General features: G+C 35.8%; 2 protein-coding genes across 2 annotated transcripts in view; both read right to left on the bottom strand.

Annotated features, from left to right (window-relative positions):
• Positions 1 to 16500, bottom strand: part of LOC145667473 (uncharacterized) — a 20110-nt gene extending 3610 nt beyond the window's left edge. Inside the window, exons 1-3 of the mRNA XM_081734951.1 lie at positions 16372 to 16500; positions 12093 to 12126; positions 8168 to 8251 (exon numbers count right to left, since the gene is read on the bottom strand). Of these exons, the coding sequence (XP_081591077.1) occupies positions 8168 to 8251; positions 12093 to 12126; positions 16372 to 16422 (169 nt within the window). The 5' untranslated portion in view covers positions 16423 to 16500. The remainder of the gene's footprint in view (positions 1 to 8167; positions 8252 to 12092; positions 12127 to 16371) is intronic.
• Positions 16501 to 41380: 24880 nt separating this feature from the next.
• On the bottom strand, positions 41381 to 69315 carry LOC145667472 (uncharacterized). Its single transcript, XM_081734950.1, has 5 exons — positions 69194 to 69315; positions 59841 to 59934; positions 56024 to 56149; positions 45096 to 45198; positions 41381 to 41584 (listed from the first exon to the last, which is right to left on the bottom strand). The coding sequence occupies exons 1-4, from the start codon at positions 69242 to 69244 to the stop codon at positions 45137 to 45139; spliced, it is 333 nt and encodes a 110-aa protein (XP_081591076.1). The 5' UTR covers positions 69245 to 69315; the 3' UTR covers positions 41381 to 41584; positions 45096 to 45136.
• Positions 69316 to 72089: the final 2774 nt, after the last annotated feature.

Here is a 72089-nt window from a genome sequence, read left to right as displayed (position 1 = left end):
GGTGATCTCTCTAACACTGAAAAACCGTGGCCCCTCTTTCTCTAAAGACTGTGTTAACCAACTCGCTACAAAGAGCATAGCATTTCGATTCTAAACCTCGGTTTTCTTGAGTTTCTTTGTCTTCATCTCACGCGAAAGTATAATTTTCTAGTGACAGTACTTTTGAAGTTACACTATTCCTTTTTTCATGTCTAGTGGCTATCAACTGTCTCTTTAAGCTCATGACTATGGGTTGAATTTCCAGACAGAGAGCTTTGAAGTGATATAATTTCAGATCTCAGTACAATTCTATGTACTTCATTGTTGACAAAGAATGTAAATACAAAATAAATTAATCAATAAATATATATGTATCCATTTCTTTGTAAAACCATTGGATTTACACCTATTTCCGTTTAAGTTATATATCACAGATCCCGTACTATTTTCCTGTCCATCGCGACCATCTAGTGGCCTTTACTAAATATTTTCCCAGGTTCGATTCCGGTGAGGGCGGACCTGGCGGGAAGTCATATGGTTCGGAATTTACATTAAACTGTAGATCTTCGTCTCATATGGCCTCGCTGCTGAAAGTAATACTTAATTTTAATCAACCGACGCCTAAAGTTACAGAGAAAATGTGAAAGTATTTAGTTCGACGTGTTGAGATGCGTAGCTTGTCAAACCTTATGCGAACATTCAAGGTGTCATTTTCTCTAACTCTCGTCATTTTGCAGCTGCACTAGGTGATCATGTGAACCTATGTGATCATGTGATAAACTGTATGGTGGTCTTTCACTTGGGAAAATATGACAGAGAATGTCAAGAATTATGTTCAGTCTATCCGTGTCAATTGCCCAAAAAAGAAAATCAGAAGTTGGGTCAGCTTGTGTATGTATATAAGAAACATATGGGAGCATACTGAATTTTCGATATTATTCGAGTTTTGCCCAATTCATTCAATTAAAGCAAGGAATGTCAGTATAACTCAGATTAAACAATTTTTCATGTGTTTATAACAATGATTGATGTTGACTGTGAATATACTGTCGACTAACGCTTGGCTGCATATTCACCATTGTATTGTTGATTTTTTTTTTCAAATAAAATAGTTTATTTGAAATTTTTAATGTTGGATATTTACTTGTTGGTAAGATATTGGATCATACAGGGATAGTGAAACATGTTGAAACTGCTTAAGACTCTTCCCCCCCCTGTAATCCCGTCTACCGGACGTTTTCTCCGAGTGAGTCCGTTGTAATCAGACATTTACCTGTCTTTTAATTTCAAGTGAGATTGCGTCGGGTTCGTTTGGAGAGACAGGTGGATAGATAAGTTACAGTAAGCACGTTACGATGGATTCTATCCGATGATATACCGCTGTTCATCCAGGTGGTAGAACTATGCTTCGAGAAGTGTAAGTGAGCGTCTGATTCTGTGAAAAACTAGGTAAGACATGAACGGACATTACTCTGGTATCCCAAGCAGATGGGAGAAAAAAGTATGGAGGACAAAAATCTACGAGTATCACAAGAGTCACAAATGGTTGCGTGCTCCATTTATAATCAATACTTAGAAAAAACATCACAAAGCACAATATGCCTGTCCTCCCGAGGTTCCGATATTCTACGATCTGTCTAATTAATTACTGCCTCTTTTCGCTGACAATATATAATAGTTGCTGAAAGAAATGAGATTTACTTAAACGGATGAAGTCAAAGCGCTTGTAATTCACACTGAGAAGGAGGTAATCGAACATTGCCTCCAATGCTGTTTTGAAAGAGGTATAATATACCCGAGTCATTTCTTTGAAAGTAGCAATGTATTGTACACTCCGTATCAAAAAAATTGTGACAGCTAACGCCGTGCAGTTAGGCCACCCAATTTAACCTTCTTATCCCATAATCGTGTCAGGTAAAGAGATCCCTCTCTCTCCTCCTTTCTTCTCTCCAATACTAAAATTAGCCAACAAAATGAGCGTAATTCTTATTTCAAACAAGTATTAGTCTCGATAAAATGAAGTAACAAACGAAATGAAACAAGATTCACAAGTTGATGTAGGGAGAAACTGAAACACACGCACAAAAATTAAAACCAATGGATGTCTATTACACAGAGATACAGAAATGAGGCAGAGAGAGAAAGAGACAGAAGAAATAGAAAAGATAGAACAGATAAAAATGTGGAATTTAAACGTAGTAAGAAAAGAACCTTACATTATAAAGTTCCGTTTCCAGAAATCCGATAGTAATATAGAAATTACTTTTGTTTTTATATATATATTTCAGAACTATTCGAATATGTAGAGGATCCTTTAAACATTCATTAAGTCACTTTCATAAAGGATAGCATACTCAATTTCCAGTAGAACCGTAGATCTCCGAGACATATTTAGGATAATATCAAAAGTTTAACTCCGCGTGTTTCGATTGCAAATTCGGTAGTGTTCATTAGACGTACTCATCCAAAATACATTCTAATAAACCCAGTAGATAGCCTTCGTTGGTCATATACTACTGTTGCAAACTGAACAAAATAAACAAAAAAAAAAAAAACAGAAAAAAACTAAAAGAGAAGAAAGAAAGAAAGACAATTGAAAGACTCCAATTTTACTGATAAATTTCCATCAGAAATACCCTATATTAAAAGTCCAAACTGGCCGTAATGAAAAGTTACAAATATTCGAAAGGAAACGTTTGTTGCTGATAGATGTAGCATGTTTCAACGTGAACGAAAGATATTGAATTATAGGATGGAAACAAATTTTGGATCTAACTAGTATAAACAAAAGTTCGTTTTCTAATAACCAAAGAGGTTACCACTTTATAATATTTTCCGAAGATTTGTCTCTTCCGAAGATCCAGCATCGATCTCATCTCTTGCGGATATAACGTGATTTGCACAGACAGAATGAACAGGCTAGAGCTCAAACTGGTAATCGTGTCATTCCGATGATACTGGTTAGGTTATAGACCACCACTGGGTCAAGGATTCAATCCCGTAATGACCCAGTAATTCGACTGGGACTCAGTAACCAAGAGGATAGAAAAGAGATTTTACTTATACCCATGCGTTTAAACAGTGTATCTGTGAGAGACGATCAGGGTTGGAGATATGATCCCCAGAGCACGAAAAACAAGGATGCCGAAGTTCCCATTTAATTAGATTTTTTGCTGCGTTTTAACTTTGGAACACGCACACGCACTTGAAGAGAGAGAGAGGGAGAAGTGAAAGATACAAAGACATGATAGAGAAGCGTCAAGAAAGAGAGAGAGAAGGGGGACGAATATAAATATGAAACATACTTATCATTACTGTGCATGATGTAGAACGCACACACTGTTTACTTAAATTATCTCCAGTGATGCCTTGTAAGTTCTTCAACAGAAGATGAATCTCTGTTTGCAGCCATTATTTCATGCGAAAAAATCATACTACCTGATAGAGAATCGAACCGAGATTTTTCATTTGGAAGTCTGGCACTTTATCACTACACTACCGATTGCTTTAACCAAACTATGTTAACAAATGGTGCAATGTTTCCTTCTGAGAACGATAACACGAAAAAGTGTATACTGCAGATCAATGATGTGTTTGGAATTTCCTGGTAATTCGCTTGCCCTTTCCCAACTAACATTCGTAATCGTCTCTATCATGATACAGGTGTTTGCTTCCACATTCTTACGCATTACTTGTCCAGTATAAGTCGATTCTTCACAATCACTTTCTAAAAAATTAATTTTGGCGTGAACAGGATTTGAACTTATGTTAGCTGTATTCTTCATAAGGCCATTACCTTACCCTTACACTATCACGCCACCTGGAAGCCAAATATTACTTACTTTTGCCCAGATGTTTGGATCGAACCACCGTCCACAACGAAATTCATTTATTCGACGGCGTAGAGAGAAATTAGTGCCCACTAATAAAGAAAAAAACATACAATCCAGAAACACTTACAGAAATAAAACATATTTCGCAGTAATTTCGCCGTACAAGTTCAAAAGTACGCAAATAATAATAATAATAATAATAATAATAATAATAATAATAATAATAATAATAATAATAATAATAATAATCATAATCATCATCTATATTATAAAATTGAAAGCAACTATGTTTTTGGCTCATAGTCACTTGAACCACCCGACCGATCTCGATCAAATTTTCAACATTGATAAGAATCGGGCCTGGGAAGCTATTTTATCATTTCATTTTAACGGTAGAACTTAGGGGGCGGAGGAGGGGAGATATATGAAAGTGAATAAAACGTAATGACTTTTGAACAACCAGACCGATCTCAAATTTTCAACACAGATAAGGTTCGTATCTGGAACCACTTTTATCATTTCAGTTTGACGGTGCAACTGCGGAGAGAGGGAGATATATATGTAACAAAATGAAAACGAGAGAGACTGTCTTTGTGACTTCATCACTCTTGAACCACTCGACCAGTCTAGATCAAATTTTCATAGATGAGGTGTGGCCGTAAGATGGTATTTATACATTTACTTTGGCGATACAACTTTAGAGTTGAGGGAAGGGGGGGAGTTAAAAAGAATAAAAGAACTTGATAACTCGTGAACTAAACGATCAATCTCTATCAAACTTTTTAGCATAGATGAGGTTCGGGCCAGAGATGACTTTTATCATTTCACTTTTACGGGATAACTTGAGGAGGGAAATGGGAGAGGGATATATATATATATATATATATATATATATATATATATATATATATATATATATATATATATACAAAAATGAATAAAACCTTATCATTCTTGAACCACCTAACCAATCTCGATTAAATTATTTTCAACCTAAATGAAGTTCGAACCTGAGATGATTTGTCAAAAAAAAAGACCGGTATTAGTGTCGAATCTATAATTTTTGGAGTCAATGAGATTAACAGTGACACATCTGATGCTGTGTAAATCCAAATTCAAACCCGAAACTTGGAGGAAGGGAAGACATAAAAATGATCGAAATAACCAATATCAGTGTCGAATTCATAGTTTCCTGGCTCGCTGAAATGAACAATGACACTGTAGATGCAATGCCGCACAATATAGGGTGGCAAGGGGATATACAAAACTCATCGAAAATGAACGATATAAAAGAGTAATAGTAAAAACTGACTGAGTAACGGAACATATTACTAGTTTTTCTCAATTTAAACCAACGAAGCGGGTAATTGATGCTAATAATAATAAAATAATAATAATAATAATAATAATAATAATAATTATAATAATCATAATAATTGACAGCTATACTGTGAATGTCAACATATTATTATTATTATTTTTATTATTATTATTATTATTATTATTATTATTATTATTAAAATTATTATGCACGTACTTTTGAACTTACTTGGGAAAATTACCGCAAAATATGATTTATTTCTGTAAGCTCTCCAGGCTTGAATGTTTTTTCTTTATTAGTGGGCACTAATTTCTCTCTACGCCGTCGAATAAATGAATTTCGTTGTGCACTTTGGTTCGTTCCAAACATCAGGGCTAAAGTAAGTTAGTACAAAATGGCGTGATAGTGTAGGGGTAACGTAAGGGCCTTGTGAATAATACAGCTATTTAATATAGGCTCAAATCCTGTTCACGCCAAAGTTAACTTTTTACAAAGTGACTTTGAAGAATTGACTTATCATACTGGACAAGCAATACGTAAGAATGTGGAAGCAAAGACCTGTATGATAATAGAGACGATTTACAAATGTTAGTTGGGAAAGGGCAAGCGAATTACCAGGACATTCCAAACATATCATTGATCTGCAGTATACACTTTTCATGTTATCGTTTCAGAAAGAAATACTGCACCATTTGTTAAACGAAGTTTTGCTAAAGATATCGGTAGTGTAGTGGTAAAGTGCCAGACTTCCAAATGAAAAATCTCGGTTCGATTCGCCATCAGGTAGTATGATACAGCAAACAGAGATTCATCTTCCGTTGTACAACTTACAAGACTTCACTGGAGATAATTCAAGTAAACAGTGTGTGCGTTCTACATCATACACTGTAATGGTAAGTATGTTTCATATTCATATTCGTCCCCCCTCTCTCACACGCTCTTTCTCCCCTATCCCGTCTTTGAATATTTCACTTTTCCCCCTCTCTCTCTCCCTGACACACACACACTTCAAGTGCGTATGCTTGTTCCAAAGTTAAAACTGAGCAAGAGCCCGATATATATGGACTGGAAAATCTAATTAAATGGGAACTTCGGCTTCGTGTTTTTTGTGCTCTGGGGATATCTCCAGTCGTGGTCATCTCTCAGAGAAATGCTGTTTAAATGTATGGGAATAAATAAAATCTCTTTTTTTATTCTGTAGGTTAAAGAGTCTCAGCCGAATTACCGGGTCACTACGGGTTTGAATCTTCGTCCCAGTGGTGGTCTATAACCTAACCAACACCATCCGACTGACGCGATTACCCGTTTGAGCTCTAGCCTGTTCATTCTATCTATACGAATTATGTTATATCCGCAAGAGACGAAATCGATGTTGGATCTTCGGAAAAGACTAGAAAATGGTAACCTCTTTGGTATTTGAAAGCAAAATTTTATTTATACTAGTTCGACACAAAATTTGTTTCCAACCTTTAATTCAATATATTTTATTCACATTGAAACACGCTACATGTATGAGGAACCAACGTTTCCTTTCGAACATTTGTAACTTTTCATCACGATACATTTTGGACTTTTAATACAGGGTATTTCTGATAGAAATTTAGCAGTGAAAAAAGCTCTCATTCCATTTTCTTTCTTTCTTTCTTTTTCTTTTCTTTTCGTTTTTTCTGTTAGTTGTTTTTTTTTTAGTTTGCATCAGTAGTCTGAAATGGAGTATATGACTAACGAACGCTATCTACTGGGTTTATTAGAATGTATTTTGGATGAGTACGTCCAATGAACACTACCGAATTTACAATCGAAACACGCGGAAATAAAGCATGTGTGTTAAACTTTAGACATTATCCTAAATATGTCTCGGAGATCTACGCTGCCGTGTCGTGACAAAACGCTGTAACTTTGGTGGAGCAGTTTTGCGAAAAAGAGCCGTAAAGTTTTCATCCGAAAATGTGATCTGTATCGTGTAGAACCAGTGTATCTTGACTTTGGAAACACGTGGTTACATGTAATGTTACGTAAATGCATGTTGTGTGATTAAATTTGGTGAAAATTGATTGGTTGACCATTATTGCCTAGTAACACTGGTTCTACACGATACAGATCACATTTTCGGATGAAAACTTTACGGCTCTTTTTCGCATAACTGCTCCGCCAAAGTTACAGCGTTTTGTCACGACACGGCAGTACGGTTCTACTGGAAATTGAGTATGCTATCCTTTATGAAAGTGACTTAATGAACGTTTAAAGCATCCTCTGTATATTCGAATAGTTCTAAAAAATATATAGAAACAAACGTAATTTCTATATTACTATCGGATTTCTGGAAACGGAACTTTATAATGTAAGGTTCTTTTGTTACTACGTTTAAATTCCACATTTTCATTGATTCCCCCTTTTCTTTTCCTTCTTCTCTCCTCTTCTCTCTGTTCCTCCCTCCCTCCTCCCTCTCTCTCTGCCTTATTTCTGAATCTCTGTGTAATAGATATCCATTGGTTTTAATTTTTCATTGTGTGTATTTCAGTTTTTCCCTACATTAACTTATGAATCTTCTTTCGTCTCGGTTTTATTATTTCATTTTGTCGACATTAATACATGTGTAGTTTGAAATTAGAATTGCGCTCATGTTGTTAGCTAATTCTGTATGTGAGAGAAGAGAGGAGGAGAGAGAGGGGGTCGCTTTACCTAGCACGATTATGGATTTAGAAAGTGTATATTGGGTAGCCTAGCTGCACGGCGTTAGCAGTCGCAATTTTTTTTATGCTTAGTGTACATGCAATAAATGTTAGTATAAAAGTTCGGTTTGTGTCTGACTGTACTAATATATAACATTTACGTCCTTTGGTTCTAATCCAAAAACAGTAAGCTGAATGTTACATGTTAATCATATATAAAATAGGGAAGAAGGAAGACAAAGTTTCTTCGTTAGAAACATGGCATTATAGAAAATAAAAAAAGAAAAGATTGCTTGTTTGTAAGTGATGTGCGACACAGAAAAAGAAAATAATATTTCCTAGTGAGTGAAAGATCATCTTACCATCTTCATTAACGGGTGGATCTTCGTCTTCTTCATTCTCAGGTGTGACACCACCATCCTGTATCTGCCTCCGCCTTCGCTGTGCTAAAAGATTTTTATTTTTTTTTAAATAATTGCTGTTATTGTGAACAACAGCTGAATTGACCTTCGACTTCGTGAATTTCTTTCTCGTCAACCAACTTCGTGATACAGTGTTGTCAACGTTGAAATGTTAGTGTCCGCTTAATTAAGTTTTTAGTGTGACGAAAAACCTTATCATAATTTCACAGCGTTCATCTTGTGCAAACCTAAAGGTATTGCACACTCGATAGTGATTGGGCTAGACGAATAAAACGAAGGATATGAAGCGATATTGCGAAGTGGTAAATTGATGTTACTAAGCTGACGCATTGAATGGCGAGTAGCTCCTTTATGTTCAAACTGACATCAATATGTGCAAATATTTGGAAAGACCGCAGCTTTTATTTATTAACAGCGTTTAAAGATAACTGACAGCATCAATTTCAACACCAATCAAGATTGTCTCACGCATTAGGAGCGTTAGATATCGCTATAATGAATAAATAGATACAAGTTACAGATACACATAACAATCCTCACATTTAAAAACAGCGTTTAAGGGAATTTGAAGCGACGCTTTCAAACACAATCAAATTTACCTTAAGTATAAGGAGCGTTAAGTTGCTATAATAAATGCGTGAAGGAGAGAGCTACATCCTGTTCTCTGGCAACACGCCATCCGTCTCATTTGCTAACAATGTTGGAAGAGAACTCAGGGGGCAGCCTTAGAACGCTATAAACACTGACCGTTAGCACAGTTCCACCAGAGGGTTACGAATAACGCGTAGTCATTTTCTCGTTTATTCCATGAAATGTCAATTCAGCTGCTGAGTGGTATAGCTAAGTTTCATACAAACTTATCCTAATTGAAAGTAATATTTTATCTATCTGGTTCCCAATGATTTACCACGAGACGCGCATTTCATTCTCACTGAAATTTAATTAGTGTTTCAGATTCCACTCCGAGCTGCAAATTCATCATATGTAATATAGGGTATTTCAATGGATACCAGACCTTTGAAAACACATATAATTTATTAACACTGCTCACAGTCCAAGACATCTTGGTTTCATTTTGTTGCGAAATGAACCAAGTATTGACAAACGTACTGGATAGTACAGAATGACGCAACTGTGTGGTATCGATGTTTGTAAAAAAAAAAAAAAAGCGCTAGACAAGCGCTTCCTTCACTGATGGCGCTAGCCAAGGAGACAACTCGACATAGGACCTGAGAGATCCTGAGCGGTTTGAATACAAGCGTTGAATCACTCACTCAGCCTGACTGTATTATGTAACTGCACTTCACTGATAATTGCTTCCGGAATTGTGTTTGTCTCTGAGTGGCTACGTTGTCATTTAGTAGGGCGCTAGGTACTGAGCGAAAAGCAGGATTGAGATAAGTGATTGTTTTATTCGTGTAGTTCTCCGTTATGAAAAGAACTCCAACAAATCGCTGAAATGATTTTATATTAATGAGAAACTAGGAAGACATTATGTTGTACTACAACTAAATCACATCGAGTGATGAGAGGGGAACACTCATGTGATTTAACACGATTGTGATGTGCTTTCCTTGTTTCTAATAAAAGTTTCGCATTCTCCAAACCAAAAGAATTGACTTTCAACATAACGGGGAACATAGCCGGAGTTTTCATTGGTGTGCTTACACATTCATTTCAAAATGTCTTCTGTTTACCTGCATTGAATTAAAAATGGTTTATACATGTGGCAAGATACCCGTAGGCTGCTCTGCCACCTATCTTAATAAATAAATACATTAAAACACAAAAATATCTTACATAGGAATGTACAAAAATGTCAAATTTAAACAATAAAAATATAGTGTTTAGATATCTACAAAGAGTAATTATATATACATGTATACAAAAACCAAAAATAAAGTTATAACATTTTTATGAATAAGTTAATAATTCTACTCAATACTATAAAGTTCTTATGTAAACAGTTTACTTGCCGCAGTCCAAGGTATAGGTACCCAAGCCAAGATTTTGTTGACATAAAAGACAATTCTTTATCCTACTTGAAAGTCAAGAATCCTTTGCACTCATCAGTATCAGGATGTAATGAATTTCAAGCTCTCAAAGATACTTTCAATGCTTTTGTTAGTTTGTGTGTCGTTGGATGAAAGTGTTCGAGAACTTTTTGTTTGAATTTAGTGGATTTCATTTCGAAACGTCATCTTGATTTTAAGATAAAAGTAACCACTTTTGTTTATCACTTTGTGTACCTGACAGTGTAAATGCAACAACTGTCTTCTGGCCATTAATGGAACATAGTTTTTATTCAATAAGGGTAGAATATGTTCAGATTCTGTGTGTTACAGATAAATCTCATTCACGTATTTTGGACGTTTTGAATTGATAATAGTTTATTATTTCCTTTTCCTTGGTAAAGGAATGCCAAACAAGCATCTGACTCAGTTACTTCTTTCAATCTTAAAATTGCAAACTATAATAGAAAAGTAGTAATTATTACATATCTCGATCAAGGTAATGTGTTTTCGGAAAACCAGTATATTAAAAAGAAAAAAATCAAAGAATACTCTGAGTGATTATAATATTGGATATTTTTAAAACTTGTAAGTGAGAAGGTAACACTGCAGATGCAAATCTTAAATACGAAGTGGCTAAGATTATTTTCTCCTCAAACTGGTAAATTTAGTACATATACGATGTATTAAGTGCATAAAATGTCAAAAACCACATTAAAATATTCGGATACTTAACCTAGATACTTAATATTTATTTATATTTCCAGAGAAAGCATATAAAAGAACACGAACAATTGCGCCCATTACTCGCGATGTTAAGATTATGAGTGATTGTAACTCTTAATTTTCGATAACTACGTACGATGATGCTCTTTTACTAGTGAATCACTTAAATTTACTGATAAATATTTCACAAGTGGCAAGGAGAATAATTTAGGGACCGCTGGCGTAGGAGGAGTGGTCATTATCCGTGACTGCATGAATCCCATTCATTGCCAAGATGATTCTAGTAACCTTCAACCGGCTAGAAGGTAAGTGGCTCCACTACCACATTTATCTGAACAGCTTGACAGCGATCTCACGTTGGAAACGATTCAACATATTTCGCGACGGAAAATTTATTAAGTACCGTTATAGCGCGTTTTTATTATTTGTATATAATATAAACGTTGAACATCACTTCACTTTATTAAGTATGCCTACGTGAAGACTGACCTAACGATGTTGTTTTTTCCGCAAAATACGAGAAATTCAAAGTTTCTCAGCATTGGATTTTCGCGTCATCAGTAATAATAAAATATCCTGGCTTTGGTAATATCTTTCTTAAGATGTTACTAGTAGACTTATGAAAATCCATACATGAATGTGCGGTAATCGCCTGTAGGCTGATATGCTTAAATTGTGAAACACTGAAAGTTAATAAGAGCTTTCACCTCCTTAGTAAAAAATCCAACAATGAGTCCTCTAGGTTTGTAGTCTATTACGCATAACTGCAACTAACTTCAATAAGGAATATAAGCAGTTGATAAATGTTTTGTGTTAACGTTAGCACACAAAAAATTTCAAATAATAATAATAAATTGGTAAATATGAATACGATATTGTTCAATTGCACTTCTGTCCAGTTATCCTTTGAGATTCAGAAGATGTTGTTGTTCCCATGCACTTTTCATATCTTATCAACAATTTGCTGGCGACAAAACGTCTAGAGAAGCACCTAGATAGTTTCGCATATTAAAAAGTACATTGTTCGTTGCGACAATGGAAAAAGTAAATTAATGAAAAAGGCCACAATTCTCATTCATGAATTAAACATACCTGATGATAGCATAATTATTGGTGTTGAAACTTACCTTCGGTATTTGGCTTATCAGGAAGGGATGCAGCCTAAAAATAAATATATGAGACGTTAGAATGCAAGCATTCACAATTGGTAAACTCTTCAGATATTAATAAATTTTTAGTAGTTACTTTGCATACCGACTGTGTAAATTTAAGAGAAAACGATATATTCATATGTTAACGCCTGATATTCTGCGGCCGTAAAATATAACCCAAATACATATCACAAAAGACCTGGGTTTCTCAATAAAATTATATAAATTTAGGTAGGTAAGCAAAGCTTAACACTAATTAGCAGGTGTTAAGAGAAATGTACAATAGGTAGTTGATGTGTATTTTGGTGCTTTTGGATGTGAATATGTAATTGGCTAAGTAGCGGCCGACAAGCTGATGTAATGATTGGTTCAAAATATGACCAATTGAAGGCACGGATATACATACATATATATACGAATATACATATTTAACTACCATGAAACTCCGTTTGTCATTATCTAACGCAAATGTGCTACCTGGCGTGTCACCGAGTGTTAGAACTTTTCTGTCTGAACGAGGAATTAATTCGATAGGTGATAGGGGAAACATAATAATATAAAACTTCTTAATTTTTAACTTCGCTTTATAGAACCTATAAATATTTACCTTTTAATGCAGTAATAAAAAATCCTTTAAAATTATGATATGATGATTTTGATACAACCAGTTGCTTACTCCCGTTTAATATTTCTAGCCTATACCTGTCCAGCATGAGTCAGATTCCGATTGGACGACTGGTTAGATATTTTAAAACTTTTGTTTGTCCATTTCCGTTTAACGTTTTCTCACCTATACCTATTTGCCGAAATGATATTGACATACTATGGTTATTACGATTATTATTTTTTCCCTGATTATTACCGCCGTCGCTTTAAACTCCATCATATTGTTCTGTTCATTATCAATCATTTGCGCATTTTTGTGTCTATCATCTCTAGAAATTTACTATGCTGTTTATCATTTGTATCCATGCACTTTTACGATTATGACTTTTAAAATTTCTCTGTGCACTTCTTTTACTACTATTCCTATTCTCGTCATTGTTAGGCTGTTTGATATTTGATTTCACTCTAGGCCTATCTTTAGGTGACTGTCTAACTGACCTAGTTTGTTGTCCGTGCAATCGTGTACTTTGGAAGTATACTTTGGAATTAAGATGCTATATGTACTGTCTCACTACTATATAATTTGCAGACAGGTTCTAGGTTGTTGTTTTTGCCTGCCTTTATAGTTGAGTTTTATTGTTACTAGCTAAAGAATGTTGAAATGTTGTATGTATTGCGGATTGCTGCTCTATTTTTACTGAATCTACTTTTCACTCTTTGCGACACATTTTTACAGTTCCATATATGATACTCATTTCACACATCATCTGTGAAGCCATATTGTTACTCTGAAGAGTATCTTTACTCGAAATCTCTAGTTTGTGATCAAACTTACTTTTTAATTCAGTGCAATTCTGTTCGATTGTAGGTTTTGAATCATAACGACTCTGTTTACATCGGTTTACATTCACCTTCATGCTTTCACATCGTTTTATTACTGATTGCTATGAATTCTGTTTTAACTATTTATTATCTTACTGAGTGTCAAATGTTTCTCTAAAACAATCTGGATTTGCTCAATACTCAATGTCTCTGTGGTAGATTGTGCCATTTCAATACTGAAATGCAAATAATCAAATCTCTAAATGCAAACAAATAACTTGTAGAAAGAATTTGCTTTAACAAACTTCAAGAAAATAAAGTTTCACTTCTAATAAATTCTAAGATAATGTAAGTAAAAGCTAGTGACCACTAAATTCCTCTAATTGTTGAAACAAAGTTAAAATTGTAAAGTATTTGAAAAATTTATTTTATGTTATCATCTTCAATAACATAAAACATTTAATATCAAACATCAAACGTTGGACGTAACAAGTGGAGATGCATTCGTGTGTATGGTGACTGTGAACACCTTATTCTTGGTGGGAACAAAAATTGGGGAAAATGAACTTTTCCTCCCTTTTATAAAAATAACTAACCCAAAGGTAACTGACTACGTGATTTTGTTTTACTTTTGCTTCTGCTTTAATATTTTCTAAACTCTCTTTACGGCTTTCACGTCATTCACCGGTACTTACGAGGATCAGCTGATGTATGTTTTCATACTATGTGCGTCAAGTCGAGAAAGTACGCGTGATCAAAAATTACGAAAATTACTATTACTGACTTAGTTGAAAACACTTAAAATTGACAAATTAAAGAATACATTTAGTAGTTGTCACTATATTTCCTTTATTTACGATTGTTAAATTAATGGTTGTCCTGTTAGGTATCGCTAAATAAATGAGGTCCTGTCTTGATGTTATTTCCTGTTACGGTCGCCAAATGAGTGTTTATCACCAACGATTCAGATTATTTTGTGTAAGCGAGGCATTAATTGACTTTCTTATATAAAATGAGTACTCTCTCTCTCTCTCTTTCTTTCTCTAAAAATTGTTTTCGTTAATTGTTCCGGACTTCCCAAGTAGTGGTAACTTCCAATAATAAACACTACTCTTTCGGTTAGCAGCTGGGAAAATCAACAGGAAGAGAAATGTTTACAGTAGAAAAGTTATGAATAAAATGGAGTGAGAATACGTGTAGTCAATCCTTAATGGTATTTTACCATGAAAAATATTTATTGAAATTAAATATGAAAGATTTTCTAGTGACTACATATTATAACATCTTGTTAATGGGATAAAGGCAACTAAATTATTAACAATTTACATTGTATCAAATAGTAATAAACTGAACGCTGTACATTATATTAAATAGAAAAAAACCTTTAATATATAAGAGTTACATACATGTTATTATGATGTCACTTTGTTAAAAAAGGATATGTATGTATGCTCCGAGCTTTTTAGTATTTACGTGCTCAGGTTGCAGAAAGCACTGATTTTCAATATTCCATGCTTTTGTTTTTAAAATTGACTGTACTTTGCATACTGGAAGACCCTCACGAGCATAGTAAACACGCAAAGTATTATAGTGTACACGTATTTGGTTCCTCGAGCATCTAAATTAGAGCTTAGCCGAACTTTTCAACATTTATAAGAAAAATACATACAGCCAAACTACTATTAAATGTTAATTTGGAACGTAAGAAAAGAAATAATGGAACGGTTGCTAAACTTCCTTAGTGAATGCAGTGTGAAATTGTAATAAAGGTTTATTTTTTAAAAATGTATGAAAAATAAATTTTTTCAGCAATAGAAAGAATACTAGTTCCTATCTAATTGAGATTTTCATAGTTTCAGAAGACAAATCACTAAAAATAGGCGAGTTTCTTTTTTGCAGTTTTGATAGCTTTCCGTTTCGAACTCCTATAAATTATAATTTTTATGCATTATTTAGCTTTGGCTATCGAAAAAATGGTTATTTAAAAATTGCGTACTGAATCTCTTACATAAAAATTAATGGATACAGCAAGCTGTGTTTTACACAGTAACATATACTATTGAGTTTTGGACTGGATATTTATTAGGGAATTTTTGTGACAGTTTCCAATTCCACGTCTGTTTTAAAGAACGTCCACAGCTCTTAGTATCATAATAGTATCCGTTGCAAGATTGTGATATTAGTCGTACGAAGCATGTACGTCCATTACTCCACCGAAAATGGATTTTGGACTTCTGTTTTGTGCAATAGATAATTAGAGCACTTATTTCGTTATTAACGGAGTCAATCCGTGAACATGTACACGGATAACGGTGACTTATGATTTTGTCGTTTCTCTACATGGTAACTTCTGAACAAAAGCACACTTTTGAATTCTGCTTTTGATAATACATAGCATATCACGGCCGAGTTCTTTAATGGAATCAGTCTGTTAACATCTTCATCGGGTAACGGTGACTTTAATAGTGACTATCCATATATGTCATTCAATTATAAATATCGGCTTCTCCTGATCCTTTTTACTGCCTGTACCCTAGGCTAGTGTTTCCTCTAACTCTATCTTATTGTTTATAAGACTAATGCCAAAGTAATACGTGTTTTTTCTATTATTTTCATCTTTCATATCCTTTCCATTGTGAGTTTATAAGTTATGTTATCTACGTGCTTTTCTTATTAAAAAATAAATTGAGCCTTGTGCTTACTCAAAGGAAAGTTGCAGTATACATAAAATCATTGGTTTTCAAAAGGTCTAAATTAGACGCATTAATTCAGTAAAGATAAACAAATTATTCAATATTTCATTAAGAATTAGTAAAGACTTGCTTACCCAGGCAACTGTGCCTACAACGGCCAGGCAAAAAATTAGAGTCAACTTCATGCTGATAGTGATAGGATTTAGTAACTATGGGACTCTGTAACTTGGAGACTTCTGATATTGTTGGTACGGTTATAATCCTTAACGGCTGATTTTGGTTGTATATATACCCCTAAAATTTCGAGTTCTTTAGTCATAGTCACTTAAAATGTTCACGAGTCATTACCTATCAACAAATAACTTCCGAATCAAATTAGTGTACCTCTGTTGATAAGTACGTATTTGCAGGTTATTAGTGATGTTTTTGCACATGAGGAAAGGAATACAATAACCATTATAGTTAGTTTGACCTTATAGTTAACCTTGGATATGTCTTCATAATTTCCATTCAAAAATGAGATAATCTATTCAACAGATTTCATGAAATGTTCCTTAAAAAAATTATACATCCTTATTGCTCTCTCTCTCTTCGGTTAATTTATTCCAGGAAGATGTTACATAAATCTGAAATTAGTGCATTTTTCAATTTATTAAATTGTTATAGTCATTATACGGTACAGATTTCAAATACGAGAAAAATAATTCAATTAATAGAAAGGAAACATTTACTGAAATAAAATTTTACCGAGTACAACTTAGCAGTTACGTATTATGCTGTACCAATCTATATCTATATCTATCTATCTATATATATATCTATATCTATCTATCTATATATATATATATTGCAGAAGGTTGATTTTAGCAATATATTTATATACTTAAAATTTATATCGTTTCGTGTCCTTTTTGACATAGCGCCCTTGGCTTGTGTAGTTCGCAAGAATACGTGAACCACCAAATATCGTGGGCTGTACGTTGCTCTTTAAGATATTTAGTAATATTTAAAATAAAATGATTTCGTTGACAGCTATTGTTGACTAATTCTCAATTATGTGGCGCATTAAGCAGAATGAATTTAAAAGAGAAGAATGTAGTAGTATATAACTCATTCTTTTAATCTGTTATCTACATTTCTTATCTCAATTTCTTGTAATTAAAACAAACTACTGTAACAAATAAAATTACGTCTTTCCAAGGCCGTTCCGAGGGAAATCGAATGTTTAGAACCCTTCATCAGAAAATCTTAAGTTAACGCACAACAAACTTATTTTAATTTATCTTCAAGACTTTTTTAAAAATACGTATAATCTCTGTTTTATCTTTAGGCTACGGTTTTCCTGCCTAAATAAACTAAATGTGTGAAATAAAAGCGAATAGCTTATTAAAACAAACTGTACTTTATAATATGACCACGATGGTAAAATCTTACGTTCAGTATTGTTGGAAGTTGAACAAAATTTTAGAACTGAACTTTCTCTTTCAAAATTCATCTTTAACACATTCAAAATAGGATCAAAATAGGAAAATATGTGTATTGGTATTTGCTGTAACGTGCGTTTAGCTGTAACACTTCTGAAAAAACGCGAAAATGTGTTTTTTTTTTTTTGGTGGGGGGACACAATTTACTTCTGAGATTGTACTTTTTGTGCAGAAACATTTCTCTCAGTATATTTTAAGGTACCAAAAGTGAAAACGTGTTGTGTGGTGGTATACTGATTGATTTATAAATATGTTTGCTAGTATTTATTATTTCTTTTCTATAATTCCATAGCTATGTACTGGTAGAATTTTTAGTAGGTATACGTTTAATTTTTTTTTTTAAATTATAGCTTATATCCATCGTTATAACTCCATTATATCTCCCAATTAAAGCAAATATATGATAAACTATAAAAACAATTAGGTGGATATATTCCGTATACTCTCATATACCCTCCGCGATAGGTGTTTGGTTTTAATAAAATACTTTCCCAATGCCAACAAAATACTAGTTATTCTAAGGCCTATTCGATACAGAAGTATTTTCTGGAAGATTTCTTGTAATTACCTTATTTTGTAGAAGATTCTTTTGAGCGATTGCAAACTACTGTATATCTTTTAATGCACTGATGGATTCTGAAAGTTTGAAAAGAAGTTATTAACTATCATCTGGAGGTGAAAAGTAGTCTGTGTCGTAGAGCACTAAATGGCTGACAGATTATGAAATAATGATATCATTGTTTTGCTTTTCTCACGTCTTATATGAAGTGAATTAATTATGACCTGAATTTTGTAATATATTTGGGATATCTGATTGAAGAAGTAAAGACGTATGTTAACTGTAATAAATACATTAAAACTATGTTGAATTTCACTAATGTGAGTACAAAGGGCGCACTCACACGAAGAATCTACCGGGTTCGGATCTCCCAAGGGAAGACCAAAGGCCGGGCAACTCGGGATACTACCCGGAGCGCCATAATCAGGGAGCGCCAAAGTGAGCCTCAAAAAGTAAATTTTATAACCAGTTTTCTACTGACGTTTTTAGTTTATATTCTTACAAAGTAGCGTCATTACAACATCTTTTTCCATTAAATCATGGAAGAAGAGAGTTTCATAGTACTAGAGTGGATGAACCAACAAATGAAGACATGACATGTAGAAGAAAGGGTGAAGTGGGAGTTGGTATTGTTATAAGGTTTAAACAGTGACGGATCTAGAAGGTAAAGACTGGGGGACAAGCAGAACCCAGACTATGATGAATATATCATAAGTTTAAACTTTCAAATATATATAAATAATAGCTTCAATTAATTTTGTCACTCAAGAAACAGGAGTGCCTAGGCTAGATCCACAACTGGGTTTAAAATACTAAAATCACTGTAATAAAATATTTTAAAATATTAAAATCACTCTAATAAAATTTAAAAACGGGCTAGGACTAGAGGGCTCAAAAAGTAAATTTGCCTGGTGAAAATTTTGCCTTGGTCCGCCCCTGGGATCCTCCTTAAAAACATCTTAACTCGACATGCGTTTGTACATTTTCATAATAAAACTGTATTTTTTTGTAGAGAAATGACTGACGTAACTTAAAGATTTGATGTTACACTTTATCTGTGCTCTTTATTTTCTTTAAAAAAATCCAATTTTATATTTTCGTCTTAGAATACAGATGGCAGAACTTAAGAATTACGTATCGTTTCTCGGGTATAGAATTACATAGGATCAATCGTACATAGATGTAGTGACTTATAGTATTGGACATCTTCCCAAATTTGGATTCGTCCAACAAAATTTTCTCGGTGCATGAGTGGTAAATACGCCAAATATTCTATCACGGTTCATTCGCATGATCATTTCTATTAAGACTCACAATAATCTTATAGAAAAGAAGTCACACTCGCTCACTTTTGATGGATTGCATCAGATTTTGGGGTGTATGAATATGCTTTATGTCTCTATTATAAATCCGATGACTTTAGTACCTCTAGTGTTTTCCTTGATTTGGTTTACTTCATGAAGTGTCCTATCGTCTTCATTTGTGTTGTGACTAGTTTATATGTTTGGTGGACAAGTCCCAGGTTCAATTCCACATGGGAGAGCATCACACACATTATAGTAATCTACTTTTTAGCTTTAAATCTAACCTAACCTCTAACAGAGAACATAAATACAAAATAATCAGTCATGAAGTGTCTTGAGACAACAATGCAAAAGTATATGGACAAAGCGTTTATAATTAAAGGTGTCTCTGCAACTATCATAATAATTTGATAAACACATTGTATGTTTCGTGTATACTATTAACAGTTCAGAAGACAGTATATCTAGCAATCCAAATAGGCGAGATAGCAGATGTTTGGAGTCTAATACAGGTATCATTTAATATATTGCCGTGAAATTGATGGTGAATCTGTAGAAAGATAATGGCATACAACAAAATTTGTGAAAATCATAGTAAATAATTCGAGACTGACTTTAGAAATTGAAAGTTGTTTTACCATATTAAAGAATATACCATAAAAGCATTTCAAGGAGTGCTGTAGCTCAAAATAGTCTCAGTGCATTAGCTGTAATATCAACAGAGAAAAAAATAAACTTCAGAAGAGTTATTGAGAAGTTGATGGTCCAGAAGAACATCAGAAGTGATTTCATATACGAATGAAATGGAACATTTGTTTATGAATAGATAATCATTACATGTAAATATATATTTGGTTACTTCAATGGTAACATTCAGCTAAATCGTGGAGCTTAAAACAAATCCGTTTCTCTGTTTATTTACAGAACTTAAGTTCACTTAGGTTCACTTAATTTTAAAACGAATTTAAAAAAAAATCTAACTATAAACCATATCGTTTGGATCGTTGTTTTTTTCAAGGCTTAATATCCATTCGTTTCAGTTGACGACTGTTTATTTCAAATTCTAAAACATTATTTCTATCAGGTGGGACAACATAAATTCATCTCAATTTTACGAATAACACTTACAACTTACGATGACTGAAAGACAGTGACATTAATGCTTACTTACACCAACCGAGGAGGTAAATATGTTACTCCAACTATGATCTTAAGTTTCTTTCGATAAATCATCAGATTAAGATAAATCATCAAAAACGGGAGATTAATTCTTGTTCATCTTATTTGTAGAATTGGTTGTAGTCGATTATATAAATTATTTGGGTGTTTAGTTGGTTATGTGGATATAAATTATATAAATGTTCTTGCTATGGTTATTTCAATTGTTCCTGAAGCAAGAAAGAGTGATATTTCAACCAATAATCTGTCATTACTACAATGGAAATATTAAAGTACCATATTTGCACCATTTCATTATGTTATTTATTTTATTAATTGAATAATTTACTACAGTTTGCAAATTGAAGAAAGTTTGTCCTTAGTGGTCACTTAATAACATGATGTGCATAGATTATTTTAAATGTAGTCAAAGAATCATTAGCATCGCCAAATGATAACATTATGGAAACCCGACAGTGAATTACTACCACGTGTACAAGCATGAAATGCGGATTTGAGACAACAGAGCCGCGCCAACTCAGTTTGTACTATAAATATTTCACACTGCGCCATTTTGTTATGTCATCAACAAATGTCAGATGTGTAAGAGTGATAAATTGGAAAAGTTTATGCATAATGTTGTGCTGTTGTATTCAATATACCGAAATTTATTTCGAACGAAGAGCGTTCGTGGACAGCATTAATTTTATGTTTTCCTTTGAAGACAACTGCTGCCGAATCACACCGAGTACTTCAAGAAGCTTATGATGAGCATGCTCCAACGCAAGATACATGTCAACGTTGGTTTCGGCGTTTCAAAAGTGGCAGACAAGCAACATGGAAAACAGCCCCCCCCCCAAAAAAAAATACGAAGATGTGGAATTGTCTATTATGAGCTATTAAAACCGGGGAAACTGTTAATACTCAACGTTACCAACAACAATTGACCAATTTGAACCTTCCATTCCTTGAAAAGAGGCCAGACTACCGAAAGAGGCAACACAAGATCACTTTTCTTCATGATAATGCTCCATCACATATGGCAAAACGTGACACGTTGGAACACTCAGCTGGGAAGTTCTTCCCCATACTGCTTACTCATCAGACTAGGCTTATTATTACCACTTGTTCGTATCTATGAGTTACGCAGTTGCTGAACAGTACCTTGGTTCGTAAGGTGTATAAAATTGGCTCGAACAATGGTTCGCAGCAAAAGGGGAGAATGTTTACTGGCGTGGTATTCATAAATTGCCCGAAAGATAGGAAAAATATGTAACAAGCGATGCAGCACACTTTGAATAAAACATTTATCACTCTTCCGAAGTTAATATGTTTGGTTTAGAAAAAAATCCCCAGTTCATACTTGTTCACCTGGTAGAACACACTTTGCTTACTTAATTAAAACGGTCATATTTATGTACACCAAAGCTACTTTCTGTAATAGAAATGTCAACTTGCAACTCATTGCTATTTCTTGCAGCGTAACTGTAAACTTCAACTGTTGGTGAAAGGATGTAAGGTACTTATACAAAGATAAAAATAGGGATTATCTTATAGTATCTTAATCTTTGGTTAGTGCACAAATGTAACAGCAGTTGGAGATAAATAACACTATCCTACAAATTTTCACTTGTTTCTCTTTCCTAAATGAAAGTAGGTGTTCTTTATAGTTTTTTGACCTTCTGATTATGAATCTGAAGTCAGATATGCTGTATCAGGTCTTGTGTTGAGAAGTTCGTAAGTAAAGATTAAAGGGCTTTTTTAAATGTATGAATTTTAATAAATATTGTAACTTTGATTTAAAGAGGAGATGTTAAAAAATTATATACGTGACAATCTGGTTCTCAGAAAGATAAAGGAAAATGTATATCTTTGTATTTCGTTGCATTTCCATTCATATTAGACTGACAAACAATGAATAGGGGCGAGGGTTTTTTCGCAAGTTGATGAAGTACGTACGTATATTAAGCCTGTATTAGAGTTTGTTTAATATTGTATGTTTAATCTTGTACACTGATTTACTTGGCGACAAAATGCGCAATTGTATAACACAAAATGCGACAAAATACGAGATTTGTTAAAAATAAATGCGACATTTTTGTATGCCAAACTGAGAAACACTCCTATTCCCCTAACAATGAAAACTATAAAGTTTTCACGTGTAAGTGAGGCAAAGCTGCGGCTGAAATCACTGCATTTATGAATTGGCGCTCGAACGAAAAGAAACATTTATAAAGCTTGCCTCTTGTGTGATGTGGGGAGCGTGTCACCTGCCAAGTTCTAGCAGAAATTTGCGAGCATTGGCACACGATATTTTCCTTTGTATCGCTGTTTCAGTGTCTGAATGGATTGGTGAAACCTATCACTGTGCTAATCAGACACAGCTCTTACGTTTTCGAGAAAGAAAGACAGGTGACTGCAGAAAATGCAATTTCAGTGACATGTTGCATCCCATATTGTGCAGCTTTGACAACTCCTCCACTAGTTGCACATAGTTCGTACTTTTGTTATTTCCCAGAAAGTTTTCTAAGGTACTCTTAAAGGAGTTCCAGGTTTTCCGTTCCACCTCAATCAGTTTTGATTCGAATGTGTCACCTTCCATTAATTGACTTACCTGGGGTCCAATGAATACACCTTATTTTAATTTAGTATCTGATATTTTTGGGAACTTTTCCTGGAGATACTTAAATCCTTGTCCTTCCTTTTTCCAACACTTTCACAAACACCTACATAGGTCCTAATTTTGTGTGGAAGGGAGGCAGAAAAAATTCTTCGGATCAACAAGGGGTTTCTCTTTCACATTTTTAATTCCGAGAGTGAGGAATGTACGAGTAGGCCATTCCCTTTCTGTGTAGTGCAGATCCCTGGCTCTACTGTCCCACTCACACAGAAGACAACAATACTTTGTATAGCATAAATGTAACTCTAACACCAAACCAATCATCTTCAAGTCGCCACATATGTTCCACTGATGCTCAGCATACCTCACTTTGTCGAAAAGGAGTTTTACAGTTTTATACGTCGCCTTCAAATTAAGGGAATATCTAATTGGAATGGAAGGGTACGTATTACCGTTGTGGAGAACAAACTTCATACTTGCTTTTGACGAGCCCAAGAATAAACGCCACTCAGCAACTTTATACTTTATTTGTAATGCCTGCATCAGTCCTTCCACGTTAGCACAATATATGCAATCACCACTACTGCTGTAAAATGTAAGGACGACAATGTCTGTCACGGTAAAACATCACTTTCATTTCCTTTCGAAGAAAGTTCCAACTTTGAAATCTTGAAGCTAACAGTTGAGCATGTCGTTTGCGTAGATTCAAGTCTCTAATAAGGTCGTTCAGTTCCTCTTGCGTTATCAAATGTGGTTCTCTGGTACGTGCACTGTATGTAGGGTCTTAACTTTCAGTATCCATAACATCTTCACTTTCATCAACATCATTGCTATCTACCGTACATACGTCTTGCGGCACTGGCACAGTAAAACTTTCACCGTGTGGGATGGGTCTTCTAGCTGATTGTAGATCTGGGTATTGTACTGATCGTTTGCCCTTGGAGGTTATTCCCTTTGCGTTTGACAGGCAAAAGTAACAGTAGTATAAATGATCACGTGATTCAAACCCTAACATTGGTGTAGCAAATGGCATATACTTGTGAGAACCACGTAACCAGCTCCTAGATTTATTGCACAGGATTTACAACAGAATTTCGGTACTCAGGGTGTTTCTACGTCGACTTTCGATGAAAAATACAATTCATACCTTTTTTCACAACAGGTATTATCTTAGTGAGCTTCGGTTTCGATGTTATGACTCCACGCACATAACAGAAGTTGTCAGGATCATTTTTAGACTTCCTAGACATTTTCAGAATTCGGCCACTATAAAACACAAAACATAACAACGTTTTCAAATCTTACCCAGATCACAACAAAAGATTCACTAGTTATGAGTCATAAGAACACAGGTTTCAATGTTGTTTATCTTCTATTAGCACAGTATGTCAACAGAAAATGCAGCTCACCTCACCAACAAGCAAGGAAGTAAACATACAATATTGATGCTCATTTGTTTCACCGCCGTCCGATGTTGCCAGGTGTATGTGGGAAAAGTTAGTTCCGACGGTAAAGTTTCCACTTTTCCCTGCAACAGTTTTTTTTCAACTTTCGTCTACGGTGGGGGCTGGAAGTAATGTATTTTCCATTAATGATCGTTTGTATTTTATATATTGCAATGTATAAATAACGCATGCTGTGTGCAATAAGGATATGTTTAATAACAAATCCCCAGAATGTAGAAACTTGTAATTACATTTTCCGGGTTTTTCAAAAATTGAGATCTGATACGCAAAAACTATTATTATTTTCGAATTCAGTGGGCCAAAAAAATTCAGAATCACCTATTAGTTTTCAGGAAAAAAAATAGGTGTTAAACAGTGTAATTTTTAGTGATGTCTTGGTTCTTAAGTGTAGGACTAATATGTGAAGAAGTTACAATATCATATAAAGTCACGACGTAGGGAAATCATTTTACGCTTGAATAGTGTTAACCTCATTTTATACTTTATGATCATTTTTCAATTCTATTATCCTATTTTAAGTATTTTCTGTGTCTTAGGAAGCTAAGTGACTTACGTAAATTATGTTCGAACAGCAATAAATTGAAGTATGGAGCAATAATTGTAACCAATTAGTATAAGAAGTTATCAGTTTCAGTATCCGAGTTTCATAATTTGCAGTACCGCACACAATTATGGATATTCGAGAGAGCTTTAAAAATTGGGATAAAATATTAGTCAGACAGACGTTTAGATGTTCTCGAAATTCAAAAAGTATAGTGAGATCTTAGTAGAGCGTTCGCCTCTGTTGTGTGCGGTCGCTGGTACTATCCCTGCTCGAGCCAGTTGGGCTTTGTGGTGGATAAATACTGTAAATGTGTGGATTGTATTAGGTTCTCCTGTTTTCTTTCATTTTTTAAAATGTAATGTCTGTTTCGTTCATTATCGTAATTGCTGTCTCCCTTAAACTCTGTGCATAATAATCATTGCACTTTAATCTAAAAGGAAGGCACTCTTGCTATTAAATATATTCTCAGAAGTGCCATGCTTAATGATGTATTGTCCGTGGAAACTATTACCAAGCTACATCAAGATGTTCATAAGAAAAGGTAAGCTAACAATGGATTAGGAATTAGGAATTAGATTTCTGGGATTTCAGCAGTTAAGGCATGTTAGTCTGTCATGCATAAGAGATGGCGTTCCTTGGCAATCACGCTATCTGGGAGGAGAAAAGGAATTGAGAAGGAAGGGGGTGTTCTGGGAGCGTTATGTGAGGTACCATCCTGGCATTTGTCTGGTGTAAACGAGGAAAATCCAGGAAAATCTCAATCAGGATAACTGAGCTCAAAACGGTTTTATATATTTTTTTCGACCGAAAGTTTCCACTGGAAGTCGAACCCTGGATCTCACTGCAAAAAGTGTAAGCGTTAGCAACTACACTACGCGGGATCACTGAGCTAACAATGAAAATCAATGGTAACGTCCCACAATTATACCCTTTAGGTTAAAGGAGATACATGATTACTGAAAGTGAACAATTTGAAATTATTTTCTTATTTTGTGTTCTTCCGCAGTGAATGGAACCTGAGATAACATGCACCAAAGTCAAACGTGGTATGTATTAGATCAGAAGAAAGGTCTGGGTAAATATACTACACGATAATGCGCCATCACACAGTCTGACATTTTCAGGACTGCCACAAAGTAATGGATGTTCACAATGATAAAACACTCTTTTTATCCACTGTAATAGTTAGGATCACGCAAGTAGGGCGTATAATAATGTAATGTAAGTCCGTTACTACACGATAGTTCTTGAAGGGAAGCTATTTTTAAAATTATTTTAGCTCAATAAATAGCTAGAGTGATTATCTCGTTCAATTTCGCTTACGAAGTTAATCCGTTAACACTAACTAGTAACGGCGAATTAAGTCCTTTCGTTAGTCCATAATATAACTTTTGAATGAAAGCGATTTTTTGATTTTCTTTTGCAATAAGTAGCTAGACAGACTATCTCAGCCGACTTGGTTAATTAAGTAGATCCGTTAACATATTCGTAACGGTGACTTTAATACTAGCTGTTCGTATCTCATTATTAATTGTTCCGAGAAATATCCTAGAAGTTACAGATCTCACCGTTAGATGGCAGCAGTTATCCTACAGTGGTTGATATCTACCGGAGAAACTTGAAATTTGAAACTCAATCATAGCTTATTTTCATTTGGTTCGATTTTAAAGTCGGAGTTTTATTTATGAATTGTTTTACTTTTCAAAACAATTCTTCAACAACATTATAATGATGTTGCCATCCAAATGGAAGTACCGGTATTATACTAATGCAGGGAAGGTTGGATTGAAATAAAAATTAAAATTTTATGATCCCATGGTATATTGTATGTTTCTCGTAAGTTTAGCTTCGATTTCTCTTCTACTTGGAACACGTACCCAGTGCCGGATTTAGGTTTGATGGGGCCCAGAGCTATTGTTAGTAATGGGCCCTTTCTAATATATATATATATATATATATATCATAGCTATCTTTTTCAGCGACAAAATGTCGCCATTTTAGGAGTTTAATATATGCTATATGGTAATTCATGGACCTAATAGATACATTTCTGAAATTGGGATCACCATTTTGACTTTCTTTGTATATAGCATTATTAATATTACATTATAACCTCCACAAGATACAGTTGAGGCCTATTCCGGAAGAAGGGCACATACTCCTATGTTCCCTTTTTCCGGAAATCATCGAAAACCGCCATGTTATACTGTAGGTGGTCTGAAAATTTCATCTCGATATCTTTATTTTTGGCAGACTGGCGATATTGCTTTTGTAAGCCTTTGCACTACTGTTTTGGCGCACAGCTGACTTCAGACCCTAGCAGCGGTAGCTTCTTTCTTATTTGACTTTAGAAAAGAACCTCAGCAACTTTCATAACTAAGAACAGTAGTATTGTTGTATGATGCTACAAGTGGAGAAAACAGAAACACTACAATAACATAATATTGTTCTTGGTTCGCTGAAGTTCATAAAGTGGAAATAACTTCGGGTTTGTTCGAAACAAAAAAACTTGGAGCGAATCGGATCTGCTAAGCCATGGTTAGAAGCCATCGTTACCCGTCGACAGAATCCAGATCCTTTTGAACTGACAATGGATAAAGACTTGATTAAGGATTGGTACTCAGCTCTTGATCCTTTCTTTCGTTCCAACCCATCATCATAAAATTCAAATTACACCGTTATGTAATACGTAATGATAAAGTACACTGTATCAGGCGTTCTGCTGTGTTCCATTCCAACATGGCAACATCTTATCTTTCAAAAACTAATATCGAAGAATTGAGTGATATTGACCCTAAGTCTGTCCCTTTTGTTGGAGTGAGCGAACAGAAATAGAAAGATGTTCGGTCTTTAAGGAAGTTCTTGTCAGCTGAAGACCGCAACTGGATTGAATATAACAGGACTAAATCAATAATACATCTATTGCCATGGGTAATAGCTTATATTTGCTTTATTTAGAATAAAGACATTATTGTGATGTATTAATAGTGTGCCACTTCTTGAACCAACAAGGATTTTCGAAAAAAAAAGGGCACATAATATTTTATCCAAATATGTTAATAAATATTTAAAATAAAATAATTTTTCCATTTAATACAAGCTATTTATTAGGGAAACAGATCATTTATATTAAGGAAACCTGTAACAGGTATTTGGAAGATTATGTTATTGTTATATATTCTAGTAAAATTTGTAAGGCTCTTTTTCTCAATTCACGAAAACGGTCTATGTGCCCTTCTTCCGGAATAGGCCTCAATTGTAGTTAATAGAATGCATTTGTGTCTATATTATCATAGTCAGGGGAACCCGAAGAAAATTTACTAGGGGGGTCCTCCATGGTTCCTATATTATGTATTGTATTTGATATACATGATTTGCTATATTACCTACTCATTTTCGTGAACCAGGGGGGCGGGCCCCACCTTCGGGCACCCATGATCACAGTAGTCCACACTTTTCATTGGAACAGCAGACGTTTAAAGAGCCGCAAATAAACGCCAAATCTATAAATAGTTGCAAAGCGAAAGCAGATTGGTGAGTCATAGTAACAGTATCTCATGCAAAATAATATTGTCTAGCCCACTGCGTTTCTACTTTTCGATTACTTTTCTCTATTTTGAAGATATTTCAGCAAAAACCGTAAAATTAGCTGTTGTTTAATTTTGTACCAATTAAGCCTCTTGCTGATCTTCTGTGCTTCATTTTGTGCCAACTATGATCAAAGCTCGACTCCATGCTTCTATACGTGGACGTGGCAACATTTCTAATTTTAAGTCGTTTCCTTTCAGATTTTCTTGGTAAAGTTTCAAACGTTTCCAGAGATTCAATGTAGGTAAATACAATGTGAATACCACTCAGGGTTTGTAAGTATTGCTTGAAGATCAACTCCACTTTTAATCAACACTATGAGTTTTTCAGGTAAAGTTTACTAGTGTAACTCAGGCTATAATGGAATACAACCCAAGGAGGTGTAGTACGACGAAAATTTGCTGAAAATCATCAAAATATAGTTGAAAAACGTCACTGTTAGACGCTGAAAAACGTCATGATTATAAAACCTATAAATGTTAAATGTAGCCTCTTTTTACTGCAACGTGAAAAGATTTAGGTACTTTATCTTGCTATAAAGTAACTAAACAGCGTAGCAAACATCTTGACATTTGAAGGCGGCGCTCCAAGTTCCCTTTAAATGCTGCGAGCAAATGAGAAGCCAGCGGTGTTGCCACGTTTAGTTTATACACATCCACGTCTATTCTCTGCCACCTGATCGCGCTGTAGTTCGTCTGCTTAGCCATAGCCACACCCCTTTAACACTCGGCAACGTCGCGTCAGAGCTTGCGTTTTATTCGTTTAGTTGAAATGCCAAGATGTTTTTCACAGTACCGATATCCTAACACATTCAGACTGCTGATTATTAACTTACACAAAATAAATTCACTTGTGCAGGTCTGAACACAAAACAACAAAATACAGTGCGCTGTTAATATATAAAGAAGAAAGACTCAGATACCTGAAACGAATGATTCATGCTTCTGTTTTTTTCCTTTAGTGAACCGTTATTGACGCTCTGTAGATCACTATGAAAATGATGCCAAGGATAGTAACTCTGAATGTTATGAAAATACTTCTTGACACTACTTTTAATACGTACAACGAACCATAATTTCCCGATATAAACAATATCGCCATTTGAGACTGTAATTTCTTGATATTTTATTATTATTTCGCTAGCTTGTCTTCTTCTTAATGAATCCGCTATTACCAGCCCTGATTTCTTGTCGTATTCCAAAGAGTACGAAAGAGCAACACTGGAGTTTTATCAGCATACAAGTTCAAGGTATCATAACACTTATATTGTGAAGTCTTGTTAAAGTAGCTAAATGTAAAGGCTGGGAAACAAGGTCCCCGTTACAAACAGGACTCTGAAACAAGGACCACATTAAAGGCGGGCTGGAAAACGGGGCTCCATTATGAGCGGGATTGGGAAAAGGGGCCCCATTATAAGCGGAGCTGGAAAACAGGGCCCCCATTACAAGTGGGACTCTGAAACATGGGCTCATTATAAACGGGGAACTGAAACAGCTGCTCCATTACAAGCGGGGCTAGGAAACAGGGACCTTATGTCAATCAGGCTGGGAAACGGGGTTCTCATTATATATGAGGCTGGGTAACAGGGGGCCTATTACAAGCAGGGTTGGAAAAAGAGGGCACCATTCCAAGCGAAGCCGTCATTACTTGGTTCAGAAGAGCCTAGTGCATTACAATACATAATACCGTTGTTGTATGTGCGTTTTATCTTATTTGCTTTTTCTTATTTGGAAATTATATTACAGCCTGTTTTTGTCTTTAACATTTTTGGGGCCCCCAAGAGAGTGAGGCCCTAAGTTATAGCTTGTTTAGATTATACGTGAATCCGGCACTGAATTGACGATATACGATATCCGCACTACTTCTTAACCCCTTCGGTCCCTGTGTCCACATTTGTGCACAGAAATTGATGTATTTTTCCTTATCGTTTCGTTAAATCTACTCCATCGATTCCTGGTGTACCCAAGCATGGACTTCTGAACACCAAATATATATATATATTGTCTCGGTAAGCGCGAGTGCAAGTCACAGATGCCCGTCAATTCTTGCGATGGCAGGTGCTGGTGGAACACATGCTTTTGTAAGTTGGAAAAGTAAGTATTATTTTCGCCCACACATATTATTACTACAATCAAGATTTTTCTGTGATAAACAATTAAAGTTTCGGAGACTTGTTTGCGATTATTAGCTTTACTCTGTCTGTGATGAACAAAAAATAATGAGAAGTTATTTTTTAATATCCACAATTGTGTACACTGGTTTTATATTTGATAGTTCTTTCTCTATATTTTTTTCGTATAATTTTTTAGGTTTGTTTTGCTGGAAAATTGTACATGCTAGCCACGAAACACGATATAAATTCATTGAAAGAAGTAAAATATCTACTATTAACTACAGCATTATTTCATTTTCATTATTAAAAGTATGGGAACATTTGTAACTGTACTAATCTCACAGATTTGTGCTAACCGTTGATGTAACAACTATTGCAAGCATATAGCCAATGGTTTCGTTTTTTACATTCTTAGAAAAGCTAACCACAGAAGATGTTGTAAATTTGTTTCAACTATCGAACTTTCAGATAATGATTCAGATTTTATGGATAATGATTCCAACAACTCTAACAGTGAAGATAGCGATGACATGGTTGGAAGAGGCGAAAATGGCAAACAATAAATTGTTTTACTCGTTATGTATTGTGGAGAACTGAATTATCTACACAAGGTTATTTGGCCAATCACTAAAAGGGATCGAAGTGACCAATTGTTGAAATGATTGCCCCTCGTTTATTTGAACAGTTCTTTTCTTGGTTGGACAAAAATGCACAAAAGTTGAACAGAATTCTGAGCTAATTAGAATTCAAATTTGAAAACATCGCACAATTAAATAGACCCGCCTGTGATTAGCCATATAACCTTGTATAGATAATTCAGTTCTTTAGAACAGATAACGAGTACAATTTATTGCTTACTATTTTCTCTCTTGCAACACCGCCATCGGTATTTTCACTGCTAGAGTTACCGGAGTCATAATCCATAAAAATCTGCATCATTACCCAAATCGTAGATATCTGAAGAAAATTTAAAACATCTTTTGTGATTAACTTACCTAAGAATGAAACGAACGAAACCATTGACTATATGCCTGTTTCTGAAAAGTGGAAATGAAAATTGCTTTTATGTGTACCACAAAAAATGAGAAAATGAATATTCGGAAACACAACAAACAATTTGATGTCATGTTATGCTCTCAAGAAAAGGAGAAAGTGTAAGAAAAACATTACTAAATAAAAGTAATTTGATGTCATGTTATGCTCTCAAGAAAAGGAGAAAGTGTAAGAAAAACATTACTAAATAAAAGTATTATATTTAACAATAAATTATTAAGTTTATGCTATTTCAAGTATATAAATATAGCCGTTGTTTATTGTGTCACAACAATGTCGTAATTTGTCAGAAGAAAGGTGTTGTATAACAAGAAACGGAATAAAATATATAATAAGTGTTTCCAAATATATAGATATGCAATTACTTGTTATTGAACCAATGTCCACAAATGTGGACATGGTGGATTTTTTTTTTGGCAAAACAATAAAAAAAAATACTGAGAAGTTAATGTAAAAATATGATGTTAAATGATGTAGTATACAAAAGATTGAAAGATGGTTTTAAAGATTGGAAGTCTGGGACCAAGACTACATTGAATTATACAATATGAAATCTTCAAGCTTTGCATTACGATGTTAGCAAAATGGCAGTATAGAGCACGGATAATGAGATATAGCCCAAACTTACCATTAATACTCATACTCTAAGTTTTATTCAATTATAATTCAGAAGGTTGTTCGCTGTACATCCGCTCATTTTCGATTCAGTGATGCCATCTGGCGTATCATGTTTCAAATATGCGATTGCTGTTGGAGGTAGTGTTGTCATCACTTGCCTGTCCTCATAAGTGCGTGTTATCAAATGGCACCGAAAATCAACCGGTATTTGGATTTTTGAGTAATGTCCCTTTTTATGTTAAGTTTTAGTACTGACGTATTCTGAAACAGTGTCGGGAGAATGGGTTAACACTCGGGGTGACGATTGCGAAAGCTATTGTGGCTTGTTACACACAACTGGCTCCTCTTGAGAAATATTCACATACGAAAACCACTAGGTGAAGGACTGAAAGCAAGGTGACATCCGTAGTGCTAAGGGAGATCCGTTCATCGGCGTAATAAGGAAATCCCCCGTTTCAACGTGATATGGGCAACAAATTCCACCCCGCACCATCAATTCTGAATAAAGCGATTCTGAAGTGCCTCACGTTGTAGTGTGTACGGAAGGCCCATGTACACCATGTCCTACTGCGTCATATTTCCGAACGTAAGACGGACTACAGTAAATGAATCTTTAAGTTTTGCGTTCTACGCTTATGCCGACTAGGCTAAAGAAGAAGGTAAAGTTGAGAGATGAATGAAATGGAGGAATGAAGAAACTGGGAAGAAATGGGAGAATTTCTTGAAAACTTACTCACACGGTCTTTGCCCACTACAAAATTCACTTGGCTTGGATCGACCAAGGACTTCATGTACAAGAGGTAAATGCTCTACCACTGAGCCACCGCAGCACCCCACGAACTGCAGGGAACTGTAAAAAAAGTACCTGGTGGATTACAAATGGAATGAAGTTGTATCAATGGATGCATCGCATGTCCATTTCACAGCTGGTGAGCACATTCCGGTGATTACACACCGTGATATTGGCGGTGAGGTGCACAACAACTTTGTTCGTCAGTGCAGGAAAAATTTCCCTCGTGGCTTTATGGTTTCTATGGGATTTGGGTAGGAGGGTAGGTTCCTGATACTCAAGATGGACAAAAACGTGAAGGTGAACGAAAGATACTTGCAACAATCCATTTTGACACTTACCTATCAGAGAGACATCCCACAATTGTATGGAATGGACGCAAATCAGGTGATGATCCATTGGACAAGGCGTCGAGTCATATCACCAGAACATTACTGCGTTTTTGTCAGGAAATTGCAGAGGAATTACGAATTCGTATCATTCTGTTTGATGACATTCCTCCGCAAAGCTCATACACCAGTCCAATGGATTGTTCCGCATTTGCAGTGCTGGAACGATGCTTACAAAATGGCAGGGATTAGTGGGATAGAATTCCCGTCTGTACTGCGCCGTAGTGTGCTGCAATGGAATCTACGATGGTGTGGTAGACCACCATGCTAGGGATTCAATAGAATATTATTAGTGGTGATGGCTCAGTATCTCTTAAGATGAGTCCCCGTCAGAACTGGTCGGATATAAAGCGAACAATCTTCTGTATTGTCCAACGATAAGACATGTATCAATTGAAAAATTACATCAGTTTACAAAATGAGATACTTGCGTGTAAATCTCATGCGTAGTTCTCGCAAAAATTGAGGAAAATCAATTTGTACAACGATAAAAATTCTGTTCCGTTGTTGCTACTAATTCTTATTAATAGATTGTACCTTCAGGAGAAGATTATTTATTTCTGTTCTCTATATCTAAAAGTAATATACCATTAAGTAATCGATTGTACCTTTAATATTACTGTTTATCTTCTAATGATGGCACTTATATCCCTAATAATAATTTTAAAATCTTCAAGGCCATTTCTGGTCTATATCAAACTGTTTTTTCCTTTGAAAGGGAAGACTTCTTGAGAAACATAATCAGCAGAATGACAGCAAAGTTGATTTTGTTTGGTGTGATTTTTTGTTTCAGCATCTCTTTTAGCAGCGAGGCTAAATTTGATGTGGACCTACAGCTTAACGTGGAATCCGAACCACATGAACTAAACCGGGAATCGAACTCGGGTCTTGCACACCAAAAGTGCGTACGCTAGCTGCTCAGTCATGACGGAGCTTGAGTGTAAAGTAGAGCACATCACATCTTCATTAGCATTGATTATTCCCTACCATCAGAATTTCTTCTGTTATTACTTTTCTGTTCATTTTTACCTTTAAGCTTTCCCTCTTTGCTATTTTTCTGGTTAAGATGCATTCCTTTCACCCAAGAAATTAAAGAGAGTAACTGCCGTGGTTCCAATCCCATTTTAAACTATGGGTCTCGTGCTATGATACAAAACCTCCCTGTTAACAAGGAACGTTAATACCAACCACTTAATTCATTTACTGTATAAGTAGCATGCATAATTTTTCTCTTCAATTTCAGTAGAAATATTCGCGTATAAGCCGTAACTAAAGCGTGACATACAATCGATGACAGTGTGATAGGCAATTGTAACATTGACTCTAACGCAACCTTCCCATGCGATAAAGAGGTATGACTAAGCAGACGCATTACATCGCAGGCGACAGACACATAACGTTTTCAGCTTTTACTAGGTAGACAAAGAAGTTTCTACACCGCACCTGTCTCATTGGCTAGTAGCGTTTAAAGGGAACTCAGAGCGCTACTATTAAATGCTATACACGTTCAATATAGTACCGAGGGAGAGGAACAAAAACACTTTCTTATGATAAATTCTAGATCAAAGTTCGAAACACTTGTTTTATACAGGTGCTTTTTTTTTCTTTTTGGGGAAGAGAAAAGTTTTGACGCCTAAGAAATTACAGTATATAATATTGCAAACATGCAAGTGGATTTATTTACATTGCTATTTATGATCATAAATAAATTGTCATGGGAAGACATTATTGTAAAAATTAAATTTTGTTTCGTCTCCCATCGCAAGTCGTAGGGACCCCCTATACCTCGCATCCCCAAGATCGATATCGAAAATTTAGGATACGGATATATCGATGTTGATATGTTTCTCATATCGAATGCTGATATGTGTCAATATCGATATCGAATATATCGATATATCGCATAGGCCTAGATCCGAGAAATGATGCTTGAAATATACTGAAATCAATAATCAAAATCTAAATATGTTCTTGCATTCCGTATCCAACGTTGAGGGGGGAGGCGGTGAACCCAAACAAACATTTTAAGCCAAAAAAATTGTTAAAATAAAAGTACTTATACTTTCCCCTTAATAGAAAACTATTACTGTAATTTATCTTTTACCTCTGTTTCTGATTGTCATCAAAAATCAGCGTCAGTGTACATACTTTATACAGTATAGCAATATACTCTAGAATTTTACACAACTAAGCTAACCGGAAGATGAAATTCTTATGATGATAAAGTGGAATGTTCTACAAAGTAATCATAATTCATTGTCCTTATCTCTGTCATTAATTTTGATAGAGACTCAGAAGTGCATCATTAATACAACTAGAAATGAGAGATTTAATACCTTTTTTCCCACACTAAAAGAGGACTGCACTTTGCTGAGATTGTTATTTTTTTTAATATAAAGTCCCCTATCCTGGGCTAATTCTAGCTACCGGGGTTTCGAGGTAATCGACACCGGAGAGTGTAAAGTTTGTTGACTTTCAGATCTCGACAGTTTGTTAACAGAGATTTCACAATTCATGTTCTTATATCTTCGTTATAAAAACACTTCTGATTGACTATATTCATGGTGAATTACTGAACTTATACACTCGCATAAAAAAGCGAAAGTTAACACCTTGAAGCAAGTGCATTTTCGACTTGGCGATGGAGGCGATGAAGTAAACGTCGGTTGTAGAGGGATAAATCATTGAGGTCTTTTGAATTTGGCAAATCAGAGTGCTCCATTAAGTGTGTATTTTCGACGATAACCGTTTGGGATTAGATAAAATCTGCTCGCTATGTAAATTTACAACAAAATTGCTCGTGTCCATTTATTTTATTTGATGATTCTCCCATATTCACTTTCAAATGATCGGTGACAGTTGCCATCTAAATTCAAACAATAATATACACTAATCTCAAGATTTTTCACTTCATGATGTAGGGGCAGGGGTTACTCTTGACATCAGGAGCCAAATTTCGGAACAATTCGTCAGGAAAAAATAATCTAATATAAATAAAATAGTTTGATTGTGTGTTTGTCTGTCTACGTGCTGCCTGGGACCAGACGAGTGGACCGACAGTTACCAAAATTTGGTCAAAGGTACCTTGATCCAGGCCCCAGATCATGACGAAGCGTTTGTTTATAAGTTTCGAACCAGGGGATCTCAGAAGAGGCAGGCGTTTACCGAAACAGGTCTGGGAACCAGACAAATTGACCGAGAGTTATCAAATTTTGGACACGGATATCTTGGTTCAGGCCCCAGACCAAGGTGAAGAATTTCTATCAAAATTCGAACCAGGGGGGTCTCACGGGGGAGTTTACCGGGACCGACCTGGGGATAGGACAAGTTGAACCAGAGTTACCAAATTTTGGTCACGGATACCTTGCTCTAGGCCCCAGACTAACGCAAAGCACTTCTCTTAAAATTCGAACCAGGGGGGTCTCACGGGGGACGCTTACCGGGACATGTAAAAGTAGTAGAAAATGACAAATATTATTGTCGAATTCATAGTTTTCACGGTTGCTGAAATCAATGGTGAAACTCCGATCGCATTAACTTCCAAATTCACCCTTTTTGGCTGCGGGCCGGACATGTAAAAGTAATTCAAAATGACTGATATGAAGTGTCAAATCCATAATTTTCGCCGTCGCTGAGATCAATGGTGATGTTTCCAATAGGGATGACTTGCAAATCCACCTACCATTATATGCCGGTCGAGGGGCAACGGGTGAGAATACCGAGAATTGTAAAAAGAGAGCAAAATGACCAATATTAGTGTCAAATACATACTTTTCGCGGTCGCTGAAATGAATGGTGATACACCCACAGGAGTTGACGTCCAAATATTATCCCCATGTGAAGAATGAGTATATTCAGTTAGTATATAATAATAACCCCATGCACATGATTGGTGATATTTCATGTTAATAACTTCGCGATTCTCTGCGACGAATCGAAATAATGCGAACCAAAATGAAGTCTTCGCTGCTACGCGGTGGTAACTTCATTACCCCGGCTCTAGATATCATTTCGACTCGACAAAGCATTGCCACCAGTAGCACACTAGCGGCAATCCTACGCGTTGCTCTAGCGACGATCGACATTTACCAGCAAGTGGGCCACTAGGTGTTGATGACGTTTACGCCATGGGGTTTGAACTTGCAAGTGCGAAGTTACTGCATAGCATGTTATTATTTTTGTAATTTTTCCTGGATTGTATGTTATTTCGTTTATTACTGGGCACTAATTTCTCTCCAGGATCTCGAATGAATGAATTTCGGCTCGCACATTGGTGTAAACCTTACAGGAAAAAGCCGGTTCCTTCCAAAGAGCAGACATGAATTTAGTAAGACTTGAATTATACTTTGATGTGGCAGCGTAGGGTAGGGGTAACGTAATGGATACACGAATAGTACAGATTCAAAGCATAAGTTCAAATCCTGGTCAAAACAAAGGACATTTTTTCACAAAGTGATCGTGAAGAATGGAAGAGTAACTTCTGATACTAAACGAGTAATCCGTATGAATATGGAAGCAAACATCTGTGTCATGATAGAGACGATTTACAAATGTTGCATGGGAAGAGCAAATAATAACTATGAGGGCTACTAGGACAATCCGGAATACTTAATTGGTCTGTGTATCTACTTTTCATGTTATTGTTCTTAGAAAGGAACACTATACGTTTCGTCAAATATGTTTCGGGTAGTGTAACCAATGGTGTATCTGTACCGTCCTAGATTTTCAAACGGAAGATCTCGGTTCGAATCCCCATCAGGTACTATGTTTTTTTCTCATAAAACATTAGTTACCAACGGAAAAGCTACAAAGCGAGAATCCGAATAAACAGTATGTACAGTCTTCATCATGCAGAGTAATGATAAGTAGTTTTCATTTTTATATTCGTCTCTCTTTCTCTCTCTCTATCCATCTTTCTTGACGTTTCTTTATCCCGTCTTGCATTTTTCTCTTCTCTCTCTCTCTCTCTCTCTCTCTCTCACGTACTAATACACAATCTATGTCAAGGAAATACGCAGTCTTTTTCTCTGTGGGTTACCGAGTCTCTATCGAATCACCGTTTCACTGCGATGACCCGTTTCAGCTCTAGCGTATTCATTTTATCATTGCGTATTACAATGTTATATCCGCAATAGGTGGAATCGAGAGTGCATCTTCGAAACAGACAAATATTCAGAAATGACTAAAAATTGCCCCTTTTTTAGATTATTTCAAGAGAGATTTTAGTTAAATTAATTTCACACAAAATTCGTTTCCTTCCTATAATTTTTCAATTTTTATTTATCCACGTATGAAATGCGAAATATGCCAGATATTTGCTACGTCTATAAGGAACCAACATCCAATTATCCTTTTAAACATTTGTAACCTTTCCTTATGATACAATTTTGACTTTTAGTTTGAGCTCTATCTGATAGAAATTTAGCAATAAAATAGGACTCATTAACTTTTTCTTTCTGTCTTATTTCTATATTTTATTTTATTTATTTTTTTTTTTTGTGTGTGTTCAGTTTGCATTAATAGTCTGGAATGAAAGGTATGACCTACGCTACCTACTAGGGTTATTATAATGTATTTCAGATCTGTATGTTTAATGAACACTACCGAATTTGCAAGCGAACCACGCGGAAAGACATGATGTGTTAAAATTTTGTCGTGATCCTAGATGTGTCTCGGAACTTTTCAGTTTCAGTGGGAACTGAGTACTTAATTTTATCACCAAGTTTAGTATTCATTTTGAAAGTGACTAAATGGATTTTTCAAGCCTAATCTACGTATTTATTTCAATAGTTCTGACAAAAATTTTAAAAAAATCGTTTTTCTATATTACTGTTGGGTTTCTGGAAACGGAACTTTATAATGTTAGGTTCTTTTTTTCCTACGTTTAAATCCAATATTTTTATCTGTGTACCCTTTTCTTTTTCCTCTTCTATCCCCTTTTCTCTCTCTCTCTGTCTCACTTCCGTACCTCTAACAGGTATCAATTAGTTTCAATTTTTCATTGAGATATGTTTAAGTTTCTCTCTACATCAACTTATGAATCTCGTTTCGTTTCATTTTTATTCTTTTAACTTTTTTGACACTAATACATGTATATTTTGTAATTAGAATTGTGCTCATGTTGTTGCTGATTTTAATACGGGAGAGATAGGGGTTCTCTCTACCAGACACAATTGTGGGATAAGAAGATATATATTGGATTTTGATTATTGATTCCAGTATATTTCAAGCATCATTTCTCGGATGTAGGTCTGTGTGATTTTCCGATATATCAATATCGTCGATATTTACACATATCAACATTCGATATCGCAAATATATCAACATCGATATATCCGTATCCTAAATTTTCGATATCGATCTTGGGGAGCCAAGGCATAAGGGGCCCCTAAGACTTACATGGGAGTCGAAATTTTTACAGTAATGCCTACCAATGACAATTCATTTATGACCGCAAATAGCAATGTAAATAAATTAACTTACAAATTTGCAATATTATATACTGTAATTTCTTAGGAGCCAAAACTTATCCCTCCCTGAAAAAGAAAGAAAGAAAATAGTACCTGTGAGAAACAAATGCTTCGAACTTTGACCTAGAATTTATAATAAGAAAGTGTTTTTTTCCTCTCTCTCGAAGATGTCCATCCCGTTTGTTCTTTGAGACCGCTCATTGACTAAAACTGCACACATGACCGCTATATGCAGGCATGCTCTTAGGAAGAATCAGAGATTCGGAAAGGAAACGAGTTTTCAATAATAATAATAATAATAATAATAATATAACAATTGGGTTTACAGGTAGGATCCCGTCTGTTTATCTTTCATAGAAGGCCCCCAAATCTACTACGCTAATGGTGTCCCTTAGTCTGTGTTTATCTCTCTTTCCGTTTCCTGTGCTGTTAGGTGTTTACATTATCTAATCTATGTTTCTACTTCCGAGTTTTTTTTTTTTTTGGAAAAAGGAGATAAACTGCTTTCCTCTGATATCTATTTCTTACCATTCGTCTTATTTTAACTGCTAAAGTAAGATCATTTTGTATATTTTTGTGTCATCCATTTGCCTCACAATAATAAAACCGTCATTTTAACAATTTACTTTTTTCTCCTTTTTGCAGTTTGCCACACTGATATATTTGTGACAGAATTGGTCCAACGCCTTTCGAATTCTGAAGCAACACAACGGCCGAGATTTTTAGGTTGCTTACTATTGCAGGAAAAGGAGAATTGCAGGTGATAATGCACTTTTGGAGTCGTGTATACAAACTTCAAGTCTGGTACCGTTTTCTTCAGTAATTTATATAAAATGTGTTTTAAATCTTAAATATCGCTTGTAAGTTGCAAATAGGGTTAGATATATAGCAGGCAAATGAACAATCAAACTTATATGCTTGGTTATTCAAACATACAACACAACATAGCAGTTGATGAACAAAGAAAGCAACTTACGTAAAGTTAATACACGTTTATTTGTTCTTTAGGTATAACAACAGAAAATATGCTTGATCTTTTTGTAAATGTATATATTATATATTTAACAGAAAGAGGTTAGACAATGCAAAATGACCAAGTCGAGAAGTGCACCTAAGCCAATGCCGAAAGAGAAACGTTGTACCACCATGTTCATCTTTCAATCACTGATGCGCTCTTGTTTGTAGAAATCTCTGAAAAGAATGAAACAACAGTGTAACCATGATGTCATATTTCAGGTTTGCACAAATGTTTAGCACGGATCCACAATTTTAACCTACACCATATACAGACAGTTACAAATTGTTACGTATAAGCGCAACACACATATAACATGGTCGCGATTAACCTGCGCCACTAGCAGACCGAATATCACCACCCCTTTTTTAAAAATCAAAATATAAAGGATGGGCAAATTCAGAACTTTCAGTAATGAAAGTTAACGGTGACACAGCTGGGATAAGTGGCAATACTGTTGTATACACATACAGAAGTAAACTCCTTAAAAAGCAGCAAGGAGAACCAACTAAAGGTAACTAGTCACTACTTGCAATAGCAAATTTCCAAAATTAAGATGTAACAAAATATGTTTATTTTAACAAAATAAAGAAGTGATGATGACTGCAAAATTAATACTTACAAGGGATGTGCGTGACCTCGAACGCTCAGAACCGCATAGAAAAGAGCTTAAATTATAAATCGCTCATCCCAAAAACCGTGGTATGAGTTATTCCCATGCAAAGCGCAGCTGTTAATTGCTAGCACAATTCGACGGTGGCACGTTATATATGCACGAACAAGTACTTGCTCTAGTTGTGGAATAGTGTAGCTACAGTAATAATCCTTTTAACAGTGAGGCTACATGAGATATAGGTCAACTTTTGAACGCGAAATCTAAAGCCTCTCAATGGAGATTGAACCCGAGTCTGCAACTTCAAAGGCACAACTCCTAACCGCTTAGCCGCGACAGAGCTCAGATATAAACGTGTACATATTGTAGTCAATTTAATGTCTTCTTTTGGAGATTATGACAGAAGTATACAGATATACAGGGCCAATATGCACACTAGAAGCCTTTGTAACTGTCTAAGTTTAATTCAATTACTTTTCATTTTATTAAATTCGTTTAATTTTCAGCATATACTGTATTGTATATCTAAGAATTAATGACCACTAATACCATTTAAATATTTGTTTTCATAAGAATGCAATAAATAAAACTGAAAGCAAACAAATATTTATTTACATTATAATTATATGATCGTATACATCTCCGTAATTATGCCTTTCTGTTCAAAGTCAGACATAAACTTTATCCTTGTATTGAAGTCTTGAAAATATATGGGAAGTGTTCTGGGTTGTTTTATTGACTGTGACCATCCTACGACCAAATCCACTAATCGGACTTTAAATTTACCCGATCTCCTTAATTAGAGTTTTCACCCAAAGTCACAGATAAACTTTAATCTTGTATTGCTGTCCTAAACATGCATGTGAAGTTTTCGGGTTTATTCCCGGAACACCCTGTGTATATACATACTAGTTTAAAACCTCAAGACTAAGAATTGAAGCTAAGGGAGATATGGATGATAAGGTGGATAATAATGATAAAATAATGAAAATGGAAAGAAACTTGAGAGAACCCCGAGGAAAAAACATTCACACAGTGTTTGATATACAGAGTGGACGGGAATTAACTCCCTATTAAAAGTTGTTCATAACTTTTTAAATACTTAACCGATTTTTATGAAACAGAAAGCATTTTCTTTCTTACACTAATAGAATTGTTATGCATTGATAAAATTCTAGATAAACATCACTATTATTTACATGTTTTCGTAAATTTTGGAGATGTTTGCGATAATTTCTGCAGATACTATAGCGGTACGTTTGCGAGAACTTACCGAATTTTCCCTTCCAATTCATCAAGAGTTTTGTTTGGTTTTGCGCGATAAAATTCTTCATTCGGTCGCCCCCCAAAAAAGAAGTCTCAGGACGTTAAGTCAGGTCTCCTTCCTGGCCATTTAGGGGAACCATGGAGTAAGAACCAGCGTGCTGGAAAATGGGTGTCGAGCCATGTACAGACAGGACGTGCGAAATGAGGCAGAGACCTATCTTGCTCAAAGATTATATCGTTGCGATTGTCCCACGTAGATACAATACCGTGAACATAATCTTTAAGGATAGCAAGGTACCGGTCTGCATTCATTATGTCTCAAATGATGTGTGGACATACAACTTTCGTGCATGTCATGCCACACCACACTGTGACCTTTGGACAATGTTTGCTTTTTACAAAAAACATCCTCAGAAGTCTCCTGTCCAATAAAAATCATAGGGTCTTCATTACAGCAAGCATAATCCCACTATGCTCCAACCGATGGTCAGTGTTCTGGCGATAATTCCTGGGTGTAATGTGATTTTAATGCATGATAACTCAACTTTTCCTTCAGAACAGTTCGGATTGTATGTTAGGTCTTTTCCAGATGCCTGTTTTTTGTGATTTCTGAGGACTTCCAGTAAACATTTCGTGAACATTTGCACATCTTCCTCTCTTCTGGATGTTAAGAGGCAACCGCGTCTCCTAATATCTGCTACAGAATTATGTCCATTAGCTTCGAATGGCAATTTCTTTTGGTCTTTGCATCCACAGGGCCACGGAGTCCTTTCACACTTCACTACCATCTCTGTACTTGTATCACGAACTGCCATACTTCGTAAAGGGGATTCCAGCTGAGCCCGCTCACACAAGGTTTGCCACTGATACATACAATGACATAAATGAGATAAGTAATAAATTCTACAATTGTAAGAACAAAGTGTTTTTTGTTTCATGAAAATGAGTTAAATACTAAAGTTCTGGATCGATATGAAGTTCTGTATCGATATTGAAGTTCTGGATCGATGTGAACTTGAGTGTTTAAATCCTCCCTTGAGGAAATTCTAGATCGATATTGAAGTTCTGGATCGATACGAACTTCTGGATCGATATGAAGTTCTGGATCGATATTGAAATTCTGGATCGATATGAACTTCTGATCGATATGAAGTTCTGGATCGATATTGAAATTCTGGATCGATATTGAAATTCTGGATCGATATGAAGTTCTGGATCGATATGAAGTTCTGATCGATGTGAAGTTCTGGATCGATATGAAGTCTGGATCGATATTGAAATTCTGAATCGATATGAACTTCTGGATCGATATGAAGTTCTGGATCGATATGGAGTTCTGGATCGATATTGAAATTCTGGATCGATATGAAGTTCTGGATCGATGTGAAGTTCTGGATCGATATTGACGTTCTGAATCGATATGAACTTAAGTGTTTGAACCCTCCTCCCTTGATGAAATTCTGCTGCACCAGTCTCTGTTACTATCTTACCAGAAAAACATATAAAGAACAGTGTTATAGAGCGTTAAATTAAAATTGGAGATAATTTTGTTTGTTATGTTTTGAGGCTCTAGTTGTAGTTATCAAAGTTTAACAAAATTTTCCTATGCAAACCCATAATTTCAAATATAGCCATTTCTTAGCAAAATCGGAGGTATGTATACGGTTATAGATTTTTTCATAACGTGAAACATTTGATTATTATTAATTTATTTTATTACTTTAAAAATACAATTTTCTTAATATAATGGTTTTATTTTTTTCTAATGAGATGTAACATATAAGTTGATAAAATTAATCAGGACATACCAAAAGTATACAGGTTATTCATTTCTGGCAGCTAATTCCAGCTATCTTCTGTTAGTGCCTTCTGGAGCTTCAACTGGTTCTTCAGCTGGAGCTTCTTCCGGTTCTGAAATATAGGAAATATTAACTTTCTAAAATTATAATTAGAAAAAGACAAAAAGTGCATTAACTCTAGATATTAGAAGAGTCAAAATAGTTGCTGATCAGAAAACGCTCTTGATAGGACAGGGAATACCTTTTACAATCTTTATTTAATTTATTTATCTTATTTTTGTAAATTACTAGGGTTATTTCATAAATAACGTACTCTGTGGTAACACTGCGGAGTGGATAACGCAATCAAGGTAAACATTTCGTCAGTTGAAGCCGAGCTCGTGCGCTCTCCAATGAACACACTGTAGTTGTGGTAAGTGTTGAAAATGGAAGTGAAGGTGTCTCGGGTAAGGTGTCTATTGAAGATCAGACGTCTCATATAAAGATCGGAGCTTTAACTAACCAATTAACTCTATGGCCTATGGAAGCCGGAGGTTCAATGCCGCGTTTACAAAAGCTCTCCACTGATTTCTATCCTTGACCAATTGAATCCAGTTTCTACTTTGTATTCTTATTTCTGCGAGATCCATCTTAATATTGTTCTCCCATCTGTGCCTAGGTCTTCCTAATGGTCGTTTTCCGATTGTCTTCCAGTCAAGACTTTGAAAGCATTTCTACTTTCTTCCATCCTAGCTACATGACCTGCCCACCTAAGGCTCCTAGACTTGATGACCCTAACAATATTAAGTAAACAGTATAAATTATGTAGTTCCATGTTATGAAGTTTCCGCCATTCCCCATTCCTGTTCCTCTTGGGTCCGAATATTCGTCTCAGTATCTTGTTCTCAAATACTTTTAATCTATGTTCAACCCTCAGAGTAAGCGACCATGTTTCGCAACCATACAGAACAACAGGCATGATTATCGTTTTATATATTTTAAGCTTCAAATTCCTCGACAGAATTCGCGATGACAAGAGTTTGAACTGAATAATAACATGAATTCCCTGCTTTTAGTCGACATTTAATTTCTTCGTGAATATTATTTTTGTCGGTTAATATTGATCCTAGATATTTGAAAGTATCCACTTTATCAAAAGTATTATTTGATATTTTAACGCATCCATAATTTGTCGTATTACGGTTCCAACGCACTTCCATGTATTTAGTTTTCTCTGCATTTACTTCTAAACCCAAGTCACTGCAAGCGTTTAACAAGACCTCTGCATTTCATTCTATTGTTCTCCTTAGGTTGGAACTTTACTTGGCATAAACCCCACAGAAACTTACAGTGTCTTACTTAAAGTTTGTGGTGAGACAACTGTGGACTGTAGTACAGTATCTCTCTGGGTTACTTATTTGAGTAGTGGTCGTGTGACCATGAAGGATGATGCAAGTTCAGGAAGGCTGAAAGACGTGTGAAATGTGAACAGATGAAAGAAATGTGCAACTTGTAGCAGATGCACTTGAACAAGATCACCGTGTGACAAGTGAGGAACTTTCTGACATCACAGTGATTCCATCTGCATCAATACACCCAATTCTGGCAAGTGAGTTACAGAAGACAAAAGTTTCTACCCTATGGGTCCCCCACTTCTTGACTGCTGAATTGAAGCAAACACGTCTGGTCAATGCAACTGTGCTGAAATAAAGATTCAACGTTGGAGGTGAGGATTGTCTGCATAGCAGTATTGCTACTGCCGAAACGCGGATCAAAGAGAAACTTTGAGCCGGAGTTGGCATCGCGTTCCAATAAGTGGAGAGCTCCATCTCCTCCAAGGCCAAGAAAGTGTCGCCCATCTCAATCAAAGTTTAAGCAAATTATGATTTTGCTTATTACCACAAAGGCATTATCATAACGGACAGAGTTCTATGTGGGAGAAGTGTCATAGCAGCGTAAAATTGTGAATTCCTGCTTAAACTTTGCAGAAAAATGCACACAACTCAACCGCAGTTGCTCCGAGTGGGTCCACTGATTCTGCATGACAACACTCGTGAGCACGGCGGTAATGCTGTGCATAAAAAGCTTCTCAAATACAATTTGGAAATGTTACCTAATGCTATCTACAGTCCGGACATTGGACCACCAGACTATGATGACATGTTCCCAAAGTTGAAACAACGTATGTGTGTACGCTGGTTTCCATGTCTGAAAGAGCTTCCTTCAGCCGATACCTGAACCATTTGACAGCATCAGAAAGATGGAATTCTTGATGGAATACAGAAGCTACTCGGACATTGAGATTCCGTCATAGTCAAACAAGGAAATTATATTGAAGGTCTGTAAAGAGATCTTCTCCAAGCATTAAACGGGTAAGTCACAAAAAATTGTGTTCATTATTTATGAAATGATCCTCCTATGTAACTCATTGCGTCTAAAACTATCGATCATCATTATTTTGTTGTTAGGAAATTGCTGAATACTTTGAAAACTATCTCTTTTATTCTATTTCGTTTCTTTGTCTACGAATTTTGATGCATACTTAAGAATAAACTAATATAAAGATACATTAACATCAGCACCAAAAAATCTAAGATACCTGAGCAATAGAATTAGACCTTATCTGAGAACAGAAAGTCGAACGAATGTTATCAAATACAAGAATTCAAATATAAAATACAAATATTTTTGGTCTAGGAATTAATTCGTGCGGGTGGACAAGAGATGGCGCAACGAACGGAGCGTCCCACAGTTCCGTGTATCCACACATGTGTTGCAAACCCCTGTCATCGCGTATCGTTCGTAGTATAGGGCAGTGGATTAAAGCGTCAACAACACCAGTTTGTAGTTAAGTGAACATGGCGCAATTTGTGCCTGATAAAGTGTTTTTGCTGGGTGTCCTGCTGCATTACTTTAACATGCAGAAAAGTACGACTGAAAGTCATCGTATTTTGGTGGAAGTGTATGGTGACCATGCTCTAGCTGAGCGAACGTGTCAGAAGTGGTTTGCACGGTTTAGAAGTGGTGATTTCGGCTTGGCAGACCAAGAGCGAGCTGGACAGCCAAAAAAATTTCAAGACGAAGAATTGACAGCATTGCTCGAGCAGGATTCGTGTCAAACGCAGGAACAACTTGCACCAGCATTAGGCGTTGATCAAACAACAGTATCCAAACGCTTGAAAGCCATGGGAATGATTCAAAAGATGTCACATTGGGTTCCACATGAATTGAAAGACAGAGACGTTGATAGACGAAAAACCATTTGCGAATTGCTGCATCAACGACAGAGCAGAAAGGGGTTTCTGCATCGAATTATTACGGGCGATGAGAAGTGGATCCATTACGAGAACCCTAAACGAAAAAAGGCCTGGGTGAAACCAGGTGAACCAGGTCCATCACAACCAAAACGAGATATTCACTGTGCAAAGGTTATGCTGTGCATATGGTGGGATATGAAAGGTGTGGTGTACTATGAGCTGCTGCAACCGGGTGAAACTATGAATGGAGAACGTTATCGACGACAATTAATGCGTTTGAAGCAAGCTCTGGCCAGAACACGACCAGAATGGGAGAACAGACATGATAAACTTATTGTTCAACATGATAACGCTCGCCCACATGTCGCAAAACCGGTCAAAACCTATTTAGAAAATGTCGGATGGGAAGTTTTACCCCACCCGCCGTATTCACCAGACGTTGCTCCTTCGGACTACTACTTGTTCGATTGCATGAACAACGATTTGATTGGACAGTGGTTTACTTCTTCAGAAGATATCGAAACATGGGTCTCTGACTGGATCGCTTCCAAGGATGAGGACTTCTTTCGCCACGGAATCCGTACATTGCCTGACAGATGGGCGAAAGTGGTGGCTAGCGATGGACAATATTTTTCTTAAGATATTTATGTATTTTGTGTTTGTACTACAGCTTCAATGTGTGCGTACCAACCGCACGAATTAATTCCTATACCAAATATAAAGAATACAAATATAAAATACATGTCCTATAAATGATATGGAAGTTTTGAAATATGACGCGTGGAATAATTTATGTATTTTATGCTATTAGAAGAAAAAGAAAACTATATGAAAGTTTTTGTCACTTAAAGTAACAACATTCTGAGATGATTTACATAAAATATGTTAAAAGACTGATTCTTCGGACGTTGAAACATGTCTTCAGACACTTCTACATGTTAGTATAGCAAATACCTTTCTCAGGGTATATACATTACATATTGCTACAAGATCACTTAACATTTACTCTGCCTTTAAACAACCTTTGAGCTATTTCCTCAAAACGTGTAATTCTAGAAAACATACAGCTTATTTCTACTAACTAGAGATGACTCCAAAGTTGGACCTTGAATCTGGATAACTTATATATTTCCTGACAGAGTTAGGGGAGCAAGTTCCAAGACAGGTTTCAGTTCCTTGCCTGGAAGTGACCCCACCCTTTCAGGGTTGGAAATATATAGAACAATTTGAGGTATATATCCTACATATCAAACTACTCCACATGCCTAGTAGATTAAGAATATAATATGCACTACTCAATTATACCCTATACCCAAAAAATGATTATTTCACTATAAATATTCTATATTAGTGAACCTCACTATCACGTCGTAGAGTGATCGTGAAGTTACGTTGCTCTCACACCTTAAAAACAAAGGCCAATCCTGGCAGCACCATCTTGCAAAGACCGTGGCGTGTGAGTTGCATGACTTTCACACATAGCCAAAAACTAAAGCCAAGCTGCGATAAACAATATCCAGCCGGACTCTTCTTCTCTCTCATTACCCGGACCTTGTCGTGGCTAGAGGGCTTAAACCCTGAAGGGTGACCAATCGGGTTCATATAGCTACAAAGAAAGATCTGTTCGGAGTTCAAATTACCACCACTTCTAGTTTTCCCTAATTAATAACTCAAAATCTATTGAACGTTTCTGTACAATGTGACGTATCAAACAACTCGTCCAGATGAACAGTTGAAAGCTGGCATATATATAATGAACGTACTGATCTGACAACGTACGTATGTGAAATATTGGAAAATATGGCAATTGAATTACCGTAAACTAGGGTTACTTAAAAAAAATCTGGGACCACTTGCAAAACTGACATTCTTTGTGTTGTATGGTATAATAATGAGAGAACTGTGACAGATACGTCGTTTTCTTTCAGACCAATAAAATGTAGGTGCCTAAGAGAAATAATATGAAGGCCACAATTGGTGTGTATTATTTATAGACACTGCTCTAAAAACTGAAAGTAAATGTAGAAAAACTTACACCAGAGAGCAAGAAAAAATTACTCGTCAGTATATGTGAGACAAGATTCATACAACGTCACGACTCATTGAATGGATTCTGTGAGCTGTTTAAACCATTAGTTGTGACCTTGGGTGATTTATCTATGACCCACCGAACTGTGGCACAAACTGCGTTGACACTTTTGGCTGCCTTATACAAAGGTTATTTTTTGGTGTCAATGAAAACGTGTGAGCTCATTTTTAGTTTTACTCTACCATAGTCGGCCTATCTTCAAAATCCAAACCATGATTTGGCATCTGCTGTTCATAATGTTGAACAAATAACAAAGAAGCTGGAAAAAGTGCGAGAAAATGCTGACTCACAGTTAAGTGATATTTTCAAATCTTGTTCCAAATTAGCAAAGGAAATATTCGGAAGTGAAATCCAGGCCTCTTGGGTGATTGAGAAACAAATTGAGAAGGTCAAATCCACCAAGCTGTTCTCCAGAAGAGTATTTTAGAAGATCAATATATTTTTTTTTTTTTTTACCATGTTTGGATGATTCAATCTCTGGACACAAAGAAAGATTTTCTGATAACAAACATATATTATCTTCTCTAGAGATTCTGCTTCCAAAAAATGTTGATGAAAGAAAGCTGCAAGACATTTCAAATATTGAATTCTATTGGGTTACTTTTGTTTCTGAACCTGTCATCAAAGCAGAGTACAGCCTGTGGTGTGAAAAATGGTGAGCAGAACCAAACAATCCTCTCGATATAATGGATGTATTGGATGCATGTGATCCAGCATTCTTTCCGTCAATCAGCAAGCTACTCCAAATTTTCGCTTGCTTGCCCGTTTCAACAGCATCAGTAAAAAGATCCTTTTCTTCATTGAAGAGAATCAAATCATATCTCCGAAACAAGATGGATGGTGAACGGCTTACAGGACGTGCATTGTTATCCATTCATTCCCAGTTATCGCCTGATGTTGAAAAGGTGATTGATGTGATGGCTAGTAGTGAAGAGAGGAAAATACTTCTTTAGCTCTACTACTATTGTAATTTTTTGAGTAACACTAAATATCAGGGGGTTACCTTACAACGGTACGTTGTATATTTGTGGGTCATAAGGTATTTGAAATATGTACTAGGCTGGCTGATTCTACTATTAGAAGAAGAGAAAGAAACATAAATAGTGTGTAGTTATATCTATATATATAAAAGAGAACGCACAAATCCTTTGTTCCCTCATCACGCTAATACGGCTGAACCAATTTCTTTCATTTTTGGGGGGTTATTAGGATTTGGACCCTAGATGGTTTTTATCATATCACTTTAATTTTTAATTACCAGTGTCTTGAGATAATTGACCATTCAAGTGTCCATAACGTACAAATCCTTTGTTAGTTCATCATAGGTAAAAATAAACGTATTTATATGCAACCCGCATGACCGTGTCACTCGGCGGGTTAACATAAATGACAGGCGATATAATGTTAACATTTACTGCAATCTACTATGGTTTTTATCATATCACTTGAAAGCGAAAAAGTAAAAATTATCTAAGTAACAAAGTTTATTGCGTTCCGGGGTGACCGCAGCGAAGCGGGGCGGGTTAACATAAATGACAGGCGATATAATGTTAACATTTACTGCAATCTTCTATGGTTTTTATCATATCACTTGAAAGCGAAAAAGTAAAAATTATCTAAGTAACAAAGTTTATTGCGTTCCGGGGTGACCGCAGCGAAGCGGGGTGAACGCTGCTAGTTGTTAATATATAGAGATATTAAAAAATGTTTTAAATAATGAGATTTTGGTAACGTCGTTGTCAGGACAACCAGTAATTAATGAAGCTATTCAGTTTGTATAAAAAGTAGACATCTCGAAGGATAAGTGTGTAACACAATGTACACTTCTGAACTTTGATTATTAAATCAATTGTGAAAATAGATGTTGCAGAGACTCAATAATTGCTAAAAGAACCATTTATTTCGTTATAACCTGAGACTTCAAGTGCATTTAAATATTTTTTTATATTTTTACAGTATTATATTCTTGTAGTAAATACAATGTCTCATACATATTAGATTCTAATTGGTGGATGTATGGTTTATATGTAGAAAATACATTGTTTTTAATGTAGAATAAAGCTCTTTGTGCAGTTATTTCATGAATTCATTATATATATTGTTGAGGGATTGAAGTTAAATAGATTTTGTTGCTAAAATTATTATAATTGGATTGAATAAAGATAAATGAATGTGCGAAAATTAAAAGATAAAATTAAAGACAAAATTAAAAGTCAAGTAATTATGACAATGCAGAATTAGGTTAAGGAAATAAATTTCAATATTATGTTATTCCAGTATTGTTTTGGTTATGTCAGTTGTAAATGCAGACGTGTGAGTGTGTGCAATGTTTTGATTACACAGAATAACAAAGATGAAATGCTGTGTCAGGAATGTTGTGAGAATAAGTTGTAATGTTTATGTTATTATTTGTCAATTGTTAACATCGACACAAATTTTAGGATGTGACAAAATTGTCAGATTACGGAGATAGACGTCTGGAGATTTTGTCTACTTGATGATCATTGCAGAAATGTGAATTTCGGCAATGAGATAGCAAACACGTGGAGCAACGTGAAGCAAGGTGGCAGTTTGGGGAGTAATTGGCTTGACATAAATACTCTACGAAGATGAGATCAGGATCATTCGACGGAGAGAGGTCTCAGACGATCATTCGAAGGAGAAGAGACTCTCAGTTCAGTCATTTGACATATTATAATTCAACGAGATTTACTTTAAGACTGTTCATTAGCTATGGTGAACTAGTCTATAATATCAGTTCTACAATTGTTCGACTTTGGAATATCTGAGCAGCATTATTATAGCCAGTAGTTGGAGTTTACTCTGCTGCACCTTAGCTTCCTGAGAAACGACATCAACATCTATCCTGAAGGTATGTGTTTGCTATTCGTTTTTTCGTCATCAAATAGAGAAAATAGTCAGACTCCGTAGGTTGTGAGCTGGTAACGTTTGTCCATTCCTCACACAACAAAGTACACTCGAACATTACTATTAATTATTGAAAATACAATGATTTAAACTTTACTCGTCATGTGTTTACTTTTTTAGAAATAGTAATTGTACTTTTCCGGACATTATAGAAAATGTTCGGAGGACAATCTTCCTGTGTCTCTGAGCTACGCACTTGCTATTAAAGGCACACACAGGGGGGTTGACAATATATTATTTTTAACTTGGTTGTCCTACCCCCGAATAAAATCTGACAACGTGCTTGCCTAGGGACACATTACTATGAAAGAAACATAGGCATGTTGCATATCAATCATCTCAGGAATGTATGATCTTGCAACTGGTTCTTTCCAAATCGTCCCATCTATCACACAGCTCTTACTAGTAAAAGAAGCAAGACATAAATTTTCCAAGTAGCCCCAAAAGCGTGGCTACTTGGAAACAGCACATTTTGGCTCCTGGGAAGCTTCAGTCTCTGTAAAATTTTGTTATGACTGCAGGAAAAGGTAACATGGATTTAGCTCTAGAAACGTCACAAGAAGAAGAAAAATTAATTGCAATAAATAACAAGTTGTAATATTTAAGAAAAAAGCTTTCCAAGTAACTCCACTTTATGGTACGTGCATCGAATGTGACACATCTAGCCATAACAATGAGTCACATTAGTTGTAATTCCAAATAATTTAGTGTTGACTGCACTGAGAAAAAAAATTGTAGGTGGCGTACTTAAAAAGATAGGTTACATGCGTAATTCCTGTAGTTTCTGGACTTAACGTACAGCAGACGTATAATTTAAAACGCATGTTTTATAATGCTTTCTGTATAAGTATTCCATCTATACGTACTTTCCGTATGAAACAATGTAGGCGGTCAGGATCTCACATACAAATGGACGTATATAACATATAGCTGACGAAGGTAACACAAGTATATGCATGTGATATAGGGAAAACTGTTAGATGTCAGACATTCTGCAACGGCATGATGTAACATCTAAGTGCAGTGCCTATGTAGCATATGGATAACGTATGCTCCGTACTGATTTCTATAGTAAGCAAGAGGATACTGTATATTTGTACAATATACCCCTGTCCGGAGAACGGATTTTTCTCTGTGTGGATATTATCGATGTGCTTTTCTCAACTTTATAGGCCCATTAATATAGGATATTTATAGTGAAATAATCATGTTTCTTGTTTTATTCATTAATATAAGATATAATTGAGTAGTGCATATTATATTTTTAATCCAGGATACATAGGTCAAGTTGTTCTATATATTTCCAACCCTGAAGGGGTGGAGTCACTTTCGCGCAAAGAATTGAAACCTGTTTCGGAACTTACTCGACAAATACTTTCAGGAAATATATAGATTATCCCCAGATTCAAGGTTCAACTTTGGTAAGGTCATCCTTGGTAACGTCAATAACGAAACTAAATAAATAATACTGTAGTACGTAACCTGATGTCAGTAAATGCATACGCCACTTTCTTAATACAAGTACAGTGAAAAATAAACATTAGTCGAGTCATCGTAGTGCTGAATTTGCAATGACTGTCTTATGGCTTCGCAGAGAGAGATTACCTGATGCTGTTAGATATCTATAGCAGACAGTTCGTTCGTGCAGGAGGGAAACACATCACGATGGAAGCTATTTGATGCTGATACGGTGGTAAGATTATGCTTCAAGAGGGACATGTGAGCATGTAATTGTGTGTTAAATTTGGTAAGACATTAATGGAGACCATTACTCTGCTATCGCAAGTGTACGAGAGGAAACCATATGGCGGACCCGAGTGACACAAGAGTATGCAAGTGTCAAGGTCCACCGCAGATAATCACCACCTAGAAAAACCTCACAAGGCATAATTTTCCTGTCCTTCGGAAGCTCCGATATTCTCCGTATCTAATCTACAGCTGATTACTGCCTCTTTCCGCAAACGAAACAGCTGCTGAAAGGGCTGAGATACGATTAAACGAATGAAATTAAGGCATATGTGATGCACTCTCTAAAGGAGGTGACCTAAATTCATCTCCAGTGCTATTTTGCTAAGTGGTATAGCATGACCAAGGTCTTTACTTTAAAACTAACAATGTATTGTATGTGCAATAAATCTTAATATAGAAGTTCTGTTTGTTTTTGACTGTACCAGTATATAAGCTGTATGTCCTTTCCTTCTAATCTCGAAACAGTGAAGCCGAAAGTTTACTGTCTCTATACACACACACACACAACAAATACACATCCCGTTTCTACACACAAGTCTACTGTCATACACACATAAAATAGGAAGACAAGAAAGATAGAAAAAGGAAACAAAGAAGATAAGATTCCCTTGCAAGTATCATGTCACCATAGGCGGAGTTAGGAATTGGTTGCAGGAGGGGCAGACCTTTTATCTCCTGGGGGGGACGGTTAATACAAATAAGAATTGAAGGATTTTATAAGTGGCATTTATGTTTTTTGTCAAAAAGTTGGGGGTCAATGCCCCCTATGTGCCCCCAGAGCTCCACCCATGCATGTCACACAAAAGGAAATAAATGTTTCCTCGTAAGTAACATGTCACTCTTGAAAATAAACAAAAAGAGAAGAATCTGTCTTTTTAAGTGACATGCTGCACGTCAAATCAAAATAATACTTTCTCGTTGGAAGATTATCTTACGTTCCATTTCTTCATCTCCTTGTTCCTCTGACACTGGCATATCATCTTTAGGTTTTTCTTCGGTTACTGACTCTTCTTCCATCTCGGGTGTGGACTCGGCATCTACCTGCCGCCGCTTTCGCTGTGCTGAAATTAAAAAAAAAAAAAGTTGTTAAAAATCCTTGTTATTGTGAACAACAGCTGGTTTGACCTTCAACTTTGAGAGCTTCTTTCTTGTCAACCAGCCTGCCTTTAACGGTGTTGAATCGGCATCCACTTAATTAATTTCTTATTGTGACGAGAAACCTTATCATAATTTCGCAACGTTCTCTTGTCGAAAGATAAAGGCAGGGACACAGTAGTTGATGGCGTTTATGCATACAGAAATGAAACGAAGGATATGAAGCGATATTGCCAAATGCTAAAAAAAAAAAAAAAAAAAAAAAGTATGGCTAAGCAGACGCATTGACTGGTGAGTAGCTTCTTTCATGCACAAACTGACGTCAATATGTACAAAGATTTGGCAACGCCGTGGCCCTCTCATTTGCTAACAGCGTTTAGTGAGATCTCAGAGCACCACCTTCAAAAGCCATAAACTCTGTCTCTTAGTATATTTTCCACCAGGGGGGGTGGTAGCAATTGCGCGTAGTCGTGCTCTCATTGATTTCGTGAAATGGCAATTTAGCTGTTGTATGGTATAGCTATGATTAAAACAAACTCATCCTAATTGAAATTAATGATTTGTCTTATCGGGTTCCGTATGATTTATTTCGAGACTTGGATTTGATTCTCATTGAAAATTAATGAGCAGTTCAGATTCCAGTCTAAGCTGCAAATTCATTTTATATAACACAGAGTATTTCGAAAATAACTCGAGACCTTTGGAGATCCATATAATTCATTCAAGCTAATTACAGTACTAGGCATCTTGGTATCATTTTATTGAAAAATAGGTCAAGTTTTTATTAACGTAGTGGATAGTACCGAATGAAGCTACTGGAGGTGATAACGATAGTTGTAAAAAAAAAAAAATGGTCACCTTCACTGATCCCGAATAGAGATTAGAATAATCGAGTGATCGCTTTGAAAATAATTGAGTGCCTCACTCGAGCAATTTGTTCGGATTTCCTGCTCGTGCGCTAATCAAGAAGACAACTCGAGCTAAGAGCTGAGAGATCCTGGGCGTTTTCAATATTGGCGTTGAATCCCTTACACAGCCTGCCTGTATTATGAACATACGCTTTGCTCAAAGTTGCTTCCCGAATTCTGTTTGTATCTGACTAGCCACGCTGTCATTGATCAGGTACTCTGCGAAAAGCAGGATTGAGATCAGTGATTGTTTTATTCGAGCAGTTCTCGTTTCATGGAAAGAACTCCTAGCAAATTGTTGGAATGATATTATATTAATGAGACGTTGGGAAGACACCACGTAGTATTATTAGTAAATCACATAGTGTGATGAGAGCCGAACGCTCATTTCATTTCACACAATTGTGGTGGTCTTTTCTTCTTTCTAATAAAAGTTTCGCATTCCTCAAACCAAATGAACTGACTTTCAGTATTGTGAGAAACAAAGTTAGGACCTTCATCAGCATGCTTACACATTCATTTCAAAATATCTTCTGTAGACTTGAATTGAACATGTCTTTATTCAAGAGGCAAGATTCACCCGTAAGCTGCTCTACCACCTAACGTAACAAATAAATATATTATAATCACAAGAATATGTTACATGACAATATACAAAAATCTTACATATACACGAGAAAAGTTATCTACGGACTGTAATATACAAAAAACAAAATAAAATAAAAATATAACGATTTTATGAATAAGTTAGCGCCTTTTTGTTTCAAGTGTGTCCTCGCAAAATATGTGAAACACATCCCTGCCAGCCCTCTTACGGAAGAAACCTTCCCTTCGCTTTGAAAGAGAATGAGCTCGGCTGCGTTGCCAATTTGTCATTCAGTCGCTTGACAAATGAAGATTGTGAGATACTGAGAATAGCTAACAAGACATTGCACAGAGAAGTCCATGAAGTGATTCAATGTGGCAACCCTGTCTGTCATTCAACCATTCAGGGATCTCGGACATAGCAACTTGTCCCTCCTCTTTCGAGGAAGGTACCGGGAATCACACACCGCCAGCAGTGCCAGCAGGGGCACAGTTGAAATAGAAAGGCACTAATACTTGCACTCAATAGTATACAGTGCATTTATAAACAGTTTACTTGCTGCAGTTCAAGAAATATCTACTCAAACTAACATTTTGTTGGCATGAAAGAAAATCCTTTATCCTACGTTTGAAGTTCAAGAATCCCATACACTCGGTTATAACGGGAAGTAATGAATTTTTTAAGCTTTCACAGCTGTAATAGAAAATGATTTCGCTGCTTGCGTTAGTGTAATTTTCTGTACCATCAGTATCAGAACCTCATTAAAACCTCAATCAACCAATCAACACCAATTCCCATGCCTCTAACCTTAACAAATTTAGAGATTTGACAATCTTATTTTATTAATTGCAACTCCCAATCTTTTTTTTTCTTTCTCCCCGCCTATTTTTTTCCTTCTAGGGAAAGTATTTGAAAAACTCTGGAAAACATCTTTAATTATTTCTCATGAAAAAATCTAGGTACCAAATTTTGTCTCTAAAATTAACAAATTTTGAGATGTGACCATCCAATCATAACAATGGTAAGCACTCCCGTTTTGTTTCCCGCATTTTTCTTTCCTTCTAAATTAAGTATCAAAAATTGGTGAAACATGTGTTTAGTAACTTGAATAAATAAATAAATAAATAAATAAATAAATTAAATAATTAAATAAATAAATAAATTGATGAAACATGTGTTTAGTAACTTGAAATGAGAAGTTCAAATACCGAATTTCATTCTCTAAGCTCAAGGGATATTGACATCTTATTATAGTAATTGTAATTCCTACTTCTTTTTCTTCACCCATCCTTTTCTTTCCTTCTAAGGAAAATATTTTTTTAAAAAAGCCGAAATAAGTGCCTAATCAGTTTAAACAAGAAGTGCATATACCAAATTTCATGTCTATAACATTCAGAGATTTAGCGATACGGACATTTTAAGCATAATAATTACCACCTCGAAAGTTCTTTCTTAGTGGGACCGTACGCCACAAATTTTATACCAGGTCCAAATTTCAAATTATTTGGCCTGGGCGTTGACCAATTAGTCAGTCAGGACTTGTTCTTTTACATACACGGTGTTTCAAAACAACACCGACAAGTTTGGGAGATGATTCGTGACTACCTGGGTGCACAAATGCTTCCTTAAAGGCTGTGAAAAACAGAAAAAAAATGAACTTTAAAGGTACATAGCTCCAAAACCATGGGACTTGCAGTAGTTGGGTCAAGAATTAACTCAAGAACTAATAGCGCTATCCAAAAATACATGTTTCGAAATCGTAAGGTACTCACTCAACAAGTTTTATAGAGGGAGTTTGGCTACGAGCATATAATTTGAAGTACTCACCAACTACCTTCACAAAAATTGTTGCGGAAGTACCGCAGCGTTCTGAAACATGGATATTTGGATAGAGCGCATACTAGTTGCTAAGTGAAGTCTTGATTCGAGTACGTAGGTCCCATAGTTCGGGAGCTATGAACCTTTCACTTTTTCATGTTTTCGGCAGCCTATAACTTCTAACTGACGGATTTCTGCATCCAGGTTGGTCTATACTTTTTCTCTTATTTTGGTATCAGAAATCATCTCCCAAACGTTGTCGGTGATATTTTGGAACACCCTGTGCATATATAATAATAATTATTATTTTTTTTTAGGAACAACCATGATAATTTTTGTACTTACAACCAGCAGAATTTTCAGCAGCATCTTTGAAACCGTTGGCACAATTTTCGCCGCTTTTATCCCAACTATTAGCTTCTTCAGGCCTTGGAGCCGCCTACAGCAAAGAAAAAAAAAAAAAAAACCACACACAGCAATTAAAAATTTGTGATATATATAAATGTATTTCTTTCAGAACAGTTGCATTCGTAGATTGTAAAAATCTTACAAAATATAATTATTAACTGTGATTGTTACTACATACATGCCCCAGTGGCGGATCTGGTCTTGGGGCGGGGCCCCCGAGTTTTTGGAACGACAAAAATAATTGAAGAAATTACTTATACGTTTTTGAAAGTTTATGGTAAGCGTTATCTTTTATTTTTTTTAATTTTTCTTTTTTTACACATTAGATATAATTTCAGATGTAAGTTTTCTGTTATGCAACGTCTAAAACAGTAGACTACTTGGGGTTCAGAATGTCAACGTTCAACCTAGCCATACTATCTATCTGGAGAGGGTTAAATTGGAAACTACTGCAGGACCAATGAAAAAGTGTACACTCATGATATACTGTATCATAATTTGGGTTCGGGCTGCCCCCCTTCCCCCCCACAGTTTTTAGCTTCTAGATCCGCCATTACATATCTCCTAACAAACTGTTCAATGTAAGTAAAGCAGTGATTTCCACCTAACTCCTATCACAGCCCCCATTTTATTACATCCTCTTGCAAGCGACCTTCTTATAGTTTCTGGTTTGCAATAAGTTTGTGTAGGATTTTTAATATACCTATTGCGGAGATCTCACGATGTCAATTTGTTTCTGTAATAGTAGAATATATTTCTTGTATATAATGGATACAATAACTTCCCTAAAAGCGAATGAATTAAAACTAAATTCAATCAGTTCGTTCATATTACAAATATCGAATCCGATCCGTCATACTGTTTCAAAATGGAGGCTGCTTGAAAATTTTAAAACTTCATAACTCCCTTAATTTTGGGTCATATCAGGCACGTAGCCAAGGAGTGGGTCCGGGGAGTCCGGACCCCCCCCCTTCAGACCAGAAGTGAAAAAAAATATTAAGGATGAAACAAAAAGAAAAAGAAGAACCAGTATTAAAAATAAAAAGCCACAGCAAGCGTTTGGTTACTCTTTCTTACGAGGAGCTATGTGTAGAAGAAACGGGGGGAGTCAAGTTAAAAATGTATATTAGTGTAATGGAGCATACCGAATTCCATCTAGTTCCATGCTAATTCTATGAACTACAAATGACGATCGATAAACTGGTTCGAACAGACAGGCTCTCAGGTAGAACTTAAGAAATGCCACCAATCGCCAATAATATGAGCATGGCAACATTGATTCCAGTTACAGTTGTTAAAGAAATTTTAAATTTCGCGGCAACACTAATCCATTTTATAGGATGTGTTTACTGCCGAGAAAGATCTCGTTGCTATCCTTGACGATGAAGATGAGAAAAAGAAGAAGAAAGAAGACAAGAACTGAGTTCGAATGATCTTGGGAGATGGTATCTTTCTCAAAACGTTTTTTTATATTCTTGTACTCGAGATTTCTTCAGTTTGTTATTAAAATACTTACTGACATATCCTCATTTTATTGTCCTAGCAAATCAATATAGGTATGTTGCCAGTAAAATAGTTTAGATGGATCGAGCCCCTGGTGTGTAACCACAGTATTTCATGTCACGCCCCCCCCCCTGCCTTCACCTCCCTATTACGAAATACTGACTAAACGGAGCAACATATGTTGCCCGTAAAATAGTTTAGTATGATCGAGCCCGTGATAACCATAGTATTTCGTCACGGACCCCCCCTATTACAAAATCCTGGCTACGTGCCTGGGTCATATGATAAAAAAAAGTAAAGTGATTTTTAATTTTGTTTCTTGTTTTTAAAAAAAAAAACACTTGGACAGTTGTTAAAAAAAAGTTATTGAGTATTTTGATTTTCATATTGTTGTGAATTTGATACATTGTTTTGTACGTATTTAGTATCACCAAAAACTGTTAAAAGAAACTTGCTTACATTTTAAAATTTAGGAAACAAAGAAAATCCCATACAAAAAAAAATCTCCTTGATTGTGCCCAGCTTACTGAAAAAACGGCTATTCGCTCCCTAATTTATTCGCTTTTAGGAAATTTACTGTATCCACCATATACAAGAAATAGATACTACTTTAACAGAAACAAATTGATATCGTGAGATCTCCGCAATGGCTACATTAAAAATCCTACTCAAACCTATTACAATCCAGAAACTATAAGGGGGTCGCTGGCAAGGGAATGTGATAAAATGGGGTCCGTGATAGGAATTACGTTGAGAATTACTGCTCTACTCACATTGAACAGTCGTTATCAACAAACACGACACAAATATTGCGAATTAGTGTTTTCAATTTTAATTGTATTTCAATATGCAGGTTTGGTCGCATATGTATTCTTATGGATTTCAATAAGCAATTCTTATTAGTTTTATATCGTACCTATTTCATTTAAATTGATTTGCAAACAAGTCTGCAACTGTTAAAAATGTTTAGTAGACATAGTTTTTTTTTTTTTTTTTGTTAACTATACAGTATGTTTAAAAGTAGAAGTGTGCCTATCAGAACAAAATTCAAAATAATATATAAAAATATTTACCGGTATTAGATTCTAATTACATTTCCCTCTTCCACTTTTCTTCGCGCCCCCCATGAAACCCTTTCGTGACCCCCCTAGAGATAGCGACCCCCAGGTTGATAAACCCTGGAGTAGAGAAACAACTGAAAATGGAATTATCTAGGTGAAACAAGATATACCTTAGGAATGGGATTATATATTTGTTAGAAACAGCATGCATGTTGCATCAAATTCAGATAAATTTTGCGAAGGTGATTGGAGACCAGACAGACGCCCAAATGCCGTAGAACCTCATTTATTTATTTACTTATATCAGACTCCAGGCCCCAACGAGTCTTGGATTCACTTTAAGTAGGGGCCGCGGTGGCTCAGTCGTAGAGCGTTCACCTCTGGTGCTTGGGGTCCCGGGTTCGATCCCAGCCCCCGCCAAGTGAACTTTGTGGTGGACAAACGCCATGTGCGTGAGTTTTCTCGGGGTTCTCCCGTTTCCTCCCACTTTCTTCATTCCACCATTTCACTCATCATCACCGTCTCCTTTAGCCTAACCGGTATAACCGTGGGACGTAAAACTCAAAGATTTCATTTTCACTTTAAGGAGCAATACAGTTACATTGCCTATACATATTGAAATACAAAATTAAATTGCTTATACATAATAGATATACATATACAAGAATAAAAATAAAACAGCATCTGTTGAGTTTATCCTTCCATTTACTTGCTACTTTTTTAAAATGCCGTTTTTTTATATAATTACACTTCATATTCTTAGTTTCTGCCATAATAGCTCTGTTATCCGTTTTTTGAATAAAGATTTTGATTTCAACTGTTTGTATTCATTTGGAATTTCGTTGAAGCATTTTATCATATAGTCCTTAACCCCTCCTGTTCTGTATGTTTTTGAAGAATAAGATTTAGATTTTCATGCGTTTGTTCTTTATGTCCTGCCTCGTAATTATGAGAGTGACTATTTCTATTTACTGTTATATTATGATGTATATTATTATTATTCATAACATTAAACATATGATACATAGCTGATTCTTTGGCTAAATAATCTATTGATAACACTTTAAACGTTCTATAAGTATTTAAATTTGGGTTTTAGCGTGAAAGATTGTAAAGGTTACGTAATGCCCTATTCTGCAAAATTTGTAGTGGATGCAGTGCACTTTTATTACCTTGCTTACGCTCTTTTCAATGAGTGCATTGCCTTTTACGATTAATATACCTTTAGAAACAATGAACTGCATTACGTGGTAAATGGTATTTTAACAGTTGGAAGTGTCCTAAACAGGCGGAACGAGAAAAGTCTCAGTAAATTTGGTCGACTTCAAAATGTATACTCTCGCATCTGTGGTCAACATTCTGCTAATAATAGGCAATAACACACTCCTTACTTGATATTCCCTCCTTTCTTCAACACCTCCTTCTATATTTTCATGTAGGGGGCGGGGTGGCTCAGTGGTAGAGAGTGTGCTTAGGGTCCCTGGTTCGATCCCAGCTCCTGCCATGTGGACTTTGTGGTGGACAAACGCCGTGCTCGTGGGTTTTCTCGGGGTTCTCCCGTTTCCTAACATTTTCTACATTCCGCCATTTCATTCATCATCACCGTCTCCTTTAGCCTAACCGGCATAAGCGTGGGACGTAAAACTTAAAGATTTTATTTCATTTTTTTTATTTTCGTGTAAGTAGCCACTGTGGCTCAGCAGTAGGAGGCTTATCTCTAATGCGTGGGTACCCTGGTCCAATCCCCGGTCAAGTAAATTCGTGGTGGACAACATCATGTCCGTTGATTTTCTCGGGGAGCTTCCGTTTCCTCCCACCTTCTCATTCCACCAATTATTCCATTATCATTCACTTGTCTTAATCAACCATGTCTCTTATCCTAACGGATATAATCGTGGGACGTTAAACTCAAATATTTTTTCTTTATTTTTTTTTAAAGAACTAAGCTCACAGGCGTTTGCTCCGGTGGTTAAACACCCCCACACAGCACCAACGCGAAAGAGAAAGAAGAAAATTAGAAAATAAATTAAAAATAAAGAAATAAATAAAAGTAATGCGGGAAATTCTAATTTCTAATATTTCTTAAATGATGTTAGGGCCCCATTTTCCCATACGGCTGAGAGTGTGAATATAAAACCTTAGAATAAGTTCTGAACTAAAGGCAAGTAACTCATTTCAATTTGCTGCATTGTTCACATTGTCATTTATTCAATAAATGTATACACCTAAATATGAATCTATTTAACTAACTTTATTTGCTTTCTTTCCTTTCAAAATATGTAAATCCAAAGACTAGCGTTCATAATGGCGTGACAAGTGGAGGTAGGTAGGATAAAACCCTATAAGCTCCTCTGGTTATTTCATCATACTCTCATTCAACCATATTTTCCATTTTGGAAAAAAAAATTCCTTTTTAATTCAGAAATGCCTAAAACTCTATTTCCAGAAGAGTCAATTTCCCAAATTTTGTAGTGGATTTGCCCCGGACCCATGTTAATTTTGGGAGTATCCCGGTTATGAACTCATAACCAGAGCCACAACCCGCTTGTTCTGACTAAAATAGCTATATCACACGTACACTCATGTCCAGAATTATTGTCGCATGTCTATAAATATGTTCTTCTAGGAATATAATTTGAAAACGAATTTGCCCGGTATTTCTTATAATGTTAGTATATGTATAATCGGTAAAGACATGCATGTGGCAAATTTCATGTTAAAAGAGCAATAAATAAGAACAATAAAACGAAATAAGAAACTTTCTTCTCCATTTAGCAACATTTTGTTTTACTCATTGTAATTTTCGTATTTATAATTCTTATCCTATGAAATTTACCACAAATATACATTTCCCGATTGTATACACAGTATCAGTATTAAAAGTACCCTGCAAAATCATTATCAAATTATATTCTTACATGAAGACAGTTATAGATATGCGACAATCATTTTGGACATGAGTGTACATCTACACCTTAATGAAGAGTTCTGAACACCCATCTGTAATTGCACTCCTTTTGCTAAGTATCTAACCATGTCTGTACAGATGACTATGTGGCTCAAGGAGCTCAAAAGGAGCAGTTTAGATTGAGGTGAAGAATTGGTACTAGGAGTAACCGTAGCTTACTATAAGCAATGGTAAAACTTTTATATATATATAAATGCTGAACTTGCGCTATTTATACAGTGCACAGTTCTAATGTAAGTATGAATCTGCTTCTCACTATATCTGTGCAAGTCCCTTTACGGACACAAGTAAAGGACAGGAAGACTCTCAAAGGGAGTGAATTGCTATAGACAAACACATAAATATAGTATTTTAATATATAGTATGTTGGGATTAGTTTGTGGTAAACTTAGATAAATAATAGAAAATACGAAATGAATTTTTTTTCTTATAATTCCATATTCGAGTACACCTCATTGTAGGTCCACAAGCCTTTGAAGTTGTCAGCTTGCAATAGGTTTTGTCATTCAGATTAAAGCAAAGCGCCTGAATGTCCAGCAACCCGCTATGCATAGCTCCACTACTGGTTGCCTTTCACAAGGGTATCAAGCTTAACGTCCTAGTAGCAGTGTTAACCTAATAGGATCAAAACGACGCTTAAAATGTGGAATAGAAAAATAAAGACAAGTTTTTTTTTTTTCTGAAAATTTGAATGAGAACTGGCAAATCTACACAGAATTTGGAATCGACCAGCTAAAACCGCACTTTTATAGCGCTTGTGGTTTTCGAGAACCCATCGTCGAAAGGATTGGCTACAAACAAAACTTTTCTAGCATTTTAATATTTATAGATATATGGTGTTTCTTGATTCAAAGGAGAATTAGTTCCATCGATTTAAGGAAGGATTTCCCAAGACGGTTAGGATTGAACGGAAGGATCAAGGATTTGTAAGAAAACATAACTTAATCTAGCCACATAGACGAATATTTATAAAACGACCCACTGCAAATGGAAAGGATCGCCGGGAGTGTTTATGCCTCATCAGTCTTCTTCAATACATCACTTGCAAAGAATACTGAATAACGTTTAGCAGGGATGGTGAAGTTTTGGTAGGAAGATTAAGTGTTAAATGTTTTCCATTTACAGATAATATGACTTTAGTGGCAGAATTTGAAAAATAAAATGAAATGTTTCAGTTTTACGTCCCACGATTACGCCGGTTAGGATAAGGAGACGGTGATTATGAAGAATGAATGAAATGGTGGAATGAAGAAAATGGGAAGAAATCCCCGAGTAAATCCACGAGCACGGTGTTTGTCTACCACAAAGTCCACATGGCGCGAGCTGGGATGAAACCAGAGACCCCAAGCACCGGAGGTGAACGCTCTACCACTGAGCCACCGAGCCTCCGTAGCAGAATTTGAGTTGAAAATTAACTTGGAACACATACAATGAAAATATAAATAGCGAAAAGGCGTTGATTGAAACAGAGAGAAATTTAAGCTACATTCCACAGTTATGCCGTCGTAGGCTAAAGGAGACGGTGATGATGAGAAATGAATGAAATGATGGAATGGAGAAAGTAGGAGGAAACAGGAGAACCTGAGGAAAACTGCAAACACGGTGTTTGTCCACTACAAAGCTCACTCAGCAGGTCCAGGTTCGAATCACGGACCCTCTGTATCAGAGATGTACCATCTACCACTGAGTCACCACGGCCCCTTTGAAACGAAGAGAAATATGTTTACTATGCAAAATGGAGATTAAAATCTGAGCGGGTGAGTTTTCTATTTAGATAACACTAATACCAAAGCCCTGACATGTGATAGTTCAACAAGAAGCCTTTAGATCACTGATGGCCAATTGTTGGCCCGCGGGCCACAGTCGGCCTGTGAATAAAACTTTTAAAAAGGTGATTGATTTGTTCTTTTTTTTAAACTCCACGTGTAAGAGGAAGAGTGAAGCTGATCATCACAATGTACACTAATGTCCAAAACTATTGTTGCATGTCTATAAATATGTTGTTGTAGGAATATAATTTGATAACGAATTCGCCCGGTATTTCTTATAATGTTAGTACATGTATAATGGGCAAAGACATGTATGTGGCAAATTTCATGCCAAAAGAGCAGTCAATAAGAACAATAAAAACGAAAATAAAAATTTCTTGTCCATTTAGCAACATTTTGTTTTACTCATTCTAATTTTCGCATTTATAATTCTTTTCCTATGAACTTTACCACAAATATACATTTCCCAATTATACACATAGTGCCCTGCCACATCATTATCAAATTATATTCTTACAAGAAGACAGTTATAGATATGCGACAATCATTTTGAACATCAGTGTACCTCGAACGAGGCTTGAAGTTTAAGATTTTTTGTAAAGTTTAACAAAAAAGTTCTTTAAAAAATTAGTGAATAGCTGAAGGCAAAGAAGAATATGAGAAGAATATAAAAAGTAAGCCAGGTGGTGTCTAGAAAATGCTATTTTTATATACACCTCTCCTTTTCTTACACATTAGAATTTTTTGTTCAATTGATGATGTCACCAATTATTGACTAAGATCGCAATCTTTTTGTCCATTTTTAGTTTTCCTGAAATTCTTGTTTTTATATTTTCTAAGTGTTTTCCTGTGATGTAGAATATATGAGAAAGTTAACATTATTATTTTGAAAGATAGATACATAACATTGAATTAACAAAGCAATGTGAGGGCTAAATAAATGAAAAATGCAAAATTCAACAAAGAACAGAGAATTGTTTTCGGCCACAGAACTCAGAAAGATAATATTTGAGGGAAACGCGAAAAAGCACTCCTAGGTTCGTGGAATAAGCTTAAAACATATAAAACGATAATCATGCCTGTTGTTCTCTATGGTTGAGAAACATGGTCGCTTACTCTGAGGGAAGAACATAGACTGAAAGTATTTGAGAAAAGATCCTGAGACGAATATTCGGACCTAACAGGAACGGGAATGGGGAATGGTGGAAACTTCATAACGAGGAACTACTTAATTTATACGGTTTACCCAACATTGTTAGGGTCATCAAGTCTAGGAGGCTTAGGTGGGCAGGTCATGTAGCTAGAATGGAAGAAAGTAGAAACGCTTTTAAAGTCTTGACTGGAAGACCAATCGGGAAACGACCATTAGGAAGACCTAGGCGCAGATGGGAGGACAATATTAAGATGGATCTCGCAGAGATAGGAATACAGAGTAGAAACTGGATGCAGTTAGCTAAGGATAGAAGTCAGTGGAGAGCTTTTGCGAACGCGGCATTGAACCTCCGGGTTTCATAGGCCATAGAATTAGTTAGTTAGGTTCGTGGAATTGTCGGCAGTGACATGTATTTGTATCCCGAAATATTGTTCGTAACCCGAGAGAAAAATTGTTTACAAAACTTGTTCCTAAAAACCGACTAGTTCGCGAAACCAGAGATTCGTAACTAATCGAGAGGGTCTGCTGTACTTACTTTCTAAATGTTACGTTCTAATTGGTCTTGACGCATGAAATAAGAAGTACAATAGCAGAATGAAATAAATATTTAGCACAATTATTAATTGTCAAAGAACCATCGCCTCAGGAGGGAAAGAAAAATGATCTACAAATGTGGATATTATTCTAATCTAGCCCGCAGTGAGTTATAAATTAAACATAACTGTTGTTTAAACAAAACAAATAAATAAATTTATAAATGTGAAGTTTTGTTATAAAACAAAAAAGAATAAAGTTTTAAATAGCAAATAGTGAGAAATATAAAATTCAATACTTACAATTACTGCATAAACGGTAGCAATAAAACAAACTAGTACGAGAGTTCTCATTGTTGCAGTAAAAAATATAAAAAATTGTACAGAAATTTGATCAACCTAACGAAAGAATTTTTGAAGTAACTGATGTGTACACAGCAGGGTATTATATATATATATACAATGTTAACCACAATAGGAAAACGTAATCAGGATATGGTTGTATTTTTGAAAGAAAAAGAGGGCAGGGACAGTAATGATATTAAAGGATTTGGGTGTTTCAATTTGATAATAAAGGGTCCCACATTCGCTTTTTGGTTTTTCCATGCAGGAATGAATAAAAAAGAAAAGAAAACTTTGACAATATTACAGCAATCTTTATATTATTATTATTTTGTTATATCTTTATTGTCATATTGTGAGGGAAGAAAGAACTTTTTTTTTCATAGATAAGAGGAATTATTATGTCGGTTTCACAATGCGTTGCTGTGGTTATTGCACCCTGTATAGTGAACAAACTAAAGCTATGAACAAAGAAAAAAAAAGTTGTTTGTTGTTATACGGCACAATAAACTTTCAATACCGTGTGTGTTGCAGGGCAACAGATGGGATCAAAGGACCTAGATTCCGTGCTGGGAAATAGATATAAACCCCACCCTTTGAAAAGGAAGGAAAAGTGACACAAGGTGTTTTCCCCTTGCGTAGTTTCTGCTAACAAAGCACTATTTCATTTTATATACTTTTCCTGTATTTTGCTGAAAATCAAAATAAAAGTAACTTTGTTTTGTATTCTATATAGATTGCATGCCTGCGAAACAATACCAGAAAAAGATGATTTTGAACTGCAGGCTAGGGCAATTGCTTTGATCGAGGTAATGGTTTTATATTTTAATAACGAAGTTACAGCTCTTAATCAGGCATTTTGTCCAATAGCATAATTTAGGATACAATGACGTCATTTGGGGGCTTCGTGAGAGGGACAATTGGCCCCCTGAGTTTGATATATGTATGTATGCATGTTTATACTGCATATTAAACAATGCGGCAATATAATAATAGGACCAAATGTGCACCCAGAATATGTTTTGTTGAGAGAGGTCCAATATTACAAGCCACTAGCCACTATATGTATGTAGTGTTCAACGGGTATTACTCTGCACCCTAAAAGAAGATAAGTAATTGTAAAATACTTCCACCTTTATTTGCAGAAAAAAATGATAGAATTAGAATGTATTTATAAGAGAAAGAGTACAGATGAAATGTAAAATCAAATTTTCATGCTACATCAATCATTCTCCTTTTAAACAAGTGTAATTTTCATGCTACATCAATCATTCCCCTTTTAAACAAGTGTAATTTTATTGAGAAAATGTAGAAATGAATGTTGAGTTAGGAAGTTGATCTTCTCTTTAGAGGGGCGGGACCCGACCTGATGGACCTTTCTGGGTGCGCTCCCTGAAAAGGGGACCTATACTTACTTGTCAGGCCAGTTTTTAACATTAACAACACCCTGGTCACAAAGTATCACACCGTAATATGAAAAGTTTTGATTCAGGAAGATTTTTTCCCCCTAAGGCTTCAGCGGACAGACTATTTTACTGAATTTTTCCACTTATGTTCAATGAGATACAGTAACGGTTTTGTGATTTCCTTTAAAATGTAATCCGGATCTCCTGAAGAATGGAGAGACTGGAGAAAGAGTCCGCAATAGGGAAAGAATCCATTGGAGAGAATTTTATACTGTCTTTTCCTGAACAGTGTATTTACTTTAGAAGCTCTTGAAGAGTGATGCACGCGCAGTGACGACACTAGAGAAAGGCAAGGAAGTCGAATACCCTCTCCCTGGTAACACTGTCAGTCCCAGACTGCTTTCCCCCAATGTACAGGCAGTGGCGGATCTAGAAAGTAAAAACGGGGGGCCAACCAGAACCCAGACTATGATAGGTATATCATGAGTTTACAATAAACTTTCAAAAACCATATAAATAATAGCTTATATGTCACTCTAAAAAACTGGAGAGGCTTAGCCCCCCGTTCCCAGGCTAGATACGCCATTGTGTGTAGGTGTGCAAAAATAACTGCCCCTTCACTTGAGTCCCCTCAAGAAATTAAAGCTGGCAGCGTTACTGTGTACGAATAACTCTGTTGTGCAAAATATATGTTTCGTTTGTTGCTCGAACTTTGACGAAGCATAACTTGGTTTTCAGCATTTGAAATCTATATTTCCCACTATTAGATTTCTAAATATAACTTGATTTTAATTCTTATTTTTGTGTCTGCGTTTCGAATTTCAGACTCTATCAAGAATTTTAGGAAAATGATCCAAAAATGCATCAGAAGATTGCAATCTGCCAACAATTAGTTTTTGCATCAAGTGCCACAAAATTTTTGAACAGTTTCTAAATTGAATTTTCGTATTTTCTATGCAATGAGCACATGCCACTGAGTTAAGTGATAGTTTGAAATGAAATGAAATGAAATCTTTGAGTTTTACGTCCCACGCTTATGCCGGTTAGGCTAAAGTAGACGGTGATTATGAGAAATGAACGAAATGGTGGAATGAAGAAAAAATGAAATGAAATCTTTGAGTTTTACGTCCCACGCTTATGCCGGTTAGGCTAAAGGAGACGGTGATAATGAGAGATGAGTGAAATGGTGGAATGAAGAAAGTGGGAGGAAACGGGAGAACCCCGAGAAAACCCACACACACGGAGTTTGTCCACCACAAAGTTTACTTGGCGGGAGCAGGGTTTGAACCCGGGACCCCATGCACCAGAGGTAAACGCTCTACCACTGAGCCACCGCGGCTCCCAAGTGATAGTTTGGGTTTCGCTACATTATTTGTACTTCTCCAGATATAAAGCCTACAAGAAAACTTTGGATCTTTAAGATCAGGGACCACAAAATTTTTGAACGGCCC

The sequence above is a fragment of the Thermobia domestica genome, chromosome 13 (assembly GCF_964235325.1).
Source record: "Thermobia domestica chromosome 13, izTheDome1.hap1.1, whole genome shotgun sequence".
Lineage (NCBI taxonomy): Eukaryota > Metazoa > Arthropoda > Insecta > Zygentoma > Lepismatidae > Thermobia > Thermobia domestica.
Note: the sequence above shows the minus strand (reverse complement) of the source record. Positions and strands in the feature narration are given on the sequence as shown.

Coding starts and splice junctions, on each gene's coding strand:
- LOC145667472 (XM_081734950.1), bottom strand. CDS start 69,244: ATGAGAACTCTCGTACTAGTTTGTTTTATTGCTACCGTTTATGCAGTA. Junction 56,150..59,840: donor TGCTGAAAATTCTGCTGGTT/GTAAGTACAAAA, acceptor TTTTAATTTCAG/CACAGCGAAAGCGGCGGCAG. Junction 45,199..56,023: donor AGGAGATGAAGAAATGGAAC/GTAAGATAATCT, acceptor CCTATATTTCAG/AACCGGAAGAAGCTCCAGCT.